The following is a 68,386-nucleotide window of genomic DNA, read 5'->3' as shown; positions in this document are numbered from 1 at the left end:
CATGTACCAGAGAGTGTCCTTCTGCTGCATAATTGCGTGTAGAAAACTCAAATTTGATGATGAGATTTAAAAAAAAGCCAATTTGTCAACTGAGAATTTTCGATTGAGAATTTCTTCAGTTGAGTACTGAGTACTTGATATCAATCACTTATCAATTCAATATGCTTACCATTCACTGAGGTGATTGATAAGCACACCTAAGTGGCGCCTAACCTCAGTCTTAACCTGCCATGTATGTTGGACTCTGTCATATCAGTCTTAACCGGCCATGGTCTAAAAGCTTTACTTTAAAAGATGTTAGCGGTTAAGCAGGATTTGAACCCATGGGGAGGTATGGATTGAAACTCTACCGACTAACGAGCCATGCTACGAGCTGGCTCTAGTAGATTATGACAACGCCCACCCATGCAAAGAGAAAGAAAAGCCCCGCCCAGTAGGGGAGTGGTAAGAAAAGCCCCGCCCAGTAGGGGAGTGGTTAGAAAAGCCCCGCCCAGTAGGGGAGGGGTAAGAAAAGCCCCGCCCAGTAGGGGAGGGGTAAGAAAAGCCCCGCCCAGTAGGGGAGTGGTAAGAAAAGCCCCGCCCAGTAGGGGAGTGGTAAGAAAAGCCCCGCCCAGTAGGGGAGGGGATGGGGATGAGGAGGGGAGGGGAAGCCTTGGCGGGGGATTCCCCTCCCCAGATTTCTTACAGAAGACGTTGAGGGCTGACGTCACCCTTCTGCCGTCTCTTACCCCGTAGGACCAGACACACTGGACCCCGGGATAGGTTTCTGGACCGTTCACGGACCATACATTTGTATGTATAAAGTACACAACAAAGAATGTTTGCTTTTGCCATCTTTGTTGAAGGGGGGGCTAGGGTCACGGCGTGCGTGCGTTTGCGTCTCTTACCTCGTAGCTCCAGACACACTGCACCCCGGCGAACCTCCGGACGCAGCGGCCCACCTCCACGTCCTCGTGCGTGGTGTACATCTCCCGGAGGCACTCCCCGATGTGCGGCACCATGCGGCGGAGCACCTCGCGCGACATGATCACGCCGGGGCCGCCCATGCAGAAGTTCTCGCCGGGCTCCAGCGCCAGCTTGCCCAGCTCGTCGCGGGCGCCCATGCCCGTCTGGCCCAGGAAGATGGCCTCGCTGCTGTTGAGGCTGCGCAGGAAGGCCTCCAGGCGGTCGCTCTTGATGTAGACGTCGTCGTCGGCGCGCATGAACCACTCGTAGCCGTCCAGGTAGTGGTCGTGCATGTACTTGAGCATCATGAACGACTTCTTCTGCGGCGGGTAGGAGTCGTCCACGTTGCGCAGCGCCACGATGGGGATGGGGATGGACGTGTCCGAGCCCTCGCTGGAGAAGAACTCCACGCGCCCCGGGATGTCCTGTGCCCACGTCCTATAGTGAGAGGCACGACAGGGATGAAAGTTAGATACGAGTTACAATGTTAGGGATTTAAGCAGACGCTCTCAATCCAGAGCGATTTACAGTAAAGCAAGGACAACACATGATAGTACATCAAGTACATAGAAATAGTCATCATGAGTAATACATAAGCTAAGAACCTAACAGTGGAATATGCATATATATACACTGTATACACTATAGAGCGTCGCAGTCCCGCCCCCCCTTTCAGAACAACAAAGAAATGCTGCTATTTGGTTTTAGCTTTATATACCCTGTATAACATTTATATAATAATGATGCAATGTGACTCGAGATGATCTCAAATAATTGCTATTAGACGATTAATTAATAATTGTGGTTTTAGCTGATAACTTTAAGCCATGGGACTGGGACCGTAATATGGGACTCATCTATTGGTCTCACTCTCAAGCATTATTCAGAATTTATTTATTTATTTGTGCCTTATATTTCCCCAAAGGAGAGTTAACTATTTTATATAGAACTATAAAACTGTCTGTCAACACATTTCACACACAAACACACGCGCACCGCACACACACACACACACACACACACACACACACACATGGTGTTGTTTAATCGGTGCTCATGTTAACACTACAGCACTACAGCAACACTAAAGCAAGTGTCATAACTGAAGTGATTAGCATCTGTAAGCCAGCAAACATCGGATAATAATTACTCTGGGCAGTATGTCTGCGTGTGTGTGTGTGTGTGTGTGTGTGTGTGTACACATTGACAAGATATAATATATTTCAATAAATATGTTAAAGATCTGTACACTAAGGGGGAGATGAAATGAAACTGTACTTGATATGTAACTGTAATTCACGCTCACAGCGAGATGCTTTTGCAGATGTACACTAACACACATGCATGTTGTTCTTCCCCCCCCCCCAAAAAAGGCAGATTATGTTCCTCGTGACTCGGCTAAAGTGTGACAAAACAGCACTATTTGGGTCTCCTCCAGATCCATTAAAATTAACATTCACTGCATGTTTTAGGACAGTCGGTCACACATTTCAAGATAATCATTAATTATGAAATGACTGTACATTCACAGACACACACAAATGACTGTACATTCACAGACACACACAAATGACTGTACATTCACAGACACACACACATGGCTGTACATTCACAAACACACACATGACTGTACATTCACAGACACACACAAATGACTGTACATTCACAGACACACACAAATGACTGTACATTCACAGACACACACAAATGACTGTACATTCACAGACACACACAAATGACTGTACATTCACAGACACACACACATGACTGTACATTCACAGACACACACAAATGACTGTACATTCACAGACACACACAAATGACTGTACATTCACAGACACACACACATGACTGTACATTCACAAACACACACAAATTGACTGTACATTAACAGACACACACACACACACACACATGACTGTACATTCACAGACACACACAAATGACTGTACATTCACAGACACACACAAATGACTCTACATTCACAGACACACACACACACACACACACACACACATGACTGTACATTGACACACACACACACACACACACACACACACACACATGACTGTACATTCACAGACACGCACAAGTTACTGTACATTCACAGACACGCACATGACTGTACATTCACAGACACACACAAATGACTGTACATTCACAGACACACACAAATTACTGTACATTCACAAACACACAAATGGCTGTACATTCACAGACACACACATGACTGTACATTCACAGACACACACAAATGACTGTACATTCACAGACACACACAAATTACTGTACATTCACAGACACACACATGACTGTACATTCACAGACACACACAAATGACTGTACATTCACAGACACACACAAATGACTGTACATTCACAGACACACACATGACTGTACATTCACAGACACACACACATGGCTGTACATTCACAGACACACACATGACTGTACATTCACAGACACGCACAAATGACTGTTCATTCACAGACACATACAAATGACCAAGTCATCTATAGCAGTGGTTCCCGAACATCCTACATAACCTAGATCGGCTATTTTCACTACTTCTTAAATATTTCATTTTCAAATTTATGGAATTTCATTTTTTTAAATTTATTTTTTCCATTAATTTCATCATGAAATGATGATATTGATAATCACTGAATTTTGGTTTTTAATTCATGATTTATTTATTGCTTGTTTTGGGGAATGCTTTTTGAAAATGTTCTAAAATAATCATAAGAAAATAAATATAGCAAATAAAAAAATAAAGGGACCCATACCAATGTGTCTGCGACCCAAATGGGTCCCGACCCACAGTTTGGGAACCAGTCATCTATAGCAGTGGTTCCCAAACATTTTCATGTCAAGGACATTTCCCAATTTATATCTCTGGGACTCCCAATTTATATCGTAAAATCAATGTTAATTTAACTCTGAGAGTGTATGGTTCCACTTGGACAATCTCAAGAGTTACAGACAAAAGGGTCCATTTGGTTCCAACCCATCATTTATCTGGGGGGACCCCCTGGAACTCCCTCAAGGACCCCTGGGGGTCCCCGGACCCCACTTTACGAACCAGTCAGTCATTCTATTCTATAGCATTGGTTCCCAACCTTTTCACACTGAAGTACGACCTCAGAAGATATTTGGCTCTCCCAAGTACCACCATAATAACTGATGTTAAAATACAGAAGCGTATATACCTGCCCTTTTTTGTTCCATTCCTAAACCAATAATGCTGCTGCTCCGACAAAACTCTTCTATTCTATAAAATGAAACTTCTATTAACCCATTCTGAACGGGCACCCATTTTGGTGTCGGCATCATGTTATGCTTTAGCTATTTAAAAATAGCAGATCTACAAGCTCATATCGCGCCACCGAGTGGCGCGATACGAGCTTGTAGGTCTGCTATTTTTGAAAAACGACTGACATTTTTAGAATCTGATCTCAGGTCAGAATGGGTTCATCAGACCAGTGTGTGTCCAGTGGAAAACCTCGTATGAATCTGATCTCAGGTCAGAATGGGTGTGCTGTCATGCTCATTCCAGCACGGCTGGAGAGCTTTGGCCAGAAGAACTACCTGTAGTAATATAAATATTTCATTCCACTTTTGTCTTTTTTTCTCCTTTTTGGGGAGACTCCTCTCCACCAGAGGGGGGCTCAACTAAGTACCACCAGTGGTACTAGTAGTGGTTGGGATAACCCCTGATCTATAGGAGGAGGCAGAGGCCTACTACTGCGGACTGTGTCAGGGGCTAAAGTCAATGACAGAGGCCTACTACTGTGTGGACTGTGTCAGTCCAGAGCCTGGGGCTAAAGTCAATGAAAGGCACACACCAGAGACGGGAGGAGACGTGAAGTCACGAAGCAGTAAACACAGAGATCAATAGAGCCGTCTGCCATGGCAGCCGAGTGGCTTAAGGCCGCCACGGTCCAAACACTTAATCAAAGGGTTCTTCATACATTTCCAAGGAGATAACTGGAGGCTATATATGGCCGTTTTTAACTGAGTTTTCCCATCACGGGCTCAGATTTACACAAATGGAACTTGAACGATGTCGACTGCACCGACACGTCAACAACAACATCAACCTGGGGTTCTATTTCCGCGTCATATTTATACACACAGCGGATCGCATTATGTTGTTAAATGACGACGCACTGTTGTCTGTTTAAAAACAATATACATGCCCCAAGGGTGTTGTTATTTTCTCAGATAAGCAATGAGGCAGTTAAGATGTGGAAGCCGTGCAGGATATAATAAACAGCCTGAGGAATCTTTTCACTAAATGTTCAGGGCGATATATATGTACCCGCTACAAAAACACAGGTTCTTTTGTCTTGTTGACAGTCAACACTATAATTTGTCAAGACTCTAAAACGCATCCCCATTCCCCAATACAAGAGCCATGGGCTGTCGGCAGGCAGACTAGCGTGTGTCTAAAGACTACTGAGGGCTGTGTCCTCTGTGTCTCCTGTCTCTTCTGTGTGCCGTAGGGGCCATTCCCACCTGAGAGACAGCTGTCTCCCTCTGTGTCTCCTGTCTCTTCTGTGTGTCTTACGGGCCATTCCCACCTGAGAGACAGCTGTGTCCTCTGTGTCTCCTGTCTCTTCTGTGTGCCGTAGGGGCCATTCCCACCTGAGAGACAGCTGTCTCCCTCTGTGTCTCCTGTCTCTTCTGTGTGCCGTAGGGGCCATTCCCACCTGAGAGACAGCTGTCTCCCTCTGTGTCTCCTGTCTCTTCTGTGTGTCGTAGGGGCCATTCCCACCTGAGAGATTGATTGTTGTTCCACTTTTGCTTTGACTAGGGATGCACCGAATAGTAAATTCTTCGTCGAAACCGAATACTGAATATAAGAAACAGTTGGCCGAAAACCCAATATGATTCATATTATATACTGTAACTGTATATATATATATTATATATATATTATAGTATATATACCAGTTTTTGTACCGTTGCCATCATGGTCGTACCTTTGTTGTAGGGTTACATCAGGGGCGCTCAAAAGGTAGATCAAAATCTACCAGTAGATCATAAAGGCTGTGCAGGTATAGATCGCATGTACATGCCTTTAACCATTCTGACCTGAGATCAGATTCATACGAGGTTTCCACTGGACACACAGTCACACACTGGTCTGATGAACCCATTCTGACCTGAGATCAGATTCTAAAAATGTCAGTCGTTCTTCGATTTTTCAAAAAATAGCAGACCTACAAGCTCGTATCGCGCCACTCGGTGGCGCGATATGAGCTTGTAGATCTGCTATTTTTCAATAGCTAAAGCACGACATGATGCCAACACCAAAATGGGTGCCCGGTCAGAATGGATTAATTAAAATATATACTAAAAGAAAAAAAAACTATTGTGGCTTCTGTTCTGCCACTTGAATTTTGATTGACATCATTGATAAGCATTACAAATGAAATACTAAAAAACCCTCCCTATTCCACTCCTCCATTTCCCATTCCAGGTGTGTTTGTCTTATATTATGTAACACCATTGCATTCTGTTTTTCCTTTATTTCTGCTTTCATTGTTACTGCACTGTTGCAGAGATTTCTTTCTGTACCCTGTGATTGAAAATAATACAATTATTAATTGTAACACCATTGCCGCTATTCCAAAGCCCCCCTCATGTATCTTCATTCTTCAGCATAATATTTTGTTTCGGTGGGTAGATCTTGTTTAACTGGTCATTTTTAAAGTCAAAATAAAAGTGGTCACCCCTAGGGCTACATGGCAATTGCATTGATTGATTACATTTTAATCACAATCTCCCTGGTTCTTTGACAATTCGGTCTGGGCACTACATTGTATCAGATGTGGTATGTTATCTATGTAGCCCCTTTAGGTACCCTCAGTTACCCGTCCCGAAAGGTGCTATAGGCATCTATGGTTGGCTACATTGTATCAGATCATGTGATATGGTATGGTAGGCTACATTGTTGTAAATAGGTTTTCAATGTAAGGGGCCAGGGTCCCAGCCAGACCCAGGGCAGGGTGGTCTTTTAGAGATGGGACCCAGGAACATAGGTACGCTCCCCCCAGGGTAGGGTGTCTTTCAGAGATGGGTTTGATGGGCTGATATCTGGTTGGCTGCATTGATTGTATCAGAAGTGTTGTTAGTACCCAAAGCATGCTGTGATTGATACAATGTTGCTGCTTGTCTCAACCAAAGTGTTGCCAGTGGAATGTGGATACAGTTACAGTTAGTCAGTCTGACTGACTGGACGATTGCTTCTTTAACGCAATTTCCAACAAAGCCAGCAGAAAATTAGAGAGCAGCGGTATATTATATATAACGAGCAGGGCTGAAATTACAGTTACACACACACACAGGGAGCTATAGGAGCAACTGACGTGTACACAAAAGCTAGACTGAGATTTATAGAGGAAAGAAAAAGCAGCATTCCTTCACTGTCATGAAGGAATGACGCACGCGCGCACACACACACACACACACACACACACACACACACACACGTCATAAGCTGGAACCTTGCATTCAATATGTTATGTAAATGAGAGTTTGAGTTAAACTCAGACCCAGACACACAAGCGCACACACACACACACACACACACACACACACACACACACACACGTACCTGTGCGCGGCCACGGCTCGGTTGTTCAGGTACTTCTGGGCGGTCATGACCCCGACGAACAGGAAGTTCTTGGAGCGGACCACGGGGCTCCCCTTGTCGGCGGCCGGCGAGCCGTCCTGCGGGGGCCACGACAGGAGGTGGTCCTTCATGGTCCGCGGACCCCCTCCTCCCCCCGGGTTCAGCCCGCAGCCCCCCGGACCACCACCACCGCCGCCGGCCCCAGCCCCGCCGGGGCCCCCCGGACTGTTGGCTTTGCGTTTCTGGCCAGCCTTCTTGAGCTCGCTCGCCTTGGGCAGGATGAGCCTGGAGGCCAGCGTGAAGCCCAGGACCAGGCCGAGCAAGACGCTGAACCAAGCTCTGCGGCTGCGACCTGCCATGCCCATTGGCTACAATACTATACACAATACAATGATCTGTTGTCTGGAGGAGAGCGACTAGTTCAACGCAATAATGATCTGTTGTCTGGAGGAGAGGACTAGTTCAATGCGATAATGATCTGTCCTCTGGAGGAGAGGACTAGTTCAACGCAATAATGATCTGTCCTCTGGAGGAGATAACTGGTCCTCTGGAGAAAAGAACTAGTTCAGTACACACTGGTGTGTGTGCTCTGGCCAAGATAACTAGTTAAATGCACTGTATACACACTGGTATGACTATGAGCCAAAATAAGTTAAAATCCAGATCCGTTCCGTTGTGTGTGTCTCTCTGTCTCGCCCTTATAAGCCGTTAGAATGAGTCTTTGGTTTTGGTGGATTACAAAAAGACATCAAATAACGTGTTCTTCTCGTGTCCCTCAGTCAGTCCAAATGAAGAAACACGCCGGCCTCACAACACACACACTTCTCTTCTTTCTCGCATGGTTTTATATTTTAGGAGGAACGCGTTTTTCTCCTCCGATCGGCTGCTTCTTCTTCCACTTCCAGATGCATACGTAGCATCACAGCAGCCTCCATAAACACACACACACACAGTCCCTCTAGCCTAGCGGGCTGTCTGTAGCCACCTGAACACAGCTCCTCTAATCCGCGGAGGAGGAGGAGGAGGGCTCGATCCTTGCAGGCTCGAACCGTCAAGCTAACATTCTTCTGTTCCTCCGACATTCAGTCACCGAGTGAAATCAAAGGCGTTCGGTCACATTTATACTATAGCCGCTGCTGCTCCACTCCAGTGTATGTGTGTGCGTGCGTGCGTGCGTGCGCGCCGTCCCCCATTGCATTTGTGTCCGTTATGTTCTCGCCATTGTGAGAGAATGTCGAAGTGGCGACGATTTCACTGACTGACGAATACTGACGAGAGAGCAGAGAGGACTGTCTGCTACCGAGAGGAGTGGCCAGGTCTGACTGTCTGCGGGGGAGAAACAAGTAAAGCAGGTCTAGGAAAACAATTAACAAGCCTAAAAGAGGGAGGGAGGCCTTCTTTCAACATAATATTGATTGATTGATTGATTGATTGATTGATTGATTGATTGATTGATTGATTGATTGATTGATTGATTGATTGATTGATTGATTGATTGATTGATTTCATTATTGTATTCACAGTTTGTAGAAAGGGTACAGTTAAACTAAAATAGCCTACAGGTCAATACAAGACAAACAAGACGTTTTCGGGCTGGATTGGGCGTAAAATGTCTGGGCTGGCCTGCCCAAGTAGGGCGCAGGTATGCCTTAATCTTTGGGCCTGTTGAGAACTCTAGTTTTCGCTGGCTGCCGGGCGCGGCTGCACTAATAACTTTGGGGCAGGCCCGTCTACAGTTTGAATGGACAGGTATCATTAAAAAGGGAGACATCGGAAAAGAAGGACGGGTGGGGAGGGATCAACATATGGAATGTCAGAATATGTCAGCTCCATGGAGATCTAAGGGTTTGAGGTCAGATGTAGAATTGCTGGACGGCTCCATTGTATGCAGATCTAGGTATTTTCCATGTATGGCTGCCTATCCGGGGTTTGATGAGGTCAGTGTCGTGATCTTCATGGAGACAGCCATATATGGAGCGTGTCACAAGGTGTGACGGACTGACTGACTGACAGGTTTTGCAGGTTTTCATAGTAATAATCTGCAACCTACAGTCACAATAAAATGAAAACTGAGGGGGCAGACTTTCCAAATGGCACCGGGCCTGCTCCTCGGAGGAAAGCCTGGTCTGATGTGTTACTAAATTGCCGTGTGAACCGGTCTGGAATGGATGGTATCGCTACGTCATGTTGTAGTCATTGTTTTCGAGTCATCAGGCAGGAACAATCGATCTGAACTTCCTTTTCCATAAAAACGGAAGAATAACAATAAAAGCTCTCGTAGCCTGCAGCTTTTTTTTTGAGAAAAATGGGTTTGAGGGAAAGGGAAGTTCCGATTGAGTGTTCCTGCCTGATGACTATACAAAACAATACTACAACATGACGTAGCGATATCATCCGCTCCCGATCGGATCATGAATCCGAAAAGGAATGCTGCCCCAGGCTACATTTATGGTGTGAAATGGCACGAGGGACCCCACAAAAGTCTACCCACAAAAACCGCTGTGCACAAATGTGCCCTTTTCTTGGGTTTGGGCCACTGCCCCCCCCCCCCCCCCCCTTCAGTGCTCTCTGCCCTCACCTTTACCAATGACATATAGTTCAGTGTTGAAAATGAGTGGCATTCCACTTTAATGGTTGCTCTCAGCACTATCAGTATGTCATTGATTGAATGTTTAAGGCAAGCCCTGGCTCTATATATGTGATTTTAAATGTTTTTTTCCCCCACATACCCTGAAGAAGGCTGCCGAAACGTTGGTTTATTTTATATTCTCTGTGTGAGTGTGTGTGGCCACACATTTGTCTTTTAATTTTCAAGACTTCACATTTAGATTGTTCTACCGTGGACCGGCACCACTACTAAGACTGCTGTGCGTCTAGCATCCTCCTGCACAGTATTCCACTTTAACAACACACGTCTTGTATCGGGGTCCCACTCCCTGGCATAATATATTTTCAAACGGGGGTCCACAGACAACTAACCTATTTATTCATTTGGGGATCCTTGACTTGCAAATGTTTGAGAAATACTGGTTTAAACTGCCTTATGAAGCGAGCCCAAATAAGCACTTTAGAAACTAGCCACCCCAAAAACCCAACTACCAGTAACTAAGCAACTTTACAGAAAAACAAGCCCAAAGCCGCTTATAATAAGCGGACATGGCAACACTGGTGCCGTCGAGTCGGGCACAGTGATTTGAGCCAATGAAGCCGCCGTAGACGTAGAGCTATCAGTGTTGCCAGATTTTGTGAGCGAAATAGCAACCAGGTCTAGGAAAACAAGCCCAAAAATAAACCACTATGGTATGCAACTATGCACTTCAAACCAATACTGGATTGATTGATTGATTGATTGATTGATTGATTGATTGATTGATTGATTGATTAAACATTATTTTTCACAGTATGTAAAATGACCACATTTCAAACGAAAGCACAAGTCAATACAAAAATCAGACCTGTCTGTCACTGTACTGTACTGTACTGTACTGTACTGGCCCTCCTCTCTGTGTCTGTGTGTTAGGCTGTGCAACAGTGACACTTGGTGGTGAACAAACGCTATAACGCTATTTTCGTGCTCGGACACAGCCAGGGACACAGGGACAGACCCAGGGACACAGCCACACACATAGCTGTCTATAGGAGCGGTTGCACCACTCAAAAACTGCTACGAGGATAAACCATTATAAACTAAGACGTGTTTACATCAGGGCCATTTTCAATTCATCAGAACATTTAAAGATACAGTACAAATATTGTGAAGCGCTCTTATCATCTTACAACATGAATTACAACACAGCCGTATGCAAAGGCTCAAGTTATGTATGCATTGTATGTATTATGTATACATAGCACTAGTGTATATGCATAGTTTCATTATATATGCGACCAGGGCACTTAGGCACGGAAACATAATACCAGACTACGCCACCCTGAGAGTTTTACTCAGAGCATAGAATATAATACATGTATATTAATACTGTTAAACATAGAATACCCACAGGGTTGAAATAAAGAGTAAAAGCTTAACAGGAATTATTTAGATTTATGTATAACTCTTGGCAGAATAAAATAACTATAATAATGTTTGAATTTGTCAATTACAAATGCTATTACTGTAAGTTAACTAGTTAAGTGACATTATTGCTAAATCAATATCAATATCAAAAAGCAACACTTCACTCTTCAAGAACTGTCTCTCTCTCTAGGTCGTCCTGTAAGACAAGATAGCAGTTAAACAATCATGATGAAATTGGGAATAAGCATGGCAGACTATACTAAAACCTCAACCTACAGCATACCACCACATGACCAACCCACCTGTCGGACTGCAGCCTACCACCCACAGTCTGTTCTGTCTCCTCCAGGTAGGATTGCATCCATCTCACTGATGTGCTATCAAAACCAATGGCTTTTATCAAGTGTGTGGTTTACGGTGTCGAAAGCCTTTTGGAGGTCCAGCATGACCATGCCGCAGTATTTGCCAGCATCCATCTCGTGTTTGATGTGGTCGCTCAAATATAGATGATTGATTGATTGATTGATTGAATCAATACTTTAACAGTTTTCAGAAAAAAGCGCAGGAAAGTAGTTCTGCTAACTTCTTCAAAAAAGAAAAAGTGGTATATATATTTATTTAAACATTCTTGTTAAACGCAACTACTGACATTTACAACAAGCGACTTTACAGGGAAAACAAGCCCAAAGGTAGCTTATAATAAGCGGACATGGCAACACAGAAGTATCTGGGCTCTGATTGGCTGAGAGGCGTTCATGATGATGAACCTACAGCTTTTTTATATACATAGTAGTAGCTTTTCATAAATTATATTTGTACTTAGGCTGTCTGCTGTCATGAAAGTTTATAGTTAGAGAAATTCAAAATCCAGCCGTCTGCTCTCCAGCCTCTCCCACCCCTCACTGGGGAAAATTCTGGGAGGAAAACAGAAACGGGGTGAGTCTTCTTGTATTCCATGGGTCTAGAGTAGACCAGTGGTTCAAACCACTGTTTGGGGACAGGTTTAAAAAAATAAAAAATAAAAAAACCTGAAGAAAATGTGTGTACCCTGGTATAAAATGCCTATCTAACTGGGGGAGGGGGGGGGGGTGGGTGGATCAATGAATGAATGTCCCCAAGTGATAAAAGCAAAAAGATGAGTAAATCACTCATATGCTGAATAGGCTACTTGTCGAACAGACTCTCTGAGGGAGATTTGACTGGGTCGTTCACTCATTGTTTTGATGGCTTGTAACGACCGTCAATATCATTGTCTCATTGATTGACTTGATCTCCAACTACATCTCTCTCTCTCTGACTTGCACTTTGTAGTCTGAGTCCGAGTCTTTTTTTAGGGGATATCCCCCTCCTCATGAAACTGAGGGTGGCTCAAATGGGTCTGAGTCAGGCTAAATGTCATCAAATGGTGGTTCGTGGTTCAATTGGGTCCGAGAGGCTAAATGTCACAAAAAGGTGGTCCGTGCCGTGGCTCAAATGGGTCTGAGAGGCTAAATGTCATCATATGGTGGTCCGTGGGCCGTGGCTCAAATGGGTCTGAGAGGCTAAATGTCATCAAATGGTGGTCCGTGGGCCGTGGTTCAAATGGCTCCGAGAGGCTAAATGTCATCAAATGGTGGTCCGTGGCTCTAATGCTGAATAAATAATGGAAAAGGTTGAAAACCACTGGTCTACAGTCAAAAAGTATGATTTGCTGCAGACTGTGAACTTATATAAGCAGTTTTCCATTATCTGGCAAAGCCAGATTTATGATTCATAAGACTTTGGCGCCATCTAGTGACATGTCTCATAACATCAACAGGTGTCGAGTGCTTTTGGGTGAGCTGAATAAAGTAAAAAAGGTCACGTTAGGAATTAGAATTATAAATGAATATAGTCGTTGGATTGAGTTCTGAGGGCAGCATTTAATTTAAATGGGTTTCCGTCCTCTCCATCACATCAGAGAGCACTCACTTTGACTATAAGTGACATCACAGAATAAATAAAGTGTGTTAGGGGTCGTTTCAGTGGGTCATTTTAATTATTTTAAAACTAATAGGCTATTAGGAGTCAGGACACGTCAATTTCTTACACAAATAAATCGAATTAATAAATAGAAACAACCGTAACTTTGTCACTACCTCTTTATTGCATAAAAGGTGCATTACCGTGTTCCTTAATCCTTAATATTCCCTTGCACCTTACAATTAACCAGAACAACAGAGCAATGTGAAAATCTCAACTATATTATTTGAAACGTATTCCGTTGTGCACTTAATTGCATTACCACTATATATTTTTTTTTACGAGAGCACTGCAGTACTGCAAAGCAGAAACACCTACTGTTAGCCATGGTGGTGCCTACACATCCACAAAGATAATACAAAATAATATATTACAAAAATAACACACCAACTCTGAAATGCATCAGCCAATCCCAGTGGGTGAGTTACCATTTACAGGAATGACATCATTAAAAGCTCACAAGTCCACGATGCCAACACAGTTACACTAGTTGGCAAAAGTATAATGTTTTACCGCATTTGGTTTCAACATCTTTTTGTGCCTCTTCGTTTCGTAGCATCATCAAAGGCCATAATGATTAAAGGACCACTTCACCACTTTTCAACCTATCTTCATATAATTAGTCTTCACTAATGTTCATGATAAAATAGGACAATTGTTTTCTACTCAGTCTGAAACCCGTCCACCAGTGACATCATGTTAGGCAGATTCTTTTTAAACAAGATTTAACAATCAAATTTGTATTATCGTGAGAACGATGGCTTCCATTTCCGCATTGCAACTTTTCAGGAATAGAAAGCCTGCGGTTTCTAGTAGCTTGGATTCCCCATCAATGTCACTGGTGGACAGGTTTCTGAACGGCCCACAGCCCTCCTATTAGACACAGACTGGATTCTGAACTGCCCACAGCCCTCCTATGAGACACAGACTGGTTTCTGAACTGCCCACAGCCCTCCTATGAGACACAGACTGGTTTCTGAACTGCCCACAGCCCTCCTGGTTTCTGAACTGCCCACAGCCCTCCTATGAGACACAGACTGGTTTCTGAACTGCCCACAGCCCTCCTATGAGACACAGACCGAGTAGGGGGAAAAAGTGGCATTTTATCATGAACATTAGTGAGGACCAATTATATGAAGACAGGTTGAAAAGTGCCGACGCGTTCCTGTAAGGCAAAACATAATAAAATAATCAACCATTTCAAAAGGGGTGGCAGGGCATCTTTAAAAAATAAAAAGCTTTTGTAGGTAACTGTGAAGGCATGGTGATATCTGCCAGCTCCGTTCAGCAAGTCAGTGCGTGTCCTCTGGGGTCGGAGTTGAGTGGTCGGTCAGCCAGTCACAGTGACCGCCCGCTGGCTCCAACCTGCTTTAACCTCATCCTCCTCCTCCAGCAGAGGGCCCTCTCCTCCCGGGCCTAAACCCACAGCTGGATCCTCCTCCGTCTCCGCTCAACGGATTGTAGCCTGGTAATAAATACAAGAATAAATTATAAAGATAATAAACTAGATAAAGTGCACGTCGGGGCACAGGTCTCCTGCAAACCTTTGAAAAAAAAAAAACATTATGTTAATGACATTTAGAAGATTTACAATACCTTCCTGGGGTTTTGTTTATGTGTGTAATATGTGGTTTTAGATGTTTTAGTATTTCAATGTGTCTGTGATGTCACTTCCTTCCTGGACTACATTGTCTCAGTAAGCTCCACCCATGCAGCAGATTTGCCGCGTCGGCCAGGTTCCCGGGAAAAGCTTGCCCCAGCGGCATTCTGCCGCATTGGGTGGAGCTTAATTTCCATCCACCAGCTGTCTAAAAACCAAGGAAGCTCTGAGAAGGAAGTGGTCACGTGACTGGGCTGCGCCATGACACTTTCATGGACACTTTCATGGGAGCCAAACTACCCGGAAGTTTGGCAGAATGCATTGGAGTCAATGGCTACGTTTGCATGAAGGGTGATCATTCCGAATAAATACTTCCGAATAAAATACATCCGATGTAATGTTTTTTGCAGCGAGTTTACATGGGAAATGGTCATTCCGAATGAGTGTTTATATGGAGAAGTGATAGAAGACATGATACATGTTAATTCACGTGAAACTACGCCATCTGTTGGACACATAAAATATAGGCAGTTCATTCATTGTGACTTTCAGACGAAAGACAACACTTTGAAATCCCATCATTTCATTCCGCAGTAGTTTTGAGGCTGCTGCTTGGATAGGGACGGACATATTATGTTTACCGTCTTTTTTTCCCCACCTGCTGCCTCCCCTTCTCCGCTGGGAAGGTGATCATCTCGTTTTTATGTGTAGTCTACTTTATTATCTACAGCACGGCCAGGGCACACAACACACTGATTATTATTGTATCGGGTCGCTCGTTATTTTTGAGAGAGAGAGAGAGAGAGAGAAAGAGACCGTTGAACACACACACACACACACAAAATGCACGAAATAACGTGCTCTATGTGCAAACTCCTCGGCGCGCCTTGGATATGAGGCTTATGAGCGCCTTGGAGTTGGAGCGCAATGGAAATGAGCATGCTCAGAAAGACCAGAATGAACTTACATCCGAAGCAGTGTATACATGAGTCCAATTTTCTTTCAATCACATTGAACATCGGAGTAATCCGGCCAGTGACATCGGAATGGTTTTTAGATCGCATCGAGCGTTTTCATTCAGATGTAAGTTTTTGTAGGTGTTTACATAACAACGTTTAATAGGATTGAACTTCTATTCGGAATGAAAAGGGGATTTAACTGCTCATGTAAACGTAGCCAATGAGAGCTCACTGACCAGCTCATGAACAAACATTATTTATGAACAATTGAGACCTTTTGTAAAGTAATCACTTCTGGAAAATAACAGAAGACATGTAACACATTATTGTCTGCTGTGTTGTTATTCGATGTGTACACTGTGTAATCTTTATAGAGGTACGGTATCTCTATAAAAATAGAGATACCATAAAGTACAAAGTACATTTCTGAACGCACCAAGTATCGCGAGACTTCCCACCATTTCCTGTCTGGCAGCCAAATATCGCGATACTTCGGAGCCAGAAACGATACCTGCTGCTGTTTAGATCCTCAGATAAAATTATATACTGTGCACTCTGTGCACATCGAAAAGTAAGTGATTAGAAAACAACCTGTGATATGTCTTCTGTTATTTTCCAGAAGTGATTACTTTACAAAAAGTCTCAATTGTTCATGAATAATGTTTGTTATGAGCTGGTCCAGCCGGCTCCATTCACTGCCATGTATTCATTGCACTTCCTGTGTGAGTTTGGCTCCCATGAAAGTGTACATGAAAGTGTCATGGCGCAGCCCAGTCACGTGACCACTTCACTTCCTTCTCAGAGCTTCCTTGCTAAAAACCCGGAAGAGACCCTGGCAGACAGCGTCTTTTGGCTGTGCATGGAAGTTCAGGTGTGTCCAGGCTGTGCATCAACCTCTAGCCTGTCGAAGTAGTTCCAGCTTTAGTTTAAAAAAAAAATCACACACGTGTCTCTCTCTCTCTCTCTCTCGGTATTAATAAGTCACATACTCGTGCTCACTGATACAGGTACACGGACCTTGCTGGTTGTAGGAGTGGTTGCACCACTCAAAAAAACAACACACCACCAAAGCAAAGTGGAAAAAGACAATGGTAGCAGATTGCTTTAACAAAGCTGAATGAATTCACTACATACCAGTGCTCCTTAGAGACGTCTTGTCCTTCTTAGGTTTCAGCGCTGTGGATGACGAGCTCTCCTCTTCAGTGTTCTGTCATGTTATATAGGGTTGGGAGAGTCACTAGTATTTGTATAGCACCTTTCATGACATGAAATGCAGCTCAAAGTGGTTTTACAGAGCAAAAAAGAAAACGCATAAAACCGCAATTAAAATAATAGCAAAATAGGTAGTGAATAAGGCAAAACAGTGAGGACATGAATAACAACACAGATCATTAAAAATCAGCTAAAAGCAAGAGTGTAGAAATGCGTCTTGAGCTGTACGTGCTTTAAACTATCGACACAGGTTTACACCATCTTGGTGTAAGCCAAGACAGTATAGTGTGGTAAACATATGCTATCTTTACATTTTACTGTACATTTTAGTATACTGTGGTAATACTGTACATATTAGTAATTAGTATAGTGGTAATACATAGAGCCCAGCCTTACATTGTTCATTCAATCAACTTCAGTATGATTTAACCTGGCTTACCTGCACAGGCTTTGCTTTGTAACTCTTTCCTTCTTGCATGCTGTCCCACATTTCTATTTTCTGCCTCCTTTTCTCCTCCTCCAGCTGTTCGGGGCACAAGAGGCAAACAAAAACATTTGGAGAGGTTCAATGACACTGTACTGCTGGTATCATGTGGCATGTTGACCCACGGTGTACTTTACATTACTGAGGACTATTTTCCAAAGCGTACCACATGTATTTTATTTGTGTTGTGCACGCCAGTATGCAATGTAATAAATGTAAACTGCAGTTCCAGGAGAAAAACTTTATTATGATTTAATAATGAAATATCTAACATTGGATTGGATTATTCAGCCGTGTTTGGCAATTTAATGAAATGCCTACTATGGATCAAATGTAAACATATAAAGAAAATGAGGCCGAAGACTATTACACAAATTCACCTGTAGCCGTTTCTCTCTGAACAGCGCTGCCTTGGCATCAAGTTAATCTCACCTGTAGCTGTTTCTCTCTGAACAGCGCTGCCTTGGCATCAAGCTAATCTCACCTGTAGCTGTTTCTCTCTGAACAGCGCTGCCTTGGCATCAAGTTAATCTCACCTGTAGCTGTTTCTCACTGAACAGCGCTGCCTTGGCATCAAGCTAATCTCACCTGTAGCTGTTTCTCTCTGAACAGCGCTGCCTTGGCATCAAGTTAATCTCACCTGTAGCTGTTTCTCTCTGAACAGCGCTGCCTTGGCATCGAGCTCATCCTGCATCTTCTTCCTGGAAGCTTCCACGGCCTCTTGTCTTCTCACCACGAACACAGGATCTTTAAGGAAAATGTCAACGGATGCTCAATATCCATTTCTTGCCTTATTTATGATGTATTGTTAAAAAAGAAAAAAGGCTCTCTATAACTCAAATTTCTACTAATAGACAAGAGACATGAATGTTTTATTCTATTCACTATACCAGGGGTGCCCATACTTTTTTGACTTGAGAGCCACTTTCAAAATGACCAGCTTAACAAAATCTACCCACCAAAAAAAACTTTTATCCCAAATTTACTTGAGGGGGCTTCGGATTAGCGGCACTGGTGTTACATATAAGAGAAACGCACATGGAATGGGAAATAGAGGGGGGGAAATGGAAATGGTAGGTTTTTTTGGTATTTTACTTTGTAATGCTACTGATTGTAAGCAACAATTTGAAAACATTGCATTGTGTGTTTGAGCCAGGGGGGCAGTCAGACAGATATTTTGTGAAGCCACTAAGGAAATCGGGATTTCCTGAAAGTTCATATAATGGCCTGTTGTGGCGCTGTCATTGGGCCCAAAAAAACCCATAGCCCCATAGAAGTCCATGTATTTGGGCCCAACTTCACCTAGACTGTATTACCCTAATAAACATGGTCATGAATACTTTCTGCTTCCAGTCACTAGTTTAAAGTCTCATTTCTAATGTCATAATATTCTTTTTGGAAAATTATGGTCCCATTTATTAAAAACATGACCATAAATTTGCGTAATAAAAACCAACTAAGAAGAAGGGGGGAAGTCCCGCCTCGTTGTCTGGGCCACCCAATGGCCAGCTGGGCCAAAACGGATCTAGAGAGATGGCGATTTACAATTCAAGGACTGACAGGCTTCATTTTACGTTCATGTTAGACCCGGGGAACGCTTTGTCCATATTTTTTACAGTCTATGGTTTGAGCTGACAGGCCCTGTTTTATGTCGATCAATCAAGTCACCTTAATTCAAGTGGCAGATGATTGCATGGGGCATGTCATGTGATCTACCTGCAAAGCCTTTGTGATCTACTGGTCACGATCTACCTTTTGGGCACCCCTGCTGACTATACCATAGGACAGTGGTTCTTAATGTCCTTGAGGGAGTTTCAGGGGTCCCCAGCTAAATGATAGTTAGAATTAGAATAGGCACCAAATGAACCCTTATGGGTCTCTAACTGAGAGAGTGTACAAGTGGAAGTACTCTGAGTTAAATTAACATTTATTTTTTCAATATAAATTGTGGTCCCAGAGATAGAAATGTCATTAAATGGGGGTCCATAGCCTAATGCATGTCAAACTGTGGGTCCCGTGTGAAGTGAGGGGCGCCAATATTAAAGTCTAACTCAAACGGTGCCAACACATACATTAAACGCCATTAACAATAAAGAGACAATATGAGGTAAATGACAAATTATGATGTAAAGTTTCCCATTGTCAATGGCGTTTACAAAACAAACATTGAACTAAAGACAAACATTAAACCTGTGTATAGGATTAGAAAATGATTGAGAAAATCTTCTCTTATGGGGGTCCCTGGCATATCCTTTCAAATGGGGGTCCGTGGGGCAAGTGTCAATTTGGGGGTTTTTCCCTCCGCAAATCTCACTCCTTTACAAAACAATGTGTTTTGAAAATGGGCACTTACCCTGCACAGTGTCCGGGGCTGAATTCCTGTTGCTTGCTCTTCTTTTGCTCAAGTATTGGATCAACAGGTACAGCGCCACGGTCAACAACAGCAGGTACCAGCCGTACTGGGACAGAACACCTCCAGCTGTGGATGTAGAAATAATATATCAGTCAATAAGAGCAGGTACGAGCCGCTAGAACACCTCTCGCTGTGCGTGTAGAAATACATGAAGCCATTGAGCCCTTAGGACGATTCTACAACATGTCTTCTAAGTTTTCTGAAGAAACCCATTTTTCTATGTCAGTTGTCCTCAAACATTTTCATGTCAAGGACCCCCAAAAATATATCTCATGGCCGTCGACCCCCATCTGAAAATGTTGTTCAAGGGAGCCTCCAGAAGCAAAGATTTGAGTTCAAAACGTTCGCTCTGAAAGAATATATATTCAAAGACTTGCACCACATTTTCACTATTTTCCAAAAGATCTACAAGCTCGCCGTGCGGCACTCTGTGCCACACTATGAGCTTGTAGATCTGGATAGGTGGGCAATAAGGCACCAGAGCCATAGAGTAAGACAGAGTTAGGACATTGAGGGGGCAGAAAACAGCCCGGTCACGTGTTTCATGTAACGTGTTTGTCACTGTAAAGTCCATAGACTAGTACAATGCATTCCGTAAACGTCCGGTTCAGGCCTTTGTCACAGTGAACAGAGTTGTTGTAACTTGTAACTCTGTCTTACTCTATGGCTCTGGTAGGCACTATGCAAAATTGTCTATTTTGTCCAAAATTTTAAATATATATATATATATATATATATATATATATATAATATATATATATATATATATATATATATTTGAAAAATGGCCTTAAGAAATGTAAAGTGTACATCATTATCAGACTTTATGCCCCAATACATTACTGGATATACAGGTTTTGGAGCAATTGCAGAAAAACTGTTTAAGCTATTATAAGGAACATTTAATATTATAATTTTTCCAACATTTTGGGGGAAAACCGCCAATACTTAACACCGAGGTGCCCATTCACATTTATGATGCGCATGTTTCATTTCCACCAGGAGCGGGTGCAATGGAGCTATACCTGTGATACAGAATTTACGAAGTATATGAATGATCACACACATTCTAGGTCTAGTGCCCACCTATCTGTTAACCAACAGCCAACTCTGAACAATTGATTGATTACTTTATTAATGCAGATTTTATGAAAAGGTAGCTATATATGTTACTGTTGGGTTGAAGCTCAGTGTACAGTCAACAAGTTATTAAACTACTGGACGGTTGGACATTAACTATAGTTATTAAACTACTGAACGGTTGAACATTAACTAGTTATTAAACTACTGAAAGGTTCAACATTAACTAGTTATTAAACTACTGAACGGTTCAACATTAACTACGACACTTCCTGGATCTCAGAAAAGTTAGCAGGCTAGCACAGCATGCTCCATTATCAACCAATAAGCAGCCGTTTAACTGAGTGAAAGCGTCCTATTAATGTTGTTAGACAAAAGACACAAATAAAACATAACAGCTCATAGATATATGTCTATGTAACGGCTAACTAGCTCCAGGCTAACCGTACCAATGTGCTGAATGAAGCTGAAGTCCTGGTTCTGTAGAGGCTGGTGTTGTTGTTGTTGTTGTTGTATCTGAGGCTGGGGAACTCCTTCCTCATCCACATCAGTGATCTCCACTCCGTCGTCCATGGCTGTCTGTTTATATTATTACTATTAGTATTATTATAAGTATTATGATCTGTTGCTGTGTGGTTTATTTCCGTGGTGTGACAGACCGGACAGTCAGTCAGAGCTGTGCAACACCGCCAGCCATCTTTGTTGACATTAGCTTCGCAGCAGCTAAAGCTAAAAGATCTTGCAGTGTTGCCAGATAGAATGAGAGGAATAAGCAGACCAGATATTGACTGTGAAAACAAGCCCAAATGGAAAATGACAATGCAATCTGCTGTTAAAAAAAGAAAATAATATAGAACAAATATTTTGTTAAAATTCTAACACCACAAATCTGCTATGGGGGTCCCTGGCACCAATATATATATATATATATATATATATATATATATATATATATATATTATATATATAATATATATTTTTTTTATCCTCAGTCAGTAGCAGTTTTTGTATTGATTGATTGATTGAAGTATTTATTAACAGTTTGCAGAATTACAGTACATTTCAAGCCCAACTCGAAAAACCAAACTGTGGACGACACCATAAAGCATTACACTTGTGTATGGTCCACCATGTTCAATTCATCATAATGTTGAACTGTACTCTGTTTTTAATGTACCCATTCTACAAACTGTGAATAACATAATCAATCAATGTGGGGGTAATTGACTTGGAAATGTGTGAGAATCACTGGTCTAAACAACATTCATTAGGAAACAAGACAGAACAGTAACTACTCTTCCCTCCTTTACTTTATAAACCACTTTACAGGAATAACAAGCCAAAAGTCGCTTATAACAAACAGACATGGCAACCCAGGCTGCAACCTGAAGGATGACGTGGAAGTGTCACACAGCTTCCGTTGGTCGTGCAGTACCGACCGGTGACAGCAGGGGCGACAGACTGCCATCCGGAGTAAAAGCATCTTCAATATGAGTCCAACTTCAATACATACAATTAGTTTGTACTTATTGGCATCCATCTAACTCTGTCGCTACTACACCTGCATTTCCCCACAGGAATCAATACACAGTAGTGTGTGAACACACACACACACAACTCTTCAAAGCTTTAAAAAAAAAACCCATATCTGGCATATAACTGAGTTATAATACCTACCCATTCATCCAAAGAGAAAAGTCTTAATTAAGTCTTAATGCTGCCTCCTGCATTAAGTGCAATTACTAAACAGGTGGAACAGCACTGTTGAGTTATTTCCAACGAGCGCTTGTCAACTCCAACACAAAATAATGACCTGCACAGAATGTATTGAAGGAAAGTTACTGCTAATGTTGGTGACTTTAACGTTGTTTAGTATAATCAGAGACTTTTCTGTTTGGATGTACTGTATGGTCTGTTTGGATATACTGTATGGTCTGTCAATGATTGGTATTTCAAAACTAGATGGAAGATATAAAAAACAAAAAAGAATAGCATCCAAGAGCTTACGGCTAGAAGCAATTTATATATGAAAAGAAACGCTTTGCATCATTTCAACAGTTATAAGAATGAAATTTGAGCTACCCCAGTCACACTATTTTCGTTATCTTCAAATTAGACATGTCAGAGAGAATATCCCACAATTTAAAACATACCAGAGAGCAATGCTTTTAATAAGCTTCTGTAGAAGCTTATTAAAACAAAACGAGAAATCATTTGCTTAGTCTGGGAAGTTGTAACTTCCCCCAACTAAGCAAATGATTTCTCCTTTTGTTTCTGTCTTTACTACTCCTGTATCTACCAATCGCTTGAAGGAAGCATGGGTCTCTGAATTGGGAATGGAGATAAATGATGAAATCTGGAAGAAGACTATCGAGAATACATTCTTGTTCCATTAATGCCAGATATCAGCTAATACAATATAAAGTCATGCACTATTGCAAGACAAAACTAGTGAACTAAACATTGTGATGGCAGACTAACCTACGGCCAAAAATGTAAATGATATTGAGAAGTCAACCGTTTAATAAAAGAAAAAAGTCATTTTTTTATTAGAAGCCAGTCAATTTACAGTACATACACAATATAAAAAAGGGGCGACTGGATTCAAATGTGAACTTAAATTTCTCGAATAGTACTTTGATTAAACATTGGTCAAATAATTAACAACAAAAAAAAGACGACGCAACCAGTTTGGCATAAACATTGTCACGTACATTTACGAATGTTCAAATGAGACAAAACTTAACTTTGACAAAAACAAAAATAAATCATCATTTCAGTGGGAGATCAGGAGCCGTTGACGGGCGGTCCCTCCTCCATGTCCTCTTCTTCCTCCTCCTCCTCCTCCTCATCCTCGTCTTCTCCTTCCTCCTCGTTCATCTCCTCTGGTCCAGCCTCCGCCGTCTGGACCACCCCACCGCCCTCTTCTTCCTCCTCCTCCTCCTCCTCCTCTTCCTCCTCCACCACCACCACGCCAGGCTGGCCTGCGATGGACAGAAAAACGACAAACTCTCACAATTAGAGAGGCGCTCCGATCCATCGATCGGACGATTTTCACTCCAAATGCCTCGATCGTCGATTTACCCCTTTCTGGAGAAACCCACTTTCCTGATTTTCGAGCCCAAGAGCTCGAAAATCAGGTCAGGAAGACGGCATGTTAGCATAACGGTGAAGACATTGCAACTTGTTTCTCTCTACCTTTCGCTGCAGCGAGTTGGCAAACCGGCGAGTTCTCCGGTATTCTTGTAGGTTACTAGAGGTGTGTGTGATTCACAGGACCATGTTCACTGTTGTAGGTTACTAGGTGTGTGGTTCACATGAATTGTTGAGGGGAAAAAAATCACACCTGTGTGAACCGAGTGGTGCAACTCTGTGTGGGGGGTCCCCAGTGGGTCCCCGGAACTTCCAGACCCACAGGAACGCGCCCAGGGTGCCAGCTCGGTTCCGGCGAGCCGCCCCGCATCCGAAATGACAGTCAAGGATCTAATGATCTCACATCATCCTCTGGGCCCGTTTCGGACCAGATCTAATAATCTTGAATTGACCGGGCCCTTTTCGGAACGGGTACAATTATTTTCGGGTCAGTTTCAGAGCACGGGCTTTTACCCGTGTTACCCTCTACCATTAACTGTATGTAATACTAACCTTGTCTCATATCGCGTCCCGGGATTTGACCAGCCTGAAGCATGCCCTTCAACCTCTCCACTTCAGCCAGTGACGAAGCATTAGCGATAGCATTCTGGAATAACAAACAAAAAACACGGTTCACGTACAATTTTGAAAATGTGGAAAGATATATAAATATATAAAGTAACAACTCCCACCGCATTAACACTTAGACCGCTAGCATTTATTGATAAATTGTGATATAATTTACGCCAGCATCAGACAGTGACAGAGTCTAATGGAAGCCATCACAGCGCCGGCTCCCGGCTGATGACGTGGAATAAACCTTGTTTTGACCAAAAATGCCATCTGGGACGAGGAATAGGAGATACAGGCGAATGAAAGAAACAGATAGAACTGACGTCCTATCTTTGTAAAGTGATCTTTGTCACCCATGGGGCAAACGACTGATGTTCCGGTCAGTGATTTCGCATCTTTGTCACCTCAGCTTTTAACCACTTTAACCCATTCTGGACGGGAACCCCTTTTGGTGTTTTAAGCTTTAGCTGTTGAAAAATAGCAGATCTACAAGCTCGAGCACGTTTTTAACTTAAGTATTTTCTTCTGGGGGGTCCCTGGAACAACATATTTGTTGTCCGCAGCCAAATACAGATAATTCTGGATAGTCCTTGACATGAAAAAGGTTGAGCACCACTGACATAGAAACATGAGGTTTTTCAGAAAACTTTTTTCATGTCAAACCTTTTCTTGTCAAGGACTCCCAAAAATGATATGTATTCGGCCACCGACCCCCATCTGAAAACATGTTCCCACAGCACACACATGTCCAGTCTGTTGGAGCTAAACCTCCATGCAATGGAAATGTAAAAAAAACATAGGTGTGTCAAACACAAACTAGTGTGTTCCTGAGGTTCTCACAGACATCGTCACAATCTGAACAGTGAACCGTATCAAATAAATAGTCTCAGGATAAGCGTAGATCTAGCCTGAACTAGGGTGTTAGGTTTCTGGTCTAGAGGGGCGGGTCGCCGGTAACCACTGGAGAGTCGACGGTAGCAGACACAGCTGTAGCAATGTTCAATGTTTTCAAATAAATTAACAGTAAATGAAAAAGCACGCCCCCCCCCCCCCCCCCCCTTCACGCATTAGGACAATATCAGTTACCAGAAAAAAGGTTGGATGTTTTCAATGAATCCATCATGGTTGAAATGGAGTATTGAAGTTATAATGGGTTTGTATAGGAAGGGGCAGGGCAGCTAAAATTAATATCAAATATCTAAATACTGAATCAAGCAACTTAAAAACGTACTGGGGTGTTCACATAAGACTGAGTAGACGATAAAATGAACAAAAGATTTTTGGAAAGAGGAATATCCCGACACTTTTTAGACACAAAATGTCTTCTAAATCCTGAAAGTTTTCTGAAAAATCTATGTTTCTGTGTCAGTGATGCTCAATATTTCATGTTAACCGTTTCAGTTCATACGACACATGAGGCCGTCATAAGGATTCCGAAAAAGTAGTGCCTATGACGTCTGTGGACGTCCTAGCGACGCGGGCCGAGATAAGAATATTCAGAGTTTTTCTTATTTTATTTTTTTGGCATTTCGCTTTCCGTACGCTAACGCTCTGTGCAACTATTAGCTTGTCATTGACTCCCATGTTAGCGCAGCAGAAAAAATGACTCGTATCTCCTCCTCCATCCGAGGTGATGAATGGATCGATATGCTGGCGCTTCATTTCTGCTCCTCATCCGTCTCTCCCGCAAAATATGAACGCTTTTTGGAGCGTAAAAAAATAATGATCAGGGATGTGAGGTCACTTTGTAAAGTCAACTTTTTTAGGAAAGTGTTTCCGGTTCATGGCTTTCAGAGTAAAAGCGATCAGACAACTCTGGGACCCCGGAGCTTCTATTTTGATGCACTTCCGGCACTAAATGCGTTTTAAAGGTTTTATGACATTCATCATTTATTTATATTTTTTCTTTTAGGTTTTATGACCTCAATTTACACCCACAAAACCTGAACTTTGAACATTCAGAGGATTATCTGTGGTCTGAAGTTTTCTTTGGGGTTTGGAAGCCTTTTGAGCTACAATGAAAACAGGCAAAACAGTGAAAACAGTGACATCTGCTGGCAAATCCCATTGACATATGGGATTTGTAGGATCTTACATCACAAACTGCGGCAAATCAGAGCACCTGTTTGAGCCAGAAAACCCCAGATCACAGAAAATCTACTGAATGTTAAAAGTTCATGTTTTTTGGGCGCAATTGAGATTAGAAAACCTAAAAAAATAAGAACAATTCCAAAACCTTTTTTTTAATGTCACAATCCCGATTCTGCCCTGAGATCAGATTCATACGAGGTTTCCACTGGACACACACTGGTCTGATTAACCCATTCTGACCTGAGATCAGATTCTAAAAATGTCAGTCGTTCTTCAATTTTTCAAAAATAGCAGACCTACAAGCTCGTATCGCGCCACTCGGTGGCGCGATATGAGCTTGTAGATCTGCTATTTTTCAATAGCTAAAGCATAACATGATGCCGACACCAAAATGGGTGCCCGGTCAGAATGGGTTAAGGAGCCCCAGAATTATCTGTATTTGGCTGCAGAACCCCATCTGAAAATATGTTGTTCCAGGGACCATCCCAGAAGCAAAGTTTGAGCTAAAAGCGGAAATAATATATATTCCAAATTTGCGCCACATTTTCAAGATCAAAAAAATATAGCAGATCTACAAGCTCGTAGCGCGGCGATCTATATAACATAATGCTTAAAAACACCACAAGGGGTTCCCCCTCCAGAATGGGTTGAAGGAGATCCAGCGTAAAAGCATGGTAAAGTGATGCTAGGCTAGGACGTAGTCCAGTATTACCTTGATGGCCTCCACGTCTGCTTGGGACGGCCCCGTCTTCTTCTTCTCATTCTGGACAGCTCCCCCGGGCGTGAACCTGAAAAAGTCAAGACTCCAGCAGTTAGACGTCACCAGGGCTAAAACACGCTGCTTCTGCAACCTTTCAACCCAGTGTAGCATCTCAGGTGTAGTATCTTTTCTTAGGTCAGGTCAAATAAACTGATACAAAGAAGGTTGGGAAATGTCCAGACAGAGACAGCAGCCCCGAGAAACACTGTTGTTTGTTTGTTGTTGCTGTTGTGAAGAACCGTGACGTTTTAGTGGAGTTGGGGGGGGTTAAAGATTGAGCTACATTTTGGACACCATGACAGTGGCCGTCTTTATGCTTTAAGTGTTGAGTATTCTGCCAATTACACCCCCCCAGCGCTTCCCCCAGTCGGAATCCAGTGCTTCTTAAGGAGCTGCTGTCCAGCAGGAACTTTCATCTTACGTTTTCGTTCGCTTGGCAATATCCTTTGCAAGCTGAGCGCCGCGTTTGCCCTTGAACATTTTCTCTGCCTCCTGGCGTTCCTATGGCGATACACACAGTTAAAGTGACAGTTACACGTTCCTATGGCGATATGTCACACAGTTAACCCATTCAGGACGGGGGGAACCCCTTTTGGTGTTTTAAGCATTATGTTATACTTTACGTATCTACAAGTTCGTAGATAGCGAAGTATTGAGCTTGTAGATCTGCTTTTTTTTTTTTTTATCGTGAAAATGTGGCGCAAATGTTTTAATATATATTCTTTCAGAGCGAACGTTTTTAGCTAAAATCTTTGCTTCATATGGGGGGGGGGGGGGGTCCCTGAAACTACATATTTTCAGATGGGGGTCAGCGGCCAAATTCATATAATTCTTGGGGTCCTTGACATGAAATAGTTTGAGAACCACTGACATAGAAACATGGGGTTTTTCAGTCAGGTGTCTCAGTCCTAAATGGGTTAAAGTGACGGATAAACGTTCATATGATAGGTCATATGATAGGTCACACAGACACAGTTCATCACAAAGTAGGCAAATCTATATTTAATAATAATAGAGTAAAAGAGTCAAGCTCAAACAATTGCTAGACACCATCTGCCAAAATAAATCAAAGTGTGATTCATGCAGGCCCTTAAACTATAAAGCCATCCCTTGAGACCAAACCTCATTTCTCAGCAACCATGTGCACTTACTTTCTGCTTCACCTTCTGGAAGTCCAGAACTCGAATCTGGGGGATTTTGCTGATGACGTAGAGCCTGTAGTGCTTCTTGTTGGTCACAGGATTCCTTAACAGACTAATGGATAATATTGGATTCAATTATAGGTTGCAACCATGACTCACAACAGCTGTGCCAGATATCAAAATGCACATATTATATTATAATATGGGTCTTTGTGAAGCATACCTGAGGAGAGTTAAAGATTTCACTGTAGCCAGAGGATCCAAATCCCCCTATGGACAGATTAATAATAATAAATGAATCATGTGCATTAATACAGCTTATAATAAGGTTATTTATAACTCAACCAGGGGTCATCGTCATGCTGGCTTGTGGGGGACATTTTTGTCAAATTCTATTAAAAAAATTAGCAGACAATAATATTACCAGAAACACACGAGGTTATGGTCTTTCACGGTCTGTAACACTGAGAGTGACATTCAGTATTGGGGTCTTGTGATAAAAAATAACATTGTAATGTTATGAAAAAACTAAATCTTGGAATTTGCCACTTGAAAAAGAGAAAAGAACCAGATGAAGAGCCTTGGCTCGAAACGTTGTCAATAAAGTATAACATGCCCAGGCCGTAGCGTAACGGTCTGGGCACCAGACTGGTAATCCAGTCGCAGTGTGCCGCGGGTTCGACTCCCGGACCCGACACGGCCTTTACTGCATGTCATCCCCCCATCTCTCTCCCGTTTCCTGTCAGCCTACTGTCTGTCCCTTCAAAAATCAATAAAAGGCGTAAGCCGCAAAAAAATATCTTAAAAAATAAAATAAAAAATAAAAAAAAATAAAGTATAACATTTGGAGCAGATGAGTGTGCGGGTTCTTTTCTCTTTTTCTGATGCCACTTTTGAACCCAGCACCTCTATTAAGGGATGTGCGATTGTGCGTATTCTATTCGTTTTTTTAAGTCTTGCCACTTGTCCCGTGTATGGACATTGATGACTAGTTATATGTATTTGATGTATTACCTTGTGTTGGTCCTTGCGTGCTGTAAATCGCTCAGATTAAGAGCGCCTGCTTACTCTGCTAAATGCCTAAATGTTCCTAACAACATAATTCCAACAGTATCGGCATGAAATCAGGTAACTACTCACCAGCTCCTGGATGCTGTTGCTGGTCAGAATGAGTTCCGACAGACATGGCAGAGCATGCTCCAGATTCTCACCGATACGGCTGTGTGTGAGAGACAAGATGGAGGCACACATCCACTATCAATTCCACAATACAAGCAGTGATGCTAATAGGGTGCATTTTGCATCCCAAAACGCAGATTAGTGATAATGGACCCATCTGTGGACCTTTCTGGTCCACAGATGCTCTTCAGCCACGGTGAAGAGCAAACCACCGCTCAATGTTATTTCAGGAGGTCACCTCACCACTGAAAATCCAGACTATGAATGAGCCTTAAAAGACCGCCCCTGGGTCCCATCTAAAAGACCGCCCCTGGGTCCCATCTAAAAGACCACCTCACAGTCCCATCTAAAAGACCGCCCCTGGGTCCCATCTAAAAGACCGCCCCTGGGTCCCATCTAAAAGACCACCTCACAGTCCCATCTAAAAGACCGCCCCTGGGTCCCATCTAAAAGATCGCCCCTGGGTCCCATCTAAAAGACCACCTCACAGTCCCATCTAAAAGACCGCCCCACGGGTCCCATCTAAAAGAACGCCCCCTGGGTCCCATCTAAAAGAACGCCCCACGGGTCCCATCTAAAAGAACGCCCCCTGGGTCCCATCTAAAAGAACGCCCCACGGGTCCCATCTAAAAGACCGCCCCTGGGTCTCATCTAAAAGACCACCCCACAGTCCCATCTAAAAGACCGCCCCACAGTCCCATCTAAAAGAACGCCCCTGGGTCCCATCTAAAAGACCGCCCCTGGGTCCCATCTAAAAGACCACCCCACAGTCCCATCTAAAAGACCGCCCCTGGGTCCCATCTAAAAGACCGCCCCTGGGTCCCATCTAAAAGAACGCCCCACGGGTCCCATCTAAAAGAACGCCCCACAGTCCCATCTAATAGACCGCCCCACGGGTCCCATCTAAAAGACTGATTTAGATTGAACTAAAGACAAACTAACAAACAAATTAAACCCGTGTATAGGAGGGGCTAATGCCCCTCAAAAACAAACAAGACACTGTCTGCACTATTTGCACTAATTCTCACCCGAAAATAGGGCCCAAAATGCACAGTAATTAGTCGGGACAGGCCTTAATGTTCAGGCCCGATGGGAACTCTAGTGCACATAGCTACAGTTATTGATTTACCATATCCTGTTGTTCTTCATGAGCAGCGTCTAATTGATTTACCATATCCTGTTGTTGTTCATCAGCAGCGTCTTCAGCCTCCTGAGCAGAGGGAAGCCGTCCAGCTTTCGGATCTCATTGTCGGAGAAGTCGATCGTATCGAACTGGTCCAGGGTGGCTCCCAGGTTCTCTAGAACCGGAACCTTGTACCCTACGAGGAGGGAGAGAGAGAGGGGGTCAAATAAGGCATATATACATCATCAGCATCGCAGTCTCGGAAGACCATAGATATCTTGTGCCTAGGAGTTATGTCTTGACGCAGCTTCTGCTGTGGCTGAGTAGACCATGCTGATGTCACAAAGATGTGATTCACCATTTTTTCAGACCTCCAGTTCTAGGAAACACAGAATGGGGGGACTGTATTTTTAAATTATTTCCACACAACAGGTATATTAATGACATAGTAAAATGTTGAAAATGAGTGGAATGCCCCTTTAAGTTTGCATAAATTAATGGAATACCAAATGAGTCGCCCCTTTTACCAACTCGCCCCGGGCGTACAGCCAGCGGAACTGCTCAGCCTGGTATTCCTAAAGTAGCCTAAGTAAATGATGCTTCAACGGTTAAACCTAAACCTTATTCCTCACCTTAGCCTCAGTAAAACTATGCCTAAACCTAACCCCATTCCTAACCTTAACCTCAGTAAAACTATGCCTAAACCTAACCTTATTCCTAAACTTAACCCCAGTAAAACGATGTCTAAACCTAACCTTATTCCTAAACTTAACCCCAGTAAAACTATGCCTAACCCTGAACATATTTCTAACCTTATTCTCAGTAAAACAAAATAAAGAATACAAGAACCGCGGCACCGAGTGGTCGGCGGAAAAAAGCGAGGGCGAGAAGTATTACGGGCGGCGGTACCCGATATCAATGAATGTCTTTATTGCAGACTCATGGTCCTAACATATTGAATACACGGTCTGCTAAGAGGGGTTTAAATCCAAGAAAGCCCATGGCTTGTTTCCATTGAGGTCCTCCTTTGTACTCAATTCATCAAATTACATCCAGTTACAATTACATTACAATACAAGAAACAAACAAATAAAAAGTAACTGTCCAAATGAACATGTTAGACACGGCATTTGTGACAGTTATAATTGCATTACATACACAGCAGTGGTTCCCAAACCTTTTCATGTCATGGATGGCCAAATTGACACTTTAGTTCACGCCGGACCCACATTTGAAGAGATATGCCAGGGACCCCCATAAGAGAAGAATTTTACAGCTCTAGCAGTGATTCTCAACCAGTTTAATTTCAAGGACCCCCAGCTTGATATGCATTAGGCTACGGACCTCCATTTAATGGCATTTCTATCTCTGAGACTCCCAATTCAATTTAACTCTGAGTTACAGAGTCCCAGCAATAGCTTTAAAAATAGGATTGATTGATTGAATACAGTTAGCAAAGACAAGCATCAGTGACAATGAGGAAGTATTCACAGACACGTCCAAGCGACACAATCTATATCTTCTATGCATTGATAAGTTCCAAAGAACCGCTTGAGCCACCAAAATTTCACTTGCACTGCACCATCTAGGTGTAGGGCCCAGATCTACATGTGATTGTATTATTAAGGCCTTTTGACGTAGTCTAGATACAATAACAGCCCGTGTCGGGACACTTAGTACCGACGTCCCAAAGACAACGGTCCCGAAAGGGGCTAGATATAAGCTAGCCCTGAAACTAGCCCTCCAAGCAGAACCCAAATGCTACTGAAGTTTCTGACATTTGTTCGACCCAGTGCATTGGGTCCTGTTCCACGTCGTCCATGCCACCTGATTAAAACATTTACTGGCTCATGTTTACATGTTTACCGCCTCCCCGCGCTCTTTGACGATATTCTTCAGTATGAGGCTTTCTGAATATGTAAAGTATAAGTACCCATACATGCCGCTGCGAATATCTCCTGTGGCGCGGAAGCCGTTAAGTATTTTTAATATATGTTTGCCCGATTTGGAAGCTTGGATTCTTCTTTTCCTTCCTTGTTTATTGACACCTCATTGTACCGCCTATCTGGCTAGCTAGTGGCGCTATAGCTATGACACAGCAGATCAGAGGCAGGGACGTAGCCTCACAAGCCAACCGCACACCGGGAGGCGGTACAATAAACGGTAAACAAACAAGAAGAAATAAAGCGACCAAATCGGTCAAACAAAGATTAAAAATACTTAACGGCTTCCGCGCCACAGGAGATATTCGCAGCTGGATGTATAGCTACTTAAAGTTACCGAATTCAGAATAACTCAAGGAAAATAATGGCGTCACATGCCGCGGGTCCTATTTTAGAGAGAATCTCCATTTCCGCATATAGGAATTTCCATACGAAAATACAGTAGTGAGCAGGGACCCAACGTAAAACTCAACAAAATATCAAAAAAGTTTTACGTAGGGTCCCGAAAGGGGCTACCCTGAAACATGACTGCCATGATGATTATCATGACAGTCATGAAGTAACTGCACCCTGTTTTTGGCGCTCGCTACATTTACAACGTTTCCGTATATATAAACATTCGGAATTCCAATATAAAGTACTCACAATTTGTCCCATGGGTGTTAGTTAGTTGCAGCACCAGAATTTCTGCATCCCGCGTTGTTTAATGAAAAGCATTTTTGTCCGAGCGCCCCGGCTACTTTTTTCAAACGGGGTTCTTTTGGGAAATCCACAGTTGCACACCGGGAGCGCACTCGCCTATTAGTCTGTATTGGCAGGGCGGTCAGCGTACCTATATCGAACACACCGAGTGCCACCCTCCTCCCGACCGATAGGGGCACGTAGTTGAAAGCCAATGGCAAAATAACAGCTCGGATAAAAATGCTTTTTATTAAATATATATTATATATATATTATATATTATATATATAAAAATATATATTCAGTGATTTCACTTAATTCAAATATCACTTATTTTTTTGTTTTGTTGTGATAATCCTCCCTACTGTAGAGTGTGCTGACCATATAAGGAGTTCCTCCCTGTCCCCAGTTAACCCCTGGGGGTCAAAAAACCTTAGGTTTCGTTTTTGACTCTCTATCCTGATTGGACGAAAGGCTGGGTCCCACAGCCAAAAACGAAACCTAAGGTTTTTTGAGTGAAATCACTGAATATACCTTTAAACAACGCGGGATGCAGAAATTCTAATCGCTGGAGCTGCAACTAACTAACACCCGTGGGACAAATTGTGAGTACTTTATATTTGAATTCCGAATGTTTATATATACGGAAACGTTGTAAATGTAGCGAGCGCCAAAAACAGGGTGCAGTTACCTCATGACTCTCGCATGAATACGAGTCATGAACCATGGCTAGATATAAGCTAACTGAGTGTGAGCTGTATGTAGGAGAATAAGGAGATAATTAGCTGTTAGCATGCTATGCTAATTGTACATGCCTATGTAGATGTTAGCGTCATATGCTAGAACAATATCCAACCCGCGGGTTGGACAAACTGTAACTCTTACCTCTGAGGTCTCTCACCGTGTTGGTGCACTGAGCTCTGAGATGTTAGCATGCCAACTGTGTTATGGATGGATGTAATGGTACTGAGCTGTTAGCATGCTAGGCTAACTGTGTTATGGATGTAATTGTACTGAGCTGTTAGCATGCTAGGCTAACCGTTATAATCTTACCTCTGAGGTCCAGCTCTCTGTCCCTCACTGTGTTGGTGTACTGAGCTGCCTGCTCGATCAACTCCGCTGTGAGCTTCACCATGTCGAACAAAACCAACTGCGTTTATGTATTTATTTATAATGAAAGTCGCTTTGAATTAAAAAAAAAAACTCCTGAATGGAGGAACAACACAACACGCTGGCTGCCGCCGACTGACACAGGAAGACACACACTGCACGGGTCGGGTTGCCAAGTCTCGGCTCGTGAGAGAAATAAGCCAACCCACTTCCAAAAGCAAAGCTAATCTTTGCGAGAGACTTCAAATAAGGCTACCTGTTGTTCACTAGCCATGAGTTCGTAAGATGAAGACGTTTTTAAAACTATATATTTTTGGAAACCTTATAGCCTAACAAATATGGGTGGGTATTTCACATTTCTGATGATGATATATCATGTAAAAATACAAAATACCCACCTTGGGTAACCCTGACATTTTGACATTTTGTCATTTTGTCTATGATTTTTTGTCTATGACATTTTGGCATTTTGTCTATGACATTTTGGCATTTTGTCCATGACATTTTGTCCATGGCATTTTGGCATTTTGTCTATGGCATTTTGTCTATGACATTTTGTCTATGGCATTTTGTCTATGGCATTTTGGCATACATTTTTGTCTATGACATTTTGGCATTTTGTTTATGACATTTTGTTTATGACATTTTGTCTGTCACCTATGGGGAGTTAAAGTAGAAAGAAATGTTGGCTTTAATGGCTTGTTAGATGTTCAAAACAATCGACCGCGTTTTTAAAACAAGCCCAAAAAACCAGCAACTCAGGGGGAGAAAAAAAGCCAAAGGTTGAGGGAAATAAGCCAAACTGGCAACACTGACACCACAGTGTGCACTTTAGATTGTTGCGCCCCCTCGTGTTTGGGGGGAAGCTTTGATTGATTGATTGAAATATTTATTAACAGTTTGCAGAATTACAGTACATTTCAAGCACAAACTCAATACAAAGACTGTTAACTGTGTGGACGACCCAATTAAGCATTACACTTGTTTACAAGAGGATCCATCCAAAACATTTAGAGACGTACAAATAGACACTTCTATATAGTTAAAGAACAGAACAGGAATTCATCATAAAGGAAGCAAAGCTTAGACATGATCAGGTTCGCAGTACAGCTTCTTGGATTGAGTGATTGTTGTCATTGAATACTACTTTATTTCTTAAGTATAGGCTGATAGTATCCTATTATCTCTCTCTCTCTCTCTCTCTCTCTCTCTCTCTCTCTCTCTCTCTATATATATATATATATATATATATATATATATATACACACACACACACACACACCACACACACACACACACACACACACACACACACACACACACACACACACACACACACACACACACACACACACACACACACACACACACACACACACTACACACTTGAAGATGTATGGCCATGCTTTTGTTCTTGCTTAATGTAAATCGCTCTGGATTAAGAGCGTCTGCTAAATGCCTAAATTGTAAATTGTAAGAAATGAAATGAGTGAAACACATAGTTTTTCCCTTTTATTTAGAATGTCTATTTTAAATATAAAATGCTTTTGACTAGACATAATGACGACAGGTTTCATGTGGGTATATATATAAGACTATATAGAAGCCCTATGAAGTAGGCTGTCAAAAATAACAGCCGGTCTAATAAGCAAAAATGACAAAAGAAGAATATACATCCTTACAGTCAACCTAATAGAATTTAAATCCACTGGCCTGTGACCTATACGAGCGACTGATATTATACTCGTCTCATGAGCTGTAAAATGACACATTCATTGTACAATAGACGCTATTTAAAGATGGTAAAATACACTATGAAACATGGTAAAATGAGACATTCATGGTAAAATGCACTATAAAATATGGTAAAATACACTATAAAACATGGTAAAATCACACATTCATGGTAAAATTAGACACTATGTAAATATGGTAAAATGACAAATTTATGGTAAAATAGACAGTATACAAAAGACAGTGAAATGAGCTGTCATGTTGACACTGCCCTGCATGTTATTGCATCCTCTCTCCACTCAGTATTTGAAAGTTACCACCGAGGTAAATATTACCTCGTTTTGGAACGGGAAACCGCTAAGACTTGTTCCTTCCAACCTTTGGAAGGAAGAGGATAATAATAATAATAATAATAATGCTCCTCAACAAGAGACCATAACCCTAATCGTAATAATCATAAGAATTCGACAACAAAAACGGATCAAAAGTATTATTCTGCATTTTGTCAATGACTGAACATTTACAAAAGATAAACAGAAAAACGTCTTTAGTCTTCCACATCAGATATAGTAGCCCTTGCATGATGCCATTTGAAAAATAGTATAATCATATATATTGTCACATTTATACCACTGGCTTTGCTGCAATGCAACTGAAATGTTTCACTTCACAAACAGAAATGTGTTACCTAAATCAGTGGTTCCCAAACTTGTTCATGTCAAGGACCCCCAAATTGACACTAATTAGCACACAGACCCCCATTTGAAAGATATATGCCAGGGACCCCCATAAGAGAAGAGATTTACGGCTCTAGCAGTGATTCTCAAACCGTTTAATCTCAAGGACACCCAGTTTGACATGCATTATTAGTCTATGGACCATTAGTCTATGGGTCAGGACCCCTATGGGGGTCCCCATATGACAGTGAAGTGACAATGTAAGGACTTTCAATACCTGAAAAAAAGGAAAAGAAAGAAAGAAAAGGAAAATGGCCATTACTGCATCAAAAGTAATCAACAAACCATGCTATAAAGATTGTCGAACATTGGCCAAATTATGAAATAATATCAGAAAGATATTTATCTGTGGAACTGTTTGTCAGTGTGTGTGTGTGTGTGTGTGTGTGTGTGTGTGTGTGTCTGTGTGTGTGTGTGTGTGTGTGTGTGTGTGTGTGTGTGTGTGTGTGTGTGTGTGTGTGTGTGTGTGTGTGTGTGTGTGTGCGCGTGCGTGCAAGGATGCGCTGTGATTGGCCACTGGCCAGTAGCCAGTAGCCACTTTGAGTGGCAGCCAGGGTGAAACGGGGGTGAAAACGCTCTCGCCGGGACATTATTCACTATTCACTGCCTATCTGGTCGCAACTCAAACGGCGCTGAGTCGGCTAGGCGCACTTCGCAACGCTCGACATAGAAACTCGCTCGCATTAGCTCACTCAGTATTGGTGGTGTCGCACGTGTCTCAGGTTCGCTTGAGACGGCGCCTCAAAAACGAGTCTGCAGTTGTTGTATGCGAGAGAGGCACTTCCACGTTGGCCACAGAAGAACAGTTGTTGTAGAGAGGCACTTCCACGTTGGCCACAGAAGTGGGGCGTGGTTATAAGCACAACCCGTATAGGATTTTGAATGTCATTGAAGGCACAGAGACAGACAGGGGGCCGGAGGGGGTACTGCGCGACATGGTCCATGATGTGAGGACAGATGGGGGGTCTCAGATGGGGGTCTCTGTGAGGACAGATGGGGGGGTCTCACAGGATCTCGCTGAGTTTAATGGTCACTGCTTTCACCTCGGTGTATTCTGCCAGGGCGTATTCACCACTGAGGAGAACAATATAAGGCATAAGAATGAACACATCGTGGAAGAGAGAAAATGAGAAACAGAGAAATGGTCCACTTGCCAGAATGTGCAGTAGCATGTGACATGTCGATCTACAAGCTCAAAACGCGTCGCAGCGAGACACGTTTTGAGCTTGTGGATCGGCTATTTGCTACGACAGTAATATACAGTATGGCCCTAGGGAGTGAGTGTGGAAATATAGTGGCCCTCTCCATCGTCAAAGTTACCCACCTTTGCATACTCAAAATGTCCGGGTTCACAATGGGGCTCTATGGGCTGGCCAGTTAGACTAAAACAGCAGATTGTCCTATAATTACATTAAATTAATAACGATGAACAGTGTGTGTGGATGTAAGGAGAGGTGCAGGGTGCAGTGGGTTACAGTAGGGTGCAGTAGGTTACAGTATAGTAGGGTACAGTAGGAGTTGGCAGGGCTTAAAGTTCTCAGTCCTGGGGACTGATTTCAGTCCTGAGGATTTCATAGGGGTCATTTAATGAGATCACTGCAGATTTGCAAAAAATCCTTTTCAGTCTTGGGATTTTTTGGGGCTTTAAGCCCTGAGTTGGGTACAGTAGGGTATACAGTAGCTGGGTACAGTAGGAGTAGGGTACAGTAGGTTACAGTAGGTGAAATGATTCTTACAGCTCTCGTCCGTTACCAGACATCTTGTAACCTCCGAACGGTGCCTGGGCGTGGAGGGCGTTGTAACAGTTTACCCTGGGGGAGAGAGAGAGAGGGAGAGGGAGAGAGGGAGAGAGAGAGAGAGAGAGAGAGAGGGTGCCTTTCCATTAAGCCTTTGCGAAAATAGTAAGCGTACAGTATGTTCATTATTTTGAAAAAAGAAAAGCGCATTGTCTGTCTTAAGTGTTGTTTCCATCCACTGATATAATGCGACTCATGGGAGATTAAATAAGCAGTAGGTGGCACTATTTTGCCAGTAAAGTGAGAGCGTATATTATTATTCTTTTTGATGTTCTTTTAGGCTATAAAAAATATTATACAATGACTGCCTGGTTGGCAATTTATGCTGTGCAGAGGCTGCCCGGGGACAGGTCTGTAATTCGGAATGTAATTTAAAGGTATATTCAGTGATTTCACTTAATTCAAATATTCTTTTGTTTTGTTGTGATAGTCCTCCCTACTATAGAGTGTGCTGGCCATATAAGGAGTTCCTCCCTGTCCCCAGTTAACCCCTGGGGGTCAAAAAACCTTAGGTTTCGTTTTTGACTCTCTATCCTGATTGGACAAAAGGCTGGGTCCCACAGCCAAAAACGAAACCTAAGGTTTTTTGAGTGAAATCACTGAATATACCTTTAACTATTATACTATAGCACTGGTAAGACTAGAATCACTAGATTGTATAACCTAAATATTAAAGTAATTTCCTGACTTTCTATTTAAGGGACATCCAACTTACCACACTGTTCCAGTGTCCAAGGCAGCAGACACAGAGAGGTTTAGGGGTCTTACCACACTGTCCCAGTCTCCAGGGCAGCAGACACAGACAGGTTTAGGGTTTAGGGGTCTTACCACACTGTCCCAGTCTCCAGGGCAGCAGACACAGACAGGTTTAGGGTTTAGGGGTCTTACCACACTGTCCCAGTCTCCAGGGCAGCAGACACAGACCGGTTTAGGGTTTAGGGGGTCTTACCACACTGTCCCAGTCTCCAGGGCAGCAGACACAGACAGGTTTAGGGTTTAGGGGTCTTACCACACTGTCCCAGTCTCCAGGGCAGCAGACACAGACAGGTTTAGGGTTTAGGGGGTCTTACCACACTGTCCCAGTCTCCAGGGCAGCAGACACAGACAGGGCACGGTCCATACTTCTAGTGAACACCGCTGCCACAAGGCCATACTCGCTGCTGTTGGCCCTCTCTACCGCCTCCTGCTGGCTCTTAAAGCTAAATATACACTGCACCGGGCCGAAGATCTGCACATGGAGGAGACAGGAATGTAGATTAACAACGGTGTATGTATCTGACGGACTCGACACCGGGCACGACGGCCACTGCACTCCCCGTGGGGGTGTGGAACACGTGTGTTGAATTTGGTCGGTGGGGCGGTGGGGCGAACGGTTCTCGAGTTATGTGGATTACACACACACACACACACACACACACACACACACACACACAGACTTGGTGCATTTATAGTTAGATATGATTTGTGACATCTGCCCGCCAGTGCCCGGTTTGTGATTACGAAGTCTAAAAGGCAAACAGAAATACAAATTGTATAACGTTCTGACGTTCAATGCAATTATTTTGTGTGACAATTAGGCCTAATCGTTAACTTAAATTAACGGCGACAGCCTTACCTCCTCCGTGGCGATGCGCATGTGGTCCTGGACCCCCGTGAAGATGGTGGGCTGCAGGAACAGGCCCTTCCCGTCCAGGGCTGCTCCTCCCCCACACTCCAGCCTCGCCCCCTCCTTCTTCCCACTCTCTATCAGCGCCACGATCTTATCGTACTGCTCTCTGTCGATCTGGAGGAGAGAGAGAGAGAGACACATGATCTTATCGTACTGCTCTCTGTCGATCTGGAGGAGAGAGAGAGAGACACATGATCTTATCGTACTGCTCTCTGTCGATCTGGAGGAGAGAGAGAGACACACACAATCATATCGTACTGCTCTCTGTCGATCTGGAGGAGAGAGAGAGACACACACAATCATATCGTACTGCTCTCTGTCGATCTGGAGGAGAGAGAGAGACACACGATCTTATCGTACTGCTGTCTGTCGATCTGGAGGAGAGAGAGAGAGAGAGAGAGACACACGATCTTATCGTACTGCTCTCTGTCGATCTGGAGGAGAGAGAGAGAGACACACACAATCTTATCGTACTGCTGTCTGTCGATCTGGAGGAGAGAGCGAGAGAGACACACACAATCTTATCGTACTGCTGTCTGTCGATCTGGAGGAGAGAGCGAGAGAGACACACACAATCTTATCGTACTGCTGTCTGTCGATCTGGAGGAGAGAGAGAGACACATGATCTTATCGTACTGCTGTCTGTCGATCTGGAAGAGAGAGAGAGACACACACAATCTTATCGTACACTGCTGACAGGAAGTCTCTATTATTAGACGTACCTGTGGTCTGTGTGTGGTCCTGGGGTCCAGGGGACCTCCTATTAGACGTACCTGGGGTCCGTGTGTGGTCCTGGGGTCCAGGGGGTCTCCTATGACGATGCTCTTGGCGCTCTCCACGCTGAGGCGGACAAACGTCTCGTAGACGCTGTCCTCCACGAAGATGCGGGAGGCGGCCGTGCAGCACTGACCGGCGTTGTAGAAGGATCCTTTCTGGGTCTCCTCCACAGCCAGCTGCACTGTAAATACAATACAATACAATACAATAGAACACAAATATAATGTCCGGCGTTGCAGAAGGATCCTTTCTGGGTCTCCTCTACAGTCAACTGCACTGCATGCAAATACAACACAACACAATCTATCATCCCTCCACAGCCAACTGCACTGCAGCAGAGCATATACCACACAACACAAATACAATGTGTCCAAGACACTGTCCATCAAAATGATGTTTTATTTTGCATCTTTGAGGGTCTGCTAGCCCCTCCAGCAACGTCTGCCTGGCCTTTCAGACATGAGGTCATGTGGCAGGCTGGCAGCCAAGTCAATGTTATGACGTTTTATGTTTGCTTTAGGCATGCCACGTACCCCCCCATGGGGACGTGCAGAGAGTGTATAAGAGAGGCAGGGGCTGAGATCTCCTAAGAGGGACACTTTTGAACAAAAATAGTGAAGAAAGCCAGATACAAGCTCTCAATGCGTCGTGCAGTCACGCTTTGAGAGCTTGTAGATCAGCTATTTACCGGGGCGCAACACAGACAGACAGACAGACAGACAGAGACTTACGGTCTGCGTCAGCGAACACGATACAGGGGTTCTTCCCTCCCAGCTCCAGACTCACTCTCTTCAGATTACTGCTGGCGGCCGTAGCTTTGATGAGCTGGCCCACCTGAGAGCACAGAGCACACATCATATATAGCACTGGTCCTCAGACCTTTCCATGTCAAGGACGATAAGGACCCCCCCATTTGAAGATTTTTACAGCTCTAGCAGTGAGTCTCAACCATTTTAATTTCAAGGACCCCCCCCCCCCCCTTTCCCCCCCAGTTTGACTTGCATTAAAGGGATAGTTCAGATTTTTTAAAGTTAAGCTGTATGAAATACTTGCCATTGATATAGTGGTTGCAACTGTATTAATTGATTGCCCCGAGTCCCGTGGTGGGAGTTCTGCTCTGGTTTTGGTGAAATATTAAGTAGTTCCGGTCATTTTGTGGGGGGCACTGCATGGGGCCACACATTAAAAGTAAATTAATCCACAAAACTAACGTATTTGTATTGCTGACCTATTTCTAAAATATTAGTGCAACTTTCGTTCATTTCTGACCCCTCTATCAAATGGAACTATGTTATTGTGTCCATATCACTACGCCCCAAAAAAGTTTAAAAAAAACGGAACTATTACAAACCCCCATTTAATGGCATTTCAATCTCTGGGACCCCCAATTTATATTGTAAAATCAATGTTAATTTAACTTTAACTTTAACTTAATGTACAAATCCCATAAGGGTCCATTTGGTTCCTAACTGTATCATTTATCTGGGGACCCCCTGGAACTCCCTCAAAGACCCCTGGGGGTCCCCGGACCCAACTTTGAGAACCACTAGCATAATAGGACACGTTAACCTAAACACTGATGTGATGATGGCCTGTACTGTTTAAAGCTGCTATAAGCAATAATATGTCAAAAATGTTAATGACCTTTTTTATATTTATCTTTTGGTATTCAGACAACCAGCTATTGTCGCTCGTCTCTGTGACATTGGTCGGGGAAAAAATTGTCGAAATGACTAACAAATCAGGAAAATTTACCAATGACTAAGCTTCTAGGAAAATCTTTGAATGCAGATTGTGGCCCCTAGATGAGTCACAGAGACTACTGTTTTACAGTTCAATGTCAACAAGACTGATGAGACTGTTTTACAGTTCAATGTCAACAAGACTGATGAGACTGTTTTACAGTTCAATGTCGACAAGACTCTGATGAGACTGTCTTACAGTTCAATGTCGACAAGACTCTGATGAGACTGTTTTACAGTGCCTACATCGAGTCTGTCATTTACTTTTTGATTATATGGTTTGTATCAGAGACAAGAACTCCCTTGGGAAAATTGTAAAAGTGGCCTCTAAGGTAATTGGCTCGCAGATGAACAGCCTAGAACATATTGTTAACAGGCAGGTGCTCAACAAGGCTCTGTCTATTCGTTCTGACGCTGCTCACCCACTAAATGTAGAGTACGACCTCCTTCTATCTGGCCTTCGCCTACAGGCCCCTCGTGCCACTAAAAGCAGGTACAGATATTCCTTTGTCCGCGTCTCCATTTTGTACATAAAATGCTGCTATGGTAAGTTCAAGGAGATAATCAGGCCTTATGAGCACTTTATTGGTTCTGTCTTCTGTCATTCTATGATCAATGTGTACCTTATTGCAGAGCACTTTAACACCTTGCACTCTATGGTCAAATGTGCACTTTTGTACTTTTTCTGGTATCCGCTATGTGTAGTGTATACTCTAGTATGTTTTTTAATTTAATTGAATTTAATTGTATTGTATGGTTTGATATACTGATGTCTGTCTATGCTTTAGTTATTCATAATGCCACATTAATTTGGACCAAAGATTCTAAGATGAGCCGGAAAATGTGGCTGTAATCTACAGCCACATATGAAATAAACTTTGACAAAACCTTTTTTTTCTCCAAATATGAAGATCCACTTTTACATTCAGTTGTAAACCGATGCCACCTGGTGGTCGGTGCCTGCAGTACACGGTCATCCATACCTGGGTAGATCCAGTGAACACTGTAAACCTATGCCACCTGGTGGTCGGTGCCAGCAGTACATGGTCATCCATACCTGGGTAGATCCAGTGAACACTGTAAACCTATGCCACCTGGTGGTCGGTGCCAGCAGTACATGGTCATCCATACCTGGGTAGATCCAGTGAACACTGTAAACCTATGCCACCTGGTGGTCGGTGCCAGCAGTACACGGTCATCCACATGGGTAGATCCAGTGAACATTGTAAACCTATGCCACCTGGTGGTCGGTGCCTGCAGTACATGGTCATCCATACCTGGGTAGATCCAGTGAACATTGTAAACCTATGCCACCTGGTGGTCGGTGCCTGCAGTACATGGTCATCCATACCTGGGTAGATCCAGTGAACATTGTAAACCTATGCCACCTGGTGGTCGGTGCCTGCAGTACATGGTCATCCATACCTGGGTAGATCCAGTGAACATTGTAAACCTATGCCACCTGGTGGTCGGTGCCTGCAGTACATGGTCATCCATACCTGGGTAGATCCAGTGAACGCCACCTTGTCGACGCCCATATGTCCAGCGATGGCCGCTCCGGCTGACGGCCCGAACCCCGGAACTATGTTCACCACTCCGGGGGGGAATCCCGCCTGGACATGGCAACACAAATAAAATGTCACGACTGAACGTTTATTAATGATGTTTAGGTAATTAATATTATCATTCTCTGAAGAAATCACACATTTGAGGCTTTTAAACCTTTGCTTTTATCACATTTCTGAGACCATTCGTGTCTGTCGTAAGATGCTTCTAAAAACATGTATGTATTCTATTGCTAGTTCGATCGGTTCAGATACTAATGATCTTAAACTAACAATCAAAAATAGCTGATCTATAGAGAGATCTACAAGCTCACAACACGTCGGCAGTGCAATGTGTTGTGAGCTTGTAGATCTGCTATTTTAGGTGAGTGACGGGCTTCCATATAAGTCATGCTGGCTTCTATGGCAGTGGTTCATGAACCCCCATGCGGACCCCCATTTGAAAAGACATACCAGGGAGTGGGACCCCCGTAAGAGAACATTTTATGGCTCTAGCAGTGATTCTCAACCCGTTTAATTTCAAGGACCCCCAGTTTGACATGAATATTAGTCTACGGACTGTCGGACTCCCATTTAATGGCATTTCTAGTGACCACCATTTATGTTGTAAAATCAATGTTAATTTAACTCGCTAAAATGGAAACCACTCTCAAGAATTAAAGGGTCCATGTTGGTTACCAACTCTCCATCATTTAGCAGGGGACCACCTGGAAGTTTGGAACCCTCTCAAAGACCTGTTTTGGACCAATGGGCTTTCCGTGAAAGCCTGACAGTTTATAATCTAAACTTGGATCATTCATTCTCTCTCTCTCTCTCTCTCTCTCTCTCTCTCACACACACACACACACACACACACACACACACACACACACACACACACACACACACACACACACACACACACACACACACACACACAGGGCTTAAGGTCTGACCTCCTTGACCAGAGCACCGATGTGTAAGGCCGTGAGAGGAGTCTGCTCCGCTGGCTTGATGACCACGGTGTTCCCACAGCTCAGAGCGGGCGCTAGCTTCCACATGAACATCAGGAGAGGGAAGTTCCACTGGTAGAAAAGAGAAGATAACAGATGCATGGCATCGTACACACACAACGTTACAGGGGAAGTTCCACTGTTTTAGGAGAATTCATAGAGAAGGCATGGCAGTTATGTTGTAGAAGGAACGATGTTGTGTCCACAGCAGGCAACCTATGAAAAAATGCCTAAAAAGTGAATTTGGTCATTGGCACTACTCATTCAGTGCATTTATTTTGCATATAGACAATACCCTTCTGGACTTCATGGGTTAATAGTTCTACTCCTAATATCCTGCAGTATTTTGTCACAAGCCAGAAATGTATATGTAAGAAGCGTATAACCTTTGCTTGTAAAATGTGTTAGATTGATTCGTCGGTTCAATAGCAGGACGCCTTCGAAGGAGCCATGATTCAAAGTTAACACCCTTAACCCATTCTGACCGGGCCCCCATTTTGGTGTCAGCATCATGTTATGCTTTAGCTATTTAAAAATAGCAGATCTACAAGCTCATATCGCGCCACCGAGTGGCGCGATACAAGCTTGTAGGTCTGCTATTTTTGAAAAATCGAAGAGCGACTGACATTTTTTAGAATCTGATCTCAGGTCAGAATGGGTAAATCAGACCAGTGTGTGTCCAGTGGAAACCTCGTATGAATCTGATCTCAGGTCAGAATGGGAAAAAAAGAGTTTGTTGCTTTTCCAAGTTGGAAACAAACAAACAAACGCAATATTTTCCGACACTCAATCACAAATTAGACAGCTTTATAATGTGAACTGCAGTGAATGTTTGCTGTTCAGGCATTGTTCACTTTTAGAGCACTTTGGATACAGTCCTCAGCATTATGGGAGTAGTTTGGAATCTCCAGAGAGAGAGAGAGAGAGAGAGAGAGAGAGAGAGAGAGACAATGACTTACGCTGTGTCTCTGCGCCAGCAGTACTTTTAGTAATTACACAACGTTCCTTCAAGTATAAATTTCACTTTTATGATATAATCTCCCCGCGTCAGACAACGGGGCCGTTTTGTTCCTTTGTTGACGAACGCAACTTTAGAAGATATACGGCCCGACGCCAACAATAGATAAAGCCTGGATGGCCGTGTTCTGTCAAGATGTTAGGATATTATAATACTCTGCTGTCTGGGTCCTCGGTGACACAAGTGCAACACGATACGACGGCCGAGAGAGAAACACACCCTGAATCTGACGGAGTTATTATCAGAGGGAGGGAGAGAAAAACATATATTCCAATGTCTTAAAGTATATCCAAACTCACAAAGCATTCTAAGCGATGTGTTCTTGGTGTAAGAGTACACTTTGGGGGATTAGGAGAGAGAGAGGGAGGGAGAGAGAGAGAGAGAGAGAGAACGGTCTTGTAAGATTTAAGCTTAGGTTTCTGGTACATTCACCCGAGGAAGACGGGTTTTCATTTCGCTTCCACGTCGAGCCTGGGCTTTGGAATCAAGTTCAGCATGCCTCGCTAACACAGCTCATGACAAAAGGCTTCTCTTGAAAGTTGAAACTAAAACAGTGAACAGTGATTCCAATACATTAAGCCCAGAATTCACGCATACACTTCCCAGAAAACCTACTGTATGATGTTAACTTGAGAAAACTTTTCTTTTTAAGAATAAACAAATTACTGACATTTGAAGATCCAATTACACAATGAAAAGCCAGTTATAGTGACAAGAATGCATCGCATGCATAACAGATATTAAATGTATTAAACATTGCATGCATTGCCAGTTATATGCCAGAGTCACGTGTTATGTAAATACAATATAAATCATTGTACAGTCTTGATTGTATTTTAGATGTTAGTTATAATATAGTAAATTAAACATTTACTGATGCATAATTGTTTGTTGAAGAGGAGGGTGAGTTTGAGAGGAGTACCGTTGTTCTAAATGTTACTGTCACCTATTTCTGTCTGACATTTCCCGTCTGTACGGAGCGTTTGATCATGAGTGACATTATGCAACGGTCTGTTACTTTATGGCATTACAAATGGAACCACGGAAGCAATGAGTCTATTCTAGACAACATGAAAAGAGTAGCTATTCCCTGCAGGCTAAATAAACACACACAAAGGCACGCACATGCACACACGCACAGACACACACACACACACGTCATGAAGCATTTGCATTTAATCGTCTGCCCTCTGTGAGTGCAGTGTTTTTCACACAATGCCAAAGTCTTAGAAAACATGATATTACTCCTAGTAATGATGGCCACACACGCACACACGCACACACACACGCGCGCGCGCACACGCACACCACACACACCACACACACGCACGTGCACGCACACGCACACCACACACACACACACCACACACACACACACACACACGCACGCACGCACACACACACACACACACACACACACACACACACACACACTTACTGGAATGATGGCTCCACACACACCAACAGGCTCGTGTTTAGTGAAACACAGAACACTTTCATCTGTAGAGAAATGACAAGCAGAAACAAAATAATTTGATTCATAACTATTCTGATTGTGTTTGTTTGTTGTATTTATTAGCGTGTAAATGTATAGTATAACTACAAGTATATTAATTTTCTAAAAATGTCATATCAATGTTCTGTGTTCTGCGTGCGTGCGTGCGTGCGTGCGTGCGTGCGTGCGTGCACGCATGCATGCGTTCATCTCTGATTCTGGACACTGTTAGTCCAGGACTATTAATTAGGCCCAGTGTTTATGTAGAAAAAAGAAATGTGCCCCTTAACCTTTTTGGAATGAAGGGGCAATTAAACACCTCCCTGCCTGCACCCATCCGACCCCACCCCCCCCACCCCCCTGTCCTCCCCCTCTCCCTTTCATAATTATAGGACAGTTGAGTTGGTTTAACCATGCCTCTATTACAATTTACAATGTAGGCATTTAGCAGACACTCTTAATCTCTCTCTCTCTCTCTCTCTCTCTCTCTCTCTCTGCTGTTACCTCGAAAATACAACGGTTTTACGGAGCGACTTGTCAGGACTTTTGGGGGCGACTTTTCCGGACTTTTGGGGGCGACTTCGCCAGGCATTGGGGCGACTGGGAAGAACAAAATCTTCTAAATCCTGGCAGTTTTCTATGTCAGTGGTTCTCAAACTAATTAATGTCAAGGACCCCCAAAAACGTGTAAATGTTTAATCGGCCGCCGATCCCCAATCTGAAAATATGTTGTTCTAGGGACTCCCCCCCCAGAAGCAAATGAGTTAAAAACGTTTACTGTGAAAGAATATATATTCAAAGAATTGCACACATTTTCACGACTTTTCAAAAAATAGCAGATCTACAAGCTCGTAGCACTGCGGTACTGCGCTATGAGCTTGTAGATCTGCTATTTTTCAATAGCTAAAGTAGCCTATATAGCATAATGCTTGAAACACCAAAAGTGGTTCCCGTCCTGAACAGGTTAAATATGACCTCTTGCGCTGGAGAGCCGTGACCTTCTCCAGTTTCCCCGTGGAGGAAGCATGGCAGACCGGGCGACTCCCTCGTCACAATGCTCATCATCTTTTCATATCTTCCTCTTACAGTGGGCGAGGCCCGCGCGCTAACACAGCTTATTTTCACCTTCCTCTTACAGTGGGTGAGGCCCGCGCGCTAACACAGCTTATTTTCATGTTCCTCTTAGTGGGCGAGGCCCGCGCGCTAACACAGCTTATTTTCATGTTCCTCTTAGTGGGCGAGGCCCGCGCGCTAAGCTAACACAGCTTATTTTCATGTTCCTCTTAGTGGGCGAGGCCCGCGAGCTAACACAGCTTATTTTTATGTTCCTCTTAGTGGGCGAGGCCCGCGCGCTAAGCTAACACAGCTTATTTTCATGTTCCTCTTAGTGGGCGAGGCCCGCGCGCTAACACAGCTTATTTTCATGTTCCTCTTAGTGGGCGAGGCCCGCGCGCTAAGCTAACACAGCTTATTTTCACCTTCCTCTACAGTGGGCGAGGCCCACGCACTAACACAGCTTATTATCATGTTCCTCTTAGTGGGCGAGGCCCGCGCGCTAACACAGCTTATTTTCATGTTCCTCTTAGTGGGCGAGGCCCGCGAGCTAACACAGCTTATTTTCACCTTCCTCTACAGTGGGCGAGGCCCACGTGCTAACACAGCTTATTTCCATGTAACTCTACAGTGGGCGAGGCCCACGCACTAACACAGCTTATCAAAGGTTACCATTTACATAGCGGGGGAGGAGGAGTGGACATGGAACACACACTAAACTTCTTATCCCTAAACTTATTTGGCTTTTTTTTTTACTATTTTGAAAAACCTTTTTGAATAGTTCAAATAGCTGATCTACAAGCTCACAACGTGACGATGTAGATCAGCTAGTTGAACTATTCAAAAAGGTTTTTCAAAATAGTAAAAAAATAAAAAGGCAAAGGCAAAGAAGGTTAGTAATAAGGGGCGGCTGTGGCTCAGGAGGTAGAGCAGGTCGTCCAATGAATCCTGTTCACACACGAAGTGTCCTTGGGCAAGACACTGAACCCCACATTGCCTCCAATGAGTCGGTCGGTGTGAGCTCGCCACCATTGGTGTGTGAATGTGGGAAGTGAGGGCGCTGGCGTCGACTGTTCGCCGCTTCACCTCCCAATGTATGAATGAATGAACCATTGTAAAGCGCTTTGAGCACTTGGAAAAGCGCTATAAAAATGCAATTCATTAATAAGGGGTTTAGCATGGACGAAAATAGCTAGTCTTTGGAATTGATTTTCCTTCAGTTTTATTCAACTAAATATAGGATTTTGGTTGATTAAATCTACAGTTTATTTTGTCGACGGAAATGTATTTTGGAAGGCCTTGATGGCGTCGTAATGCCTGATTTAACTGAGTGCTGAATATACCTGATCTCACAGAAAATTAATGATCTTTTAGTTCTAACTGGATCTCTTCTCCACTAGTCCATTTCAGTCTAGTCTTGTTTAATTTGTTGACAAAACTGTCATTTTATTTAGTCTTAGTCATCATAGCTTAGTTTTTTTCGTTTTTGTTTTTATTTAGTTTTGGTCAGAAGAAAAAAAAAAGGTACTGGACGAAAATCTTTCATCATAGTTTACAAAATTAAAACAGCCTCTGACACACACACACACACACACACACACCCCCTCCGATTGAGTTATAAGCCCGAGTATCCTGTATCCTCCTCGACGCGACTCTTCAATCACCTCATGCGACGTGAACACAAGACAAGGAAAAGGAAAAAGAATGTCAGTATAGCGCATCAGCAGACGTATAAAAGCTTTAGGTTAGGAAGGGATTAAGCGTCTGCCTCCTCCTGTCCTGACAGATAGTGGCACGGGCCTGGGAGCCGCTCAACGGGCACTGATGCGGAGTGTCTGATGGTGGCCGATAATCCCCACAGACGGTCCCACCTCACTGATTACCATCTCAGCCTCTCTTCCTCTTCCTTTGTCCCCGACTCGCCTTTCGTCTCTCGTTGTGCCGCTCTATTGGAATCTAATCGAGAGGAAAAGAAGGGGATGCGGTGTTTTGTCTGTCCCTCGTCCTGCTAGTGGCGACGCGGGACGGGCCGGGACGGGACCGAATGACGGGGGGGTGGGTGGACGTTGCTTTGTGTTAAGAGGCTGGAAGAGATGCCACCCACTGACGGCTCTAATTAACCTGCTTCCTTGCAGCGGCGCTATTGAATGAGTGGGCTAATAAAAGTGACAGGGGGGGGGGGGGCGGGGGGGGGGGGGAGACAGGGAGGACAGGGGGGGACAGGGGGGACGGGGGGAGACAGGGAGGACATGCGGGAGGACGGGGGGATACGTCCATTAGGAATGGTCGTGCATGTCACACGGTAGGCTACTAGGGAGGAGAACACAGGCCTTTCTTTGTGAACACACGATAAAGCGTGAGCGACAGTGACTCCGGTGCATTTCGTTGACTAATACTAGTCGACTATCTTTTTTCACTGACGAAAACTAAATGTAAACTAAATGAATGAACTAAGCTATGATGACTAAAACTAAGACTAAATATATCGACAATTTCGTCAACAAATAAAAACTAGACTAGACTATACTATAGACTAACTGGGCGGCTGTGGCTCAGGAGGTATAGAGCAGGTCGTCCAATGATCCCTGGGTCGGCTGTTCGAATCCCGGCTCCTCCTGTCCACATGTCGAAGTGTCCTTGGGCAAAGACACTGAACCCTACATTGCATCCAATGAGTATATGGTCTAAGCTTGCCACCGTTGGTGTGTGAATGTGGGAAGTGAGGACGCTGGCGTCGACTGTTCGCCGCTTCACCTCCCAATGTACGAATGAATGAACCATTGTAAAGCGCTTTGAGCACTTGGAAAAGTGCTATAAAAATGCAATTCATTATTAGACCAGTATCAGTCATTTTACACTTGGTTGCATGCTGAAAATAGCCGATCTACAAACTCACAAGCTGTGAGCTTGTAGATTGGCTATTTTCAGCAAAATTAAAATCAGCAATACGATGGCATCAAGGCCCGCCAAAATACATTCTAGCCGACTAAATCAACTGTGGATTTAGTCGACTAAAATCGCATGACACTTAGTCGACTAAAACTAGACTAACACCAAAACATTCCAGGTGACTGAAATGAAATATGATTATCAGTAGTTTAATACTAACATCCACTCACGCACAGGGAGACTCTTATCAGTAGTTTAATAGTAACACCCACTCACCCACAGGGAGACTCTTGCCGTGGATCTTGTCGGCCCAGCCAGCGTAGTAGCGCAACGTCTTGATGCTGCCGTCCAGGTCGATGAAGAACGACTGTAAGAAGGGTTTTCCTGTGTCCATGGTCTCCAGAGTCTAGAGAGGTAGAAAGATAGAAAGATTTAAGGGTCTTCCTGTGTTGCATGCAGTCTAGAGAGGTAGAACATAGGCCTATAATGTCACCAATCAAAGACGCCACTTCATTAGAACTAGACCTGTGCCTGTCGGCCTATACTTTGGAGCGATGCATGTTGGAAATGTACTGACCAATATAGTGACAGCCGGTCAGCATTTTGATTCATGAATGTATGTATATGCAGTAGATAATATTTTAGGCCAATTTTAGGCCAAATTTCCCACTTTAAACAAAAGAAACCCGTCGGCTGCCGGACTACTGTACTTATATCATCCACAATCTCACGTCGTCAATGTTTGTTTACTATAACTGCTGCCATAAACAAATACAAAATCCATAGCCTTATGGCCACCATATGACGTCATGGAATCTTCAAACGCCGCATGCACTGGAGGAGCGAGCGCCCCACACTTGAATATTTAAAAAGAAGGTTACACTTATAATACATTTAAATATTACTATTTTCAGCATTCAACCAAGTGTAAAATGACTGGGTCTCTTATCCTTTGTAACATTTTAGTCTAGTTTTTATTTGTCGATATATATTTTCTGTCTCAGTTTTAGTCATCACGGCTTTGTTTTCATTTTAGTTTTCGTCAGTGAAAGAATAAGGTAGTCGACAGAATCAACATCGTTGTACAGTTTATGACCGATGTATAATGGACAGCTCTTGACAATGTACTTTAACTTCAGAGGTTGTGTTTATTTGGCTTCGGCTCACACACCGACATTATATTCTGTCTGTTATTATCGTCACATGTATATGTCTCTTCACTTAATTGCGGCGCGTGCGCCTCTCAATATACAGTCCCCAGTCTCAAACACACACACACACACACACACACACACACACACACACACACACACACACACACACACACACACACACACACACACATACCGCCAGCATGGTGCGGTCCCTCTCTACCAGGTCGGCCAGTCTGGTCAGCATCCCGCCGCGGCTGGACGCGTCCATCGTGCGCCAGGGAGAGCCGCGCTGAGCGGCCGCCCGCGCTGCCGACACCGCCTTGTCGATGTCCGCCTGGGGGGGGGGGGGGGTAGACATAGTACATTTACACATTTTGAGGTATTGGTATTTATATATATATTAGGGCTGGGACTAATTGCGATTAATTTAGATTAATTAACTACAGAAAATGTAATCGCGATTAACTACAGATAAATTAATCGCACCTTTTTTTTCAACGCGGAACGTTTCTCACTGGGCGCTTTTCTATAGTACTGAAAACTGGAAATAATAAAAAGTCACCCCATTTTGTGTTGCCTAGAACTGGATGTCTGACAAAAAACTGTAACATTATGAAGTAAGTACAGCTTTGTGATGTCACTGAGATGTACTTGTTACTGTTACAATTTTTTTTTCAGAACTCCAGTTCTAGGCAACACAGAATGGGGTGACTTTTTATTATTATTTCCACAACAGGTATATTAATGACAGTAAAATGTTGAAAATGAGTGGTATCCTGTAGTCATTATTCATTGATTCACTGGGATACCAAAAAACATTAAAAAAAAGGTTTCTCGCTGTTCTCGGGTTGAATATTGATATGCGATTAAAATGCGATTAATCTAGATTAATTAATTGCAAAGCCTCTGATTAATTAGATTAATTTTTTTAATCGAGTCCCAGCCCTAATATATATATATATATTTTTTAAGATATTTTTTGGCTTACGCCTTTTATTGGTTTTTTGAAGGGACAGACAGTATAGGCTGACAGGAAACGGGAGAGAGAGATGGGGGGAAGACATGCAGTAAAAAGGCCGCGTCGGGCTCGGGAGTCGAACCCACGTACGGCACACTGAGGCCTGGATTACCAGTCGGGTGCCCCAGACGGTTACGCCATACCGCCTGGGCTATTGGTATTTTTATTTGGTTGATCCAAATATTGTACATTTACTTCGATATATTCATTCGGTTGTTAGTAGTTTTTGATTATTATTACAAAACATACACATTAACCACTTTGACTTCAGCCCTGTATATGCACATTTCGGCCGTTTGAACATAGCCGATCTACAAGCTCACGATGTGTCACTTGTAGATAGAACATTTGAAAACGTCAAACTGAATATTCTGTAAAATGACTATTTCACTTTTTGTACTTTGAGTACATATTGATGCCAACACTTTGGTACTTTTATTCAAGTACATTTTGAATGCCAGATTTCACTTGTAACAGGAGTGTATATTTATACATTACAGTATTGATACTTTTACTTAAATTGTGAGTACTTTTTCCATCACTGATAACTAATTTAAATGGCAATCGGTGATTTTCTACAAGCAACTAAACATTGCAGCCGTACATAATATTAGTTCATTGTTTAGGGAAACTTTTCATGCTGTTTCACAAAATCACAGAATTCGGGCCTGACACAAAAAAAAAATTGAAATCTGATTTCAGTCGTGGAGATTTTATTTGGCTTCATTCCATGCAGTCTAAACAGGTAAATAAATCAACCTCTGTATATGCCCGTATCATTTTGTAGCCTTACTTTGTCCGCCTCCTGAACATCACAGATTTTGGCGCCGGTCGCCGGATTAAACGTCGGAAAGGTCTTTCCTTTGATGGAGGTGTGCCACTCGTTGTTGATGAATATCTGCAGGAGAGAGCCAGGGAGTCATATGTGTTTTATACTGACAATATAATATTAAAAAATATTAATAATAATTATATATATATATATATATATATACTTTTTTAAGGCAGGACAGAAGATTGAGAGCTTTTACCACAAAAAGTACAAGTAAAAGTTTTCAGATCATTTAAAAGCTTGTTTGACAAACAGCGCAGTTGGTTTCTCTTAGCTTATTTACAGGCTGTAAATAAGTATGATTAAATCATGTAGGCAAATTATATTGTTCCAATAGATTAAGATCATTTATAATAGTTGTAATTGTAGGTAGTCGATTAATTGAGTATGAGGGACCCCAATGGAAACAAGCTATAGTGCTTTCTTGGGTTATAATTCCTCTTATTAGCAGACCTTGTATTGAACTGTACTTTACTGTGATTTGTTTCCCTGCAAACTGTTAATAAAGTATTCAATCAATCAATCAATCAATCAATCAATCAATCAATCAATCATGACTGTTTTCCCAAGTGAAGACATGCCTAAGAATGACTTTTGACAGTCTTTTAAAGTATTTAAGCTACATAAATGTGAGGCATGATGTATAGCCTATACCAAACAGTTGCACTGTAATTATAAAACAAATGCTTAGCAATTTCTTTCCACAATTATAATAATTTAATCCAAATTCTAATAGTTTACCTTGGTGTTATGAATAAGGTCCGGAGGAAACCTCATAACTCATTTTTTAAGGTTTTTGATTTTATTCCATAAATCAGTGCTACTGAACATGCCTTTACGTCTGTGTGTTGTTTCGAAAATATTGAAAAAACGCATTGGATAAAACCTAACTCCATTGGACCCTCAAACTGTCTGCTAAAGCAGCTAACTCCATCACCTCTCCCCCTCTCATGCAAGTAATTGACAATATCTAAAGTCACAGCACCAACTTTGATGAGAGAGTATTGCATTGTTTAAAAATATATAAGGTTTTCTTAATGTCCTTAAATTTTTTTTTTTTTTTTTGTTATTTTTTTTGGTTTTCCTCCAGCAGAGATATAATAATTTAATAAGGTTTACCTTGGTGTTAAGAATATAATAATTGAATAAGGTTTGGTGTTAAGAATATAATAATTGAATAAGGTTTGGTGTTATGAATATAATAATTGAATAAGGTTTGGTGTTATGAATATAATAATTGAATAAGGTTTGGTGTTATGAATATAATAATTGAATAAGGTTTGGTGTTATGAATATAATAATTGAATAAGGTTTGGTGTTATGAATATAATAATTGAATAAGGTTTGGTGTTAAGAATATAATAATTGAATAAGGTTGGTGTTATGAATATAATAATTGAATAAGGTTTGGTGTTATGAATATAATAATTGAATAAGGTTTGGTGTTATGAATATAATAATTGAATAAGGTTTGGTGTTATGAATATAATAATTGAATAAGGTTTGGTGTTATGAATATAATAATTGAATAAGGTTTGGTGTTAAGAATATAATAATTGAATAAGGTTTGGTGTTATGAATATAATAATTGAATAAGGTTTGGTGTTAAGAATATAATAATTGAATAAGGTTTGGTGTTATGAATATAATAATTGAATAAGGTTTGGTGTTATGAATATAATAATTGAATAAGGTTTGGTGTTATGAATATAATAATTGAATAAGGTTTGGTGTTATGAATATAATAATTGAATAAGGTTTGGTGTTAAGAATATAATAATTGAATAAGGTTTGGTGTTATGAATATAATAATTGAATAAGGTTTGGTGTTAAGAATATAATAATTGAATAAGGTTTGGTGTTAAGAATATAATAATTGAATAAGGTTTGGTGTTATGAATATAATAATTGAATAAGGTTTGGTGTTATGAATATAATAATTGAATAAGGTTTGGTGTTAAGAATATAATAATTGAATAAGGTTTGGTGTTATGAATATAATAATTGAATAAGGTTTGGTGTTATGAATATATGACTGTAATAAGGTTACCTTGGTGTTATGGATATATTACTGTAATAAGGTTACCTTGGTGTTATATGACTGTAATAAGGTTACCTTGGTGTTATGGATATATTACTGTAATAAGGTTACCTTGGTGTTATATTACTGTAATAAGGTTTGGTGTTATGGATATATGACTGTAATAAGGTTACCTTGGTGTTATATTACTGTAATAAGGTTACCTTGGTGTGGAGGATCTCCTGGACTCTGACAGGTTGGGGTAACACCGGCGGACCGTGGCTCACGCCCGTCCCTGCTGCTCCGCTCAGCCCGTTCTCCATAGCTCCGTTTATTTGGGCCATTAGAAATTACAGTCCAGCAGTGTGTGTGTACGTGTGGGTGAGTGCGTGTGCATGCAGGCATGCATGTGTGCGTGTGTATGTGTGCGCGCGCGTGTGTGTGTGTGCGTATGTGTGTGCGTGCGTGCCTGTGCGTGCGTGCGTGTGTGTGAGCGTGTGTTAGCGATCGGTCTACTGAACAATGTTAGCTCAGCCAGTGGGTTTTATAAGAATGTGGAGGAGTGGGTTCCTCCTCCCTCAGATCAGTTGAGGATAGCAGCCCAGCTCAACTCCGCCCCATCATCACACAGCACACACACTACGCCTGGAGGATTACATATATGCAAATATGTCGCAAATCACTTAAAGCCATAAAAGGTTACACACAATGTCCAATTGTCGATACTGTCTGTTGTGTGTGTGTGTGTGTGTGTGTGTGTGTGTGTGTGCGTGCATGCGTGCGTGCGTGCGTGCGTGTGTGTGTGTGTGTGTGCGCGTGTGTTTTACCATATCCTAAATGTAGCCACTATTGTCAGCTTTCATTTCCTCTGCCTTTTTCTGCATCCATCCATCTTCAACCGCTTATCCGTAGTCGGGTCGTTGGGTGCAGCTCCAGACTTCCCTCTCATGCAGAGCAACATTAGTGACTTCATTCTGGGGGGGATCCTCCTGAGCCTTCTGGCTCAGCTCTCTTTTCGTCACATAAAGTGCGGTATATACAGCGGCTGCAATACCGCCCCGCTGCCGCTCTGATTCTCCGGCAGTCCGGCTGCAGATCTCCTTCTCCCCGTCCTCCCCTCACTCGTGAACCCCCGTGAAGACCCTGAGATACTTGAACTCCTTCACCTGCGGGGCAATGTCTCATTCCCTATACCCGGACTGCACAATCCACCGGTTTTCCTGCTGAGAACCATATGGTCCAAGATTTGGAGACTTTGATCCTCATCCCAGCGGTCCAGTGAGAGCTGAAGGTCTTGGACCAAATGGTGCCACCAGGACCACATCTGCAAAAAGCAGTGATGCAACCCTTAGCTTATACCGAGCCTCTCCGCCACGAGATCCTGTCCATGAAAATCAATGCAGTATTCATTCAATCAATCAATCAATCAATCAATCAATCAATCAATCAATCAATCAATCAATCAATCAATCAATCAATCAATCAATCAAAACAGTCAATGCAACCACATACATGACAGGTTCTGTTCTGTAGGCCTACTAGACAACCAGGACACCCTGAGGGCGAGGAGCGACCTCTGCCTATAAAGGGCGAGGTCACGTGCACGCATCCGCCCGGGTGACGGCAGACTGCTGGGCGAGCGCTGGCGCTTTGGCATGGGGGGGGGGTCAGATTAACATATTATGGAACAGGTCAGCTCCGCTACCATGGAGATCTAAAGGGTGGCAACGGGGGGGTAGTGTCTTGAGTGTATACAGGGTTTGATGAGGGCCCGGGTATAGGGCCGGGCCTTAATTTTCGGGCCCGTTGAGAACTCTAGTTGTCGCCGGCTGCCACGCCCCGGCCGGCTGCACTAATAACTTTGGGGCAGGCCCCGTCTAGAGTTTAAATGGTGATCTTCATATATGGAGACGGCCATATATGGAGCGTGTCACAAGGCGTGACGGACTGACGGCCATATGTGGTGGCGTGACGGACTTAACGACGGACGGACTGACAGGTTTTTACAGGTTTTCATGTAGTAATCTGGGACCTATACGGTCACAATTAACATCCCAACAGGGTGTGTGTGTTTATGTTTAGCCTATATGTGTCTATGTGTGTCTGTATGCTTATGCTGGGGGGCGCAAGCGTGTGTGTGTGTGTGTGTGTGTGTGTGTGTGTGTGTGTGTGAAGTCAAAAGTAGGCTATAGGCTAAAACATTTCACACCTGAGTTATTGGCTGTGTCTTTGGGTCCGGACAGTCGGAACACTGAAAGTAATGAGAGAGAATTCGGCCACAATATTTACATCCTAACATGGAAGCTTTGATCTGCGCGCGGAGGGCAGATGGGGAGCGACGTGCGGGCCGCTCGTCAACCGTGGAAAGGTGTGATGAGTTGTGATTCCTCGCGAACTTTGCGCTTTCTTTTTCTTTCTTTTTTTGCACCTGGGCCTGCTGAGGCCAGGCACGTGCACACATAGACATCGAAGGGGGCTTCAGCCCCCTGCCCTTTTTACCCGTCTGTAATAACAACCTGCCCTCTCCAGACCACGAACGCAGCATTTACTACATGGTGAAAGAAAAGCTAAATGCTCTCCCTCTGCTCTCCATGCCATATAATACCGGAAGGCAGCATTCAGAAGAATTGCTTTTTTTTTACCCCCAAAAGTCCCCTGAACTTTGAACGCAGCATTTTGCGTTGAACTAATTTGTTTCGTTGCACTGCCTTCTCCAGTAGATAAAGAGTGCAGGGTTTGCGCCCCAAAAATTGCAGATCTACAAGCTCTCAACGCGTCGCAGCGCGACGCGTTGAGAGCTTGTAGATCTGCTATTTTTCTCCAAAAGTGCCCCTCTTACGGGACCTCAGCCCCTGCCTCTATAACACTCTCTGCACCTGGGCTTGCTGAGGCTGAATGAAGCTGAACACATGCAAACAAGCTCCTTTGTCCTGCAGGAACAAAGCTCTCCTCCGTCCGTCCAGACTCCATGCTATACTCAACACACACAGTCCGCCTATTGTTTCCCCTTCGCCGCGTCTTGTCACTCTTCATGTCAAAGTTTAATTAGGACAACGAGGGCTCGTTTCGCACTTCAGCAACTTTAACACTTCCTAATGAGACAGAGAGAGAGAGAGAGAGAGAGAGAGAGTTGACACAGAGAGCGAGAGAAATGCAAGAGATCGAGAGAGGTGTGTGTGTGTGTGTGTGTGTGTGTGTGTGTGTGTGTGTGTGTGTGTGTGTGTGTGTGTGTGTGTGTGTGTGTGTGTGTGTGGGCGGGCGCGCGAGACACACAGAGAGAGAGAAAAAGGGGGAGAGAGAGAGAGAGAGAGATGCAAAACACAGGCACACAGACAGACCCATGCAAATACACGTGTGTGCAGATTTCCCAAAACAAATCGGGGGAGATTATCAAAAAGCAAAGTGTGGAAATCAAAGCTGTGTTGTTCCTTCCACTTATAGAGAGGGTATATGCGCGTGACATCATCACCAAACCCGGAAGTTATATGCGGGAACGCCTACTGAGTGGAAAAACACTACTTTCTGGCCTTGACAACCCCCATACATCCAAACAGAAAAGTCCTATCTGATTGACAGCCCCATACATCCAAACAGAAAAGTCCTATCTGATTGACGGCCCCATACATCCAAACAGAAAAGTCCTATCTGATTGACAGCCCCATACATCCAAACAGAAAAGTCCTATCTGATTGACAGCCCCATACATCCAAACAGAAAAGTCCTATCTGATTGACAGCCCCATACATCCAAACAGAAAAGTCCTATCTGATTGACAGCCCCATATACATCCAAACAGAAAAGTCCTATCTGATTGACAGCCCCATACATCCAAACAGAAAAGTCCTGATTGACAACCCCCATACATCCAAACAGAAAAGTCCTATCTGATTGACAACCCCCATACATCCAAACAGAAAAGTCCTATCTGATTGACAGCCCCATACATCCAAACAGAAAAGTCCTATCTGATTGACAGCCCCATACATCCAAACAGAAAAGTCCTATATGATTGACAGCCCCATACATCTAAACAGAAAAGTCCTATCTGATTGACAGCCCCATACATCCAAACAGAAAAGTCCTATCTGATTGACAACCCCCATACATCCAAACAGAAAAGTCCTATCTGATTGACAGCCCCATACATCCAAACAGAAAAGTCCTATCTGATTGACAGCCCCATACATCCAAACAGAAAAGTCCTATCTGATTGACAGCCCCATACATCCAAACAGAAAAGTCCTATCTGATTGACAGCCCCATACATCCAAACAGAAAAGTCCTATCTGATTGACAACCCCCATACATCCAAACAGAAAAGTCCTATCTGATTGACAGCCCCATACATCCAAACAGAAAAGTCCTATCTGATTGACGGCCCCATACATCCAAACAGAAAAGTCCTATCTGATTGACAGCCCCATACATCCAAACAGAAAAGTCCTATCTGATTGACAGCCCCATACATCCAAACAGAAAAGTCCTATCTGATTGACAGCCCCATACATCCAAACAGAAAAGTCCTATCTGATTGACAGCCCCATACATCCAAACAGAAAAGTCCTATCTGATTGCCGGCCCCATACATCCAAACAGAAAAGTCCTATCTGATTGACAGCCCCATACATCCAAACAGAAAAGTCCTATCTGATTGACAGCCCCATACATCCAAACAGAAAAGTCCTATCTGATTGACAGCCCCATACATAAATACATACATACATACATTTTGCACACATTCTCTGTGGATGCCAACGATGAAATTTCCAGAACGGCCTGTTATAGCATAACCATGAGGAGGCCGACTTTTGAAAAACACTTTTTTGGATATTACTCCTCTAGATTCTGTCTAAAGATCCTGCAAAACGTTACACATGATGTCTATAGTCATGTGTTCAAGATGGATCTGTCCGATATTTCATCGGCTTTCAAAGTTTGCAGGATTGGCCCTTTTGAAACAAAAAGCCTCAAATCATGAACGCAGTGTGCAATTTGCATGAAATCTTTCACAGACTTTCTGAAGAATATATCCCACCCTTTTCACATTGGCCTGTTATAGCGCCACCAACAGGTGGATTTTTGCAATTGCATCCAATTGCCATCAATGGTGTAAGAACTAATGGCACCCTTTTCACATTGGCCTATTATAGCGCCATCAGGAGGCTAGACCTTGACCTGGCCTGGTGGAGCACTTTTTCGTTTGTGTTAATTTAGTCCACAAAAAAATGTTCGTCTAAACTGAGACCAAATATAGGCTACAGACAAATTCGTAAACAAATTAAAAACTAGACTAAAATGTCAGGGAGGGACTAAGTGGAGAAGAGATCCAGTAGAATAAAGTTTGATTGATTGATTGATTTACGACAAAATAGATTTAGTGGACTAAACTATTATGATATTTAAACTCAAAACCAACACGGTTAGATATTTTATGATCTGGTTCCCAAACAGTGGGTCTGGACCCATTTGTGGGTCGCAGAGGCATTTTTATGGGTCCCATGAAATATAAATAGGGTTGTCCCGATCGGATCGGGTGGTCTGAGTTATTATGAGTTATAGCTTTGAGTTATTATTAATTATAATGGACCATTTAAGATTGCTATAGAAAGAATTGCACAAGCAGGCCTGCACGTGCCATGTACTTCCTCCTTAGTAAATGTAGATCATTTGATGTACCAGTAAATGTTGCACTAGATCTTTTTTGACAAATTGGTCTCACCAGTCATGCTGTACACATCTGGGGGTTTCTCAAGTATATCCTAAAAGTTAAAAAGAGATACAGAGTCGAATAATGTACGACAGTCTGCTTAACCTGTTTAACACAGGTGTTTATGTGTTACCTTGGGTTGCACAGGCGAAGAACATTTTGGACGACTGTGGTATGTCTGGTTGGCCCAGAAATGTAACAACTTTGACTGGTTGAAGCGAACTGTCGAACAAAGGTTGAAAGATCAGGTTTTGCAAAAGTGGCAAAGTGAACTCAATAGTATGACATGCGACATCTATGTTGAATACAAACTAGAGTTCATACTAGAAAAATACCTTTTATGTGAAAACCATAAGTATAGACAAGCTTTTGTCTACAAGGATTTGTAACCTATGTAATGAAGCCAGAATTGGAGATGAGTAGCCTACCATGTTTTGTTGGAATGTAAGAATACTAGGATTGTGAATTTCAGGCAAAAATACCTGCCAATTTATTTTATTACCCACCCATCTATGTTTAAATGAATTGCATTACTAAAATCTGAAAAACAAAAAGTAATCTATAAATTGGGTGCTTTTCTGAATTGTGTATGTATTGTACTTATTATTGTATATACTTTTTATGAATTTGTGCTCCATACCGCATGTGATCATGGTCCTGAGTTAAATGAAATGATGATGATGATGGAAATCGGGGCCGATCACGTCATTTTCAAATGATCGGATCGGGAGCCAAAAAAACGTGATCTGGACATCCCGTTATATCCATATCATTATATTAGACTGGATATTGTACTATTTTGATATGGCATAAACATGTTCTAGCAAACATAAATATCGGATCGGGAAAAATCGGTAGCGGCAGATGTTCAAAATCAATTGATCGGAATCGGATCTGGAGCAAAAGATTAAATTCAAAAAAAATTCCAGTATACTTTCATAAAGAAATCAAAGAAAAATCGAAGAAATTCCATAAATTAGAAAACATAGCCGTCATCACAAATGTGAGGAGGTCATCACATTTGGACACAATTGGGCAAAAAGAAAAACATATGTGAAAGAATATAATTATATTCAAAGATTTGCGCCACAATTTCACGATTTTGAAACAAAAATAGCAGATCTACAAGCTTGTAGTGCCGCGCTATGAGCTTGTATATCTTAGTGGGCTAATGCAAGCTTAGCAGGGGCTAAGCTTGTAGGTCTTAGTGGGCTAATGCAGGTCAAGTCCACCTATGGGTCTTAGTGGGCTAATGCAGGTCTAGTCCACCTATGGGTCTTAGTGGGCTAATGCAGGTCTAGTCCCCCTATGGGTCTTAGTGGGCTAATGCAGGTCTAGTCCCCCTATGGGTCTTAGTGGGCTAATGCAGGTCAAGTCCACCTATGGGTCTTAGTGGGCTAATGCAGGTCAAGTCCACCTATGGGTCTTAGTGGGCTAATGCAGGTCTAGTCCCCCTATGGGTCTTAGTGGGCTAATGCAGGTCTTGTCCCCCTATGGGTCTTAGTGGGCTAATGCAGGTCTAGTCCCCCTATGGGTCTTAGTGGGCTAATGCAGGTCAAGTCCCCCTATGGGTCTTAGTGGGCTAATGCAGGTCAAGTCCCCCTATGGGTCTTAGTGGGCTAATGCAGGTCTAGTCCACCTATGGGTCTTAGTGGGCTAATGCAGGTCTAGTCCCCCTATGGGTCTTAGTGGGCTAATGCAGGTCTAGTCCCCCTATGGGTCTTAGTGGGCTAATGCAGGTCAAGTCCACCTATGGGTCTTAGTGGGCTAATGCAGGTATAGTCCCCCTATGGGTCTTAGTGGGCTAATGCAGGTCAAGTCCCCCTATGGGTCTTAGTGGGCTAATGCAGGTGAAGTCCCCCTATGGGTCTTAGTGGGTTAATGCAGGTCTAGTCCCCCTATGGGTCTTAGTGGGCTAATGCAGGTCTAGTCCCCCTATGGGTCTTAGTGGGCTAATGCAGGTCTAGTCCCCCTATGGGTCTTAGTGGGCTAATGCAGGTCTAGTCCACCTATGGGTCTTAGTGGGCTAATGCAGGTCTAGTCCCCCTATGGGTCTTAGTGGGCTAATGCAGGTCTAGTCCACCTATGGGTCTTAGTGGGCTAATGCAGGTCTAGTCCCCCTATGGGTCTTAGTGGGCTAATGCAGGTCAAGTCCCCCTATGGGTCTTAGTGGGCTAATGAAGGTCTAGTCCCCCTATGGGTCTTAGTGGGCTAATGCAGGTCTAGTCCCCCTATGGGTCTTAGTGGGCTAATGCAGGTCTTGTCCCCCTATGGGTCTTAGTGGGCTAATGCAGGTCTAGTCCCCCTATGGGTCTTAGTGGGCTAATGCAGGTCTAGTCCCCCTATGGGTCTTAGTGGGCTAATGCAGGTCTAGTCCACCTATGGGTCTTAGTGGGCTAATGCAGGTCTAGTCCACCTATGGGTCTTAGTGGGCTAATGCAGGTCTAGTCCCCCTATGGGTCTTAGTGGGCTAATGCAGGTCTAGTCCCCCTATGGGTCTTAGTGGGCTAATGCAGGTCAAGTCCCCCTATGGGTCTTAGTGGGCTAATGCAGGTGAAGTCCCCCTATGGGTCTTAGTGGGCTAATGAAGGTCTAGTCCCCCTATGGGTCTTAGTGGGCTAATGCAGGTCTAGTCCCCCTATGGGTCTTAGTGGGCTAATGCAGGTCTAGTCCCCCTATGGGTCTTAGTGGGCTAATGAAGGTCTAGTCCCCCTATGGGTCTTAGTGGGCTAATGCAGGTCTTGTCCCCCTATGGGTCTTAGTGGGCTAATGCAGGTCTAGTCCCCCTATGGGTCTTAGTGGGCTAATGCAGGTCTTGTCCCCCTATGGGTCTTAGTGGGCTAATGCAGGTGAAGTCCCCCTATGGGTCTTAGTGGGCTAATGCAGGTCTAGTCCCCCTATGGGTCTTAGTGGGCTAATGCAGGTCTTGTCCCCCTATGGGTCTTAGTGGGCTAATGCAGGTCTAGTCCCCCTATGGGTCTTAGTGGGCTAATGCAGGTCTAGTCCCCCTATGGGTCTTAGTGGGCTAATGCAGGTCTAGTCCACCTATGGGTCTTAGTGGGCTAATGCAGGTCAAGTCCACCTATGGGTCTTAGTGGGCTAATGCAGGTCTAGTCCACCTATGGGTCTTAGTGGGCTAATGCAGGTCTAGTCCCCCTATGGGTCTTAGTGGGCTAATGAAGGTCTAGTCCCCCTATGGGTCTTAGTGGGCTAATGAAGGTCTAGTCCCCCTATGGGTCTTAGTGGGCTAATGAAGGTCTAGTCCCCCTATGGGTCTTAGTGGGCTAATGCAGGTCTAGTCCCCCTATGGGTCTTAGTGGGCTAATGCAGGTCTAGTCCCCCTATGGGTCTTAGTGGGCTAATGCAGGTCTAGTCCCCCTATGGGTCTTAGTGGGCTAATGCAGGTCTAGTCCCCCTATGGGTCTTAGTGGGCTAATGAAGGTCTAGTCACCCTATGGGTCTTAGTGGGCTAATGCAGGTCTAGTCCACCTATGGGTCTTAGTGGGCTAATGAAGGTCTAGTCCCCCTATGGGTCTTAGTGGGCTAATGCAGGTCTAGTCCACCTATGGGTCTTAGTGGGCTAATGAAGGTCTAGTCCCCCTATGGGTCTTAGTGGGCTAATGCAGGTCTAGTCCCCCTATGGGTCTTAGTGGGCTAATGAAGGTCTAGTCCCCCTATGGGTCTTAGTGGGCTAATGCAGGTCTAGTCCACCTATGGGTCTTAGTGGGCTAATGCAGGTCAAGTCCCCGGCCATTAGCAGGCTTCAGAGCCAGTTAAAATCACTAGCCTAATTGCAGCATAATTTCCTTTGTTGGGGGGAAAACCCGTTTTTGGTCAAACGGCAGATTAAAGAGAAACCGCGACATGGAGGCACTGAATAATGTCGATTCATGGTCGCAATTATTATACGATACAATTATTGACCGATGTGTCAATTTGAAGTTATGATTCCCTGCTTCACATGACGTGAAATAATTTAATTAAAAAAATCTAAAAACTTAGCCTCGGTCAGAAACGATTACAAATGTATACGTATTGGCATGAAAATTTACTTAAAGTACCAAAAATAACACTCATTAGGCAGAATGTCCTGTTTCAAGTTTTCAAATGTATAAAACTCTTTTGAAAATAGCAGATCTACGACATCACAATGCGTCGCATATGACCTATGTTTGTAATAATAATAATCATAATCTACATCCATCCATCCATCCATCTTCAACCGCTTATCCGTAGTCGGGTCGCGGGGGAAACAGCTCCACCAGAGAGCTCCAGACTTCCCTCTGCAGAGCAACATTAGTGACTTCCTCCTGGGGGATCCCAAGACGTTCCAAGGCCAGTCGAGCTGTTTCCTCCATCTGGTCCTTATTGGTCTGCCCCGGGGTCTCCTCCCAGTGTAAATATAAATCCATCTGGTCCTTGGTCTGCCCCGGGGTCTCCTCCCAGTGTAAATATAAATCCATCTGGTCCTTGGTCTGCCCCGGGGTCTCCTCCCAGTGTAAATATAAATCCATATGGTCCTTGGTCTGCCCCGGGGTCTCCTCCCAGTGTAAATATAAATCCATTATGGTCCTTGGTCTGCCCCGGGGTCTCCTCCCAGTGTAAATATAAATCCATTATGGTCCTTGGTCTGCCCCAGGGTCTCCTCCCAGTGGGACATGCCTCGAAGATCTCCCTAGGCCTAGGGAGACGCTCGAGAGGCATCCTAACCAGATTGTGGTTGGGATCCGAACCAGTGGTTCGGGCATCATAATCTACAAAGTAATTAAAAACTAAAGTGTTCAAATATTATATGTATAGGAGTAAAAGTACAATATTTGGATCCAAGATGTAGTGGAGTACATACAATGCTCAAGTAAAGAAGAAATACCTCAAAATACACTAACATTAAGTACATTAAGTCAATGTACTTAGTTACTTTCCACCACAGTTTAGAGGTACTTGTACTTAGATACGGTTCGACATTGAAATACAAAATAAATAAAATACAGTAAAATGAATTGTCCATTTGTGCAAATGTGTGTAGGAAAGAATATTGGAAAGTCTCTTTACGAGATGAAGTGAGGGAGAGACAGAGGAGAAACAGCAGGGCAACCCGCACGCAC

The 68,386-nt window shown here is 43.2% G+C and overlaps 4 protein-coding genes across 5 annotated transcripts; all 4 read right to left on the bottom strand.

Moving 5' to 3' along the window:
• Positions 1-857: 857 nt before the first annotated feature.
• Positions 858-8,827, bottom strand: chsy1 (chondroitin sulfate synthase 1; the record flags this gene model as incomplete). The annotated part of the gene is made up of 2 exons (XM_083759413.1): positions 7,568-8,827; positions 858-1,383 (listed from the first exon to the last, which is right to left on the bottom strand). Exons 1-2 carry the CDS (start codon positions 7,948-7,950, stop codon positions 858-860), a joined length of 909 nt encoding a protein of 302 aa, XP_083615539.1. The 5' UTR covers positions 7,951-8,827.
• A 4,875-nt stretch (positions 8,828-13,702) lies between these two features.
• selenos (selenoprotein S) lies at positions 13,703-22,038 on the bottom strand. 2 transcript variants are annotated; one of them, XM_083760212.1, is made up of 6 exons: positions 21,799-22,038; positions 20,210-20,335; positions 18,497-18,603; positions 17,812-17,895; positions 17,295-17,367; positions 13,703-15,066 (listed from the first exon to the last, which is right to left on the bottom strand). In XM_083760212.1, the coding sequence occupies exons 1-6, from the start codon at positions 21,920-21,922 to the stop codon at positions 14,978-14,980; spliced, it is 603 nt and encodes a 200-aa protein (XP_083616338.1). In that variant the 5' UTR covers positions 21,923-22,038; the 3' UTR covers positions 13,703-14,977. The 2 variants fall into 2 exon arrangements, with proteins under 2 accessions (XP_083616338.1, XP_083616339.1); XM_083760213.1 differs by having other exon boundaries at positions 13,703-15,067; positions 17,299-17,367.
• A 1,831-nt stretch (positions 22,039-23,869) lies between these two features.
• Positions 23,870-35,217, bottom strand: snrpa1 (small nuclear ribonucleoprotein polypeptide A'). Its single transcript, XM_083793900.1, has 9 exons — positions 35,027-35,217; positions 31,398-31,545; positions 30,188-30,266; positions 29,271-29,317; positions 29,057-29,159; positions 28,327-28,406; positions 27,858-27,933; positions 24,995-25,088; positions 23,870-24,333 (listed from the first exon to the last, which is right to left on the bottom strand). The coding sequence occupies exons 1-9, from the start codon at positions 35,106-35,108 to the stop codon at positions 24,137-24,139; spliced, it is 906 nt and encodes a 301-aa protein (XP_083650026.1). The 5' UTR covers positions 35,109-35,217; the 3' UTR covers positions 23,870-24,136.
• Positions 35,218-38,039: 2,822 nt separating this feature from the next.
• On the bottom strand, positions 38,040-58,068 carry aldh1a3 (aldehyde dehydrogenase 1 family, member A3). Its single transcript, XM_083791906.1, has 13 exons — positions 57,799-58,068; positions 55,516-55,620; positions 53,898-54,038; positions 52,827-52,956; positions 48,552-48,613; positions 46,039-46,167; positions 45,038-45,151; positions 42,528-42,630; positions 41,793-41,977; positions 40,966-41,133; positions 40,421-40,578; positions 39,291-39,365; positions 38,040-38,628 (listed from the first exon to the last, which is right to left on the bottom strand). Exons 1-13 carry the CDS (start codon positions 57,916-57,918, stop codon positions 38,559-38,561), a joined length of 1,560 nt encoding a protein of 519 aa, XP_083648032.1. The 5' UTR covers positions 57,919-58,068; the 3' UTR covers positions 38,040-38,558.
• Positions 58,069-68,386: the final 10,318 nt, after the last annotated feature.

Source organism: Protomyctophum parallelum (assembly GCF_964188405.1).
Source record: "Protomyctophum parallelum genome assembly, chromosome: 2".
NCBI classification, from domain to species: Eukaryota; Metazoa; Chordata; class Actinopteri; order Myctophiformes; family Myctophidae; genus Protomyctophum; species Protomyctophum parallelum.
This window is presented reverse-complemented; position numbering and strand designations above follow the sequence as displayed.

Excerpts from the sequence above, each read along its gene's own strand:
- selenos (XM_083760212.1), bottom strand. The coding sequence starts at position 21,922 with ATGGACGACGGAGTGGAGATCACTGATGTGGATGAGGAAGGAGTTCCC. Across the intron at positions 17,368-17,811 it reads ACAAAGCAAAGCCTGTGCAG|AACACTGAAGAGGAGAGCTC; the intron begins GTAAGCCAGGTT and ends ATAACATGACAG. Across the intron at positions 15,067-17,294 it reads GACGTCTCTAAGGAGCACTG|GCTACAATCCGTTGAGCGGA; the intron begins GTATGTAGTGAA and ends ATTTATTACCAG.
- snrpa1 (XM_083793900.1), bottom strand. The coding sequence starts at position 35,108 with ATGGTGAAGCTCACAGCGGAGTTGATCGAGCAGGCAGCTCAGTACACC. Across the intron at positions 31,546-35,026 it reads CAGAGAGCTGGACCTCAGAG|GGTACAAGGTTCCGGTTCTA; the intron begins GTAAGATTATAA and ends CCCTCCTCGTAG. Across the intron at positions 30,267-31,397 it reads ATGAACAACAACAGGATATG|CCGTATCGGTGAGAATCTGG; the intron begins GTAAATCAATTA and ends TCTCACACACAG.
- aldh1a3 (XM_083791906.1), bottom strand. The coding sequence starts at position 57,918 with ATGGCCCAAATAAACGGAGCTATGGAGAACGGGCTGAGCGGAGCAGCA. Across the intron at positions 48,614-52,826 it reads CGGCAAGAGTCTCCCTGTGG|ATGAAAGTGTTCTGTGTTTC; the intron begins GTGAGTGGGTGT and ends ATTTCTCTACAG. Across the intron at positions 39,366-40,420 it reads CTGGAGACTGGGACAGTGTG|GGTAAACTGTTACAACGCCC; the intron begins GTAAGACCCCCT and ends TCTCTCCCCCAG.